Source organism: Homarus americanus, unplaced genomic scaffold, assembly GCF_018991925.1.
Source record: "Homarus americanus isolate GMGI-L3 unplaced genomic scaffold, GMGI_Hamer_2.0 scaffold53344, whole genome shotgun sequence".
In the NCBI taxonomy this organism is placed as follows: Eukaryota; Metazoa; Arthropoda; class Malacostraca; order Decapoda; family Nephropidae; genus Homarus; species Homarus americanus.
Window position 1 is genome coordinate 1 of NW_024745566.1, and position 55,000 is coordinate 55,000.

General features: G+C 56.0%; 1 protein-coding gene across 1 annotated transcript; it reads left to right on the forward strand.

The window, feature by feature from the left end:
* Positions 1-6,943: 6,943 nt before the first annotated feature.
* LOC121878713 (mucin-5AC-like) lies at positions 6,944-30,733 on the forward strand (the record flags this gene model as incomplete). The annotated part of the gene is made up of 14 exons (XM_042385062.1): positions 6,944-7,497; positions 7,621-8,357; positions 8,511-8,905; positions 9,056-9,654; positions 10,262-11,190; positions 11,904-12,100; positions 14,688-14,840; positions 15,087-15,307; positions 15,633-17,074; positions 17,338-18,005; positions 18,111-18,439; positions 21,173-21,420; positions 21,941-22,427; positions 30,434-30,733. Coding segments are annotated over 14 exons (7,259 nt in total), but the record flags the coding sequence as incomplete, so codon positions are not given.
* Between the last annotated feature and the right edge of the window lie 24,267 nt (positions 30,734-55,000).

Sequence of the window (55,000 nt, forward strand, 5' to 3'; positions counted from 1 at the left end):
TTCTTATGTTCTCGTTGCCTTTAGTGACGGACTTCTTTGATAAGCAGGACAGAACGTGGTTGCTAGCCCTCCTTGATTTATCAGACTCTCTGGTGAGGGCTCCATCTATATATTGGAGGACCGGGTTGGTAACAGGGTGCTGGCGATAGCAGGTCCTGATCTCCCTTGGGTCAGGTCTGGACAGTTGTTTGCCCAGGTGAGGTCATGTCGCAGACAGTAGTGCTGTAATTATTATTACCGCCTGGTGGTCTTGGCCAGGTGTGGTTTCCTTACGGTTATATCGTAGGGTTACCGCAAATGCCAAGCCGGGTCAGGTCTTGACCTGCGGTGTGTCAACCTGATGTGTTAAGGTACCACGCGGTCTGTACTGTACTTTGTTATGTGGATGTAATTCTGGGCTGTAGCTTTGGTCTGATATTCAATCATTACCGCCCTCCATCAGTGCCGCCCATCCAGTGCCGCCCTTCACCAGTGCCGCCCTCCATCAGTGCCGCCCTTCACCAGTGCCGCCCTCCATCAGTGCCACCTTCCACCAGTGCCGCCCTCCACTGGTGCCACCCTCTCCATCAGTGCAGCCTCACCAGCCTTTCCCACGTGCCACCCTCATCCAGTGCAGCCCTCACAGGTGCCACCTTCCCCAGTGCCACCTCCATCAGTGCAGCCCACCAGTGCCACCTTCCACCAGTGCCACCCTCCATCGTGCAGCCCTCCACCGTGCCACCTTCCCCAGTGCCGCCCTCCACTAGTGCCACCCTCCATCAGTGCCGCCCTTCACCATTGCCGCCCTTCACCAGTGCCACCTTCCCCAGTGCACCCTCCATCAGTGCCGCCCTCCACTAGTGCCACCCCTCCATCAGTGCAGCCTCACCAGTGCCACCTTCCCCAGTGCCACCTCCATCAGTGCCGCCCTCCACCAGTGCCACCTTCACCAGTGCCGCCTCCATCAGTGCCACCTTCCACCAGTGCCTCACTCACCATTCCATCCAGTGCCGCCCTTCACCAGTGCCGCCCTTCACCAGTGCCACCTTCCCCAGTGCCGCCCTCCACCTAGTGCCACCCTCCATCAGTGCCGCCCTTCACCAGTGCCGCCCTTCACCAGTGCCACCTTCCCCAGTGCCACCCTCATCAGTGCCGCCCTCACTAGTGCCACCCTCCATCAGTGCAGCCTCACCAGTACCTTCCCCCAGTGCCACCCTCCATCGTGCCGCCCTCCACCAGTGCCACCTTCCACCAGTGCCGCCCTCCATCAGTGCCACCTTCCACCAGTGCCGCCCTCCACCAGTAACACCTCCATCAGTGCCGCCCTCCACTAGTGCCACCTCCATCAGTGCAGCCCTCCACCAGTGCCACCTTCCCCCAGTGCCACCCTCATCAGTGCCGCCCCTCCACCAGTGCCACCTTCACCAGTGCCGCCCTCCATCAGTGCCGCCTTCCAGTGCCGCCCCCCATCAGTGCCTCCCACCTAGTGCCACCTCCATCCAGTGCAGCCCTCCACCAGTGCCACCTTCCCCAGTGCCACCCTCCATCAGGTACGCCCTCCACCAGTGCCACCTTCCCAGTGCCACCCTCCATCAGTACCTCCACCAGTGCCACCTTCACCAGTGCCACCTCCATCAGTGCAGCCCTCCACCAGTGCCACTTCCCCCAGTGCCGCCCTCCACTGGTGCCCCTCCATCAGTGCAGCCCTCCACCAGTGCCACCTTCCCGTGCACCTTCCCCAGTGCCACCCTCCATCCAGTGCAGCCTCCTCCACCAGTGCCACCTTCCCCCAGTGCCACCCCTCCATCAGTGCAGCCCTCCACCAGTGTCACCTTCCCCAGTGCCACCCTCCATCAGTGCAGCCTCCAGTGCCACCTTCCACAATTGCCGCCCTCCATCAGTGCCACCCTCCCATCAGTGCCGCCCTACATCAGTGCCGCCCTTCACCAGTGCCGCCCTCCACTAGTGCCACCCTCTCATCAATGCATCCCTCCATCAGTGCCGCCCTCCACCAGTGCCACCCTCCATCAGTGCCGCCCTCACCAGTGCCACCTTCCACAGTGCCACCTCCATCAGTGCAGCCCTCCCACCAGTGCCACCTTCCCCCAGTGCCATCCTCCCAGTGCCGCCCTCCATCAGTGCCGCCCTCCACAAGTGCCGCCCTCACCAGTGCCACCTCCATCCAGTGCCGCCCTCACCAGTGCTGCCCCTCACCAGTGCCCTCCTCCCAGTGCCGCCACTCCATGTGCCCTCCATCAGTGCCGCCACTCACCAGTGCCGCCCTCACCAGTGCCACCCTCCATCCAGTGCCTCCTCGCGCCGCCCTCCATCAGTGCCGCCTCCACCAGTGCCACCTTCCACCAGTGCCGCCCTCCACCAGTGCCGCCCTCCACCAGTGCGCCTCACCCAGTGCCGCCCTCCACCAGTGCCGCCCTCACCAGTGCCACCCTCACCAGTGCCACCTCCCATCAGGTGCCACCTTCCACCAGTGCCGCCCCTCCACCAGTGCCGCCCTCCACCAGTGCCGCCCTCCACCAGTGCCACCTTCCACCAGTGCCGCCCCTCACCAGTGCCACCCTCACCAGTGCCACCCCACCAGTGCCGCCCTCACCAGTACCTTCCACCAGTGCCACCCTCCACCAGTCCACCCCTCCACCAGTGCCACCTTCCATCAGTGCCGCCCTCCAGTGCCGCCCTCCACCAGTGCCACCTTCACCAGTGCCGCCCTCCACCAGTGCCGCCTCACCAGTGCCACCTTCCACCAGTGCCGCCCTCACCAGTGCCGCCCTCCACCAGTGCCACCCTCCCACAGTGCCTACTCCACCAGTGCCACCTTCCACCAGTGCCGCCCTCCACCAGTGCAGCCCTCCACCAGTGCCACCCTCCATCAGTGCCACCCTCCATCAGTGCCACCCTCCACCAGTGCCGCCCTCCACCAGTGCCGCCCTTCACCAGTGCCACCTTCCACCAGTGCAGCCCTCACCAGTGTCACCTTCCACCAGTGCCGCCCTCCACCAGTGCCACCCTTCACCAGTGCCACCCTTCACCAGTACCACCTCCCACAGTTGCCTCACCGTGCCACCCTTCTGTTGCCCCTTCACACCAGTTGCCACCTCTGGTACCACCTCCACAGTGCCGCCCTCCCCAGTGCACCCTCCCCAGTGCCACCCCTCCACCAGGCTGCACTCCTTCACCGTACCACCCTTCACCAGTGCCACCCTTCACCAGTGCCACCCTCACAGTACCACCCTTCACCAGTGCCACCTCCACCAGTACCCACTCCACCAGTGCCGCCCTCCACCAGTACCACCCTCACCAGTGCCGCCCCTTCACCAGTACCCTTCACCAGTCACCACCCTCCACCTTACCCTTCACCAGTACCACCCTTCACCAGTGCCGCCCTCCACCAGTGCCGCCCTCCACCAGTGCCCCCTCCACCAGTACCATCCTTCACCAGTACCCTTCACCAGTACCACCCCTCCACCAGTACCCTTCACCAGTACCACCCTCCACCAGTACCACCCTTCACCAGTGCCCTCCACCAGTGCCATCCTTCACCAGTACCACCCTTCACCAGTACCACCCTCCACCAGTACCACCCTTCACCAGTGCCGCCCTCCACCAGTGCCACCCTCCCGGTACCACCCTTCACCAGTACCACCCTTCACCAGTACCACCTTCACCAGTGCCACCCTTCACCAGTGCCACCCTTCACGTGCCACCCTTCACCAGTGCCACCCTTCACCAGTACCACCCTCCACCAGTGCCGCCCTCCACCAGTACCACCCTTCACCAGTGCCACCTCCCCCGTACCTCACAGTACCACCCTCCACCAGTGCCGCCCTCCACCAGTACCACCCTCACCAGTGCCGCCTCCACCAGTACCATCCTTCACCAGTACACCCTTCACCAGTGCCACCCTTCACCAGTGCCACCCTCCACCAGTACCACCTTCACCAGTACCCACCCCTCCACCAGTGCCACCCTCCACCAGTGCCGCCCTCACCAGTACCACCCCTCCACCAGTGCGCCCCTTCACCAGTACCACCTTCACCAGTACCACCCTCCACCAGTACCACCTTCACCAGTACCACCCTTCACCAGTACCCTTCACCAGTGCCGCCCTCCACCAGTACCATCCTTCACCAGTACCTTCACCAGTACCGCCTCCACCAGTACCACCCTTCACCAGTGCCGCCCTCCACCAGTGCTGCCTCCCACCAGTACCACCCTTCACCAGTGCCACCCTTCACCAGTGCCGCCCTTCACCAGTGCCACCCTCACCAGTGCCGCCCTCCCACCAGTGCGCCCTCACCAGTACCACCTTCACCAGTGCCACCCCTTCACCAGTGCCACCCTCCACCAGTACCATCCTTCACCAGTGCCGCCCTCCCGTGCCACCCTTCACCAGTGCCACCCTTCACCAGTTGCCACCCTCCACCAGTGCCGCCCTCACCAGTGCCACCCCACCAGTACCATCCTTCACCAGTGCCGCCTCACCAGTGCCACCCTTCACCAGTACCCTTCACCAGTGCCACCCCTCCACCAGTGCCGCCCTCCACCAGTGCCACCCTTCACCAGTGCCGCCCTCCACAGTACCACCCTCCACCAGTGCCACCCTCCACCAGTGCCACCTCCACCAGTGCGCCCTCCACCAGTGCCACCCCTTCACCAGTGCCGCCCTCCCACCAGTACCCTCCACCAGTGCCGCCCTCCACCAGTGCCGCCCTCCACCAGTACCACCCCTCACCAGTGCCACCCCTTCACCAGTGCCACCCTTCACCAGTGCCACCCTCACCAGTGCCGCCTCCCTGTACCCTTCACCAGTACCGCCCTCCACCAGTGCCGCCTCACCAGTACCACCCTCACAGTGCCGCCCTCACCAGTACCACCTTCACCAGTGCCATCTCACCAGTGCCGCCTCACCAGTGCCACCCTTCACCAGTACCGCCCTCACCAGTGCCACCCTTCACCAGTGCCGCCCTCCACCAGTACGCCTCCACCAGTACCACCCACTCCACCAGTGCCACCCTTCACCAGTGCCGCCCTTCACCAGTGCCACCTCCCCCAGTGCCGCCCTTCACCAGTGCCACCTCCACCAGTGCCACCCTTCACCAGTGCCACCTTCACCAGTGCCGCCCTCACCAGTGCCACCCTTCACCAGTGCCACCTTCACCAGTGCGCCCTTCACCAGTGCCACCCTCCACCAGTACCATCCTTCACCAGTACCACCCTCACCAGTGCCACCTTCACCAGTGCCACCTTCACAGTGCCACCCTCCACCAGTGCCGCCCTTCACCATTGCCACCCCTCCCAGTGCCACCCCTTCACCAGTGCCACCCTTCACAGTACCCTTCACCAGTGCCGCCCTTCACCAGGTACACCCTCCACCAGTACCATCCTTCACCAGTGCCACCCTTACCAGGCGCCCTTCACCAGTGCCACCTCCACCAGTACCACCCTCCACGGTGCCTCATTCCATTACCACCCTCCACCAGTGCCACCCTTCACCAGTGCCACCCTCCACCAGTGCCACCCTCCACCAGTGCCGCCTTCACCAGTTCACTTCCACCAGTGCCACCCTTCACCAGTGCCACCCTTCACCAGTGCCACCCTTCACAATCGCCTTCACCAGTACTCACTTCCCAGTGCCACCCTTTCACCAGTACCACCCTCCACCAGTGCCACCCTTCACTTGTGCCCCACCTACAGTGCCACCCCACGTGCCACCTTCACCAGTGCCGCCCTCACAGGCACCGCCTCCCACCAGTGCCACCCCTTCACCAGTGCCGCCCCTTCACCAGTGCCACCACCTTCACCAGTGCCACCCTTCACCAGTGCCGCCCTCCACCAGTGCCACCCTTCACCAGTGCCACCCTTCACCAGTGCCGCCCTTCACCGATTGCCGCCCTTCACCAGTGCACACCCTTCACCAGTGCACCCTTCACCAGTGCCACCTTCACCAGTGCCACCTCCACCAGTGCCACCCATCCACCAGTGCGCCCTTCACCAGTGCCACCCTCCACCGTTTACCCTCCACCCAGTGCACCCACTTCGCCTCCACCAGTGCCTTCACACCAGTTACTGCCTTCCCAGTACCACCCTTCACCAGTGCCGCCTCCACCAGTGCCACTTCACCAGTGCCGCCCTCCAGTGCCACCTTCACAGCACCACCCTTCACCAGTGACACCCTCCACCAGTGCCACCTTCACCAGTACCACCTTCCCAGTGCCGCCTGCCACCTTCCATTTCCCCCTCACCAGTGCCACCTCCACCAGTGCCACCCTTCACCAGTACCACCACCCTTCAGTGCCACCCTTCACCAGTGCCACTCCACCAGTGCCACCTACCACCAGTGCCACCCTTCACCAGTTACCCTCCACCAGTGCCACCTTCATGCCTTCACCAGTGCACCACCCACCAGTGCCACCCCTCACCAGTGCCACCCTTCACCAGTGCCACCTTCACCAGTGCCGCCCTTTCACCAGTGCCACCTTCACCAGTGCCACCTCCACCAGTGCCACCCTACCGGTGCGCCCTTCACCAGTACCACCCTTCACCAGTGCCACCCTTCACCAGTGTCTTGCCCTCACCAGTACACCACTCCACCAGTGCCACCACCAGTGCCGCCCTTCACCAGTACCACCCTTCACCAGTGCCACCCTTCACCAGTGCGCCCACTCCACAGTACCCCCCTACCAGTGCCATCCCCACCAGTGCCGCCCAGCCACTTCCAGTGCCCCCTTCACCAGTGCCACCTTCACCAGTGCCATCCACCAGTGCCACCCTTCACCAGTGCCACCTCCACCAGTGCCACCATCACCAGTTCACCCTTCACCAGTGCCACCCTCCCACCAGTGCCACCCTCACCGGTGCCTCCACCAGTGCCACCTACTCGTACCACCCTCCACCAGTGCCTTTCACCAGTGCACCCCTTCACAAGTACCCCTACACCCTTCACCAGTGCCGCCCTCCACCAGTGCCACCTTCACCAGTGCACCCTACCAGTGCCGCTTCCACCCTTCACCAGTGCACCCTTCACCATTGCCGCCCTTCACCAGTTGCCAGGTGCCTCCACCAGTACCACCTCACCAGTGCCACCCTTCACCAGTGCCGCGCTTGTGCCGCACTTCGCCAGTGCCTTCACCAGTGCCACCCTTCCGCCAGTGCGCCCGCCCCGGTGCCCTTCCTGCAGTGCCACCCTCCACCATGCCACCCCTTCACCAGTGCGCCCCTTCACCGGTGCCACCAGTGCCACCCTCCACCAGTGCCGCCCTTCACTTCAGGTACCACCCCAGCCAGTGCCCTTCACCAGTTCCCGCCTTCCAGCGTGCCTCCACCAGTGCCATCTCCATCTGTGCCGCCCTCACCAGTGCTTCACCCTTCACCAGTTGCCTTGCCACCACCCACTTCACCAGGTGCCGCCTCCACCAGTGCCCTTCACCAGTGCCTTCACCAGTGCACTCCACCAGTACTGCCCCTCCACACCAGTGCCTCCGCCCAGTACCACCCTCCGCGGTACGCCCTTCACCAGTGCCACCTTCACCAGTGCACCTCCTTCACCAGTGCCACCTTCACGTTGCCCCTCCACCAGTGCGCCTTCACCAGTTGCCTACCCTCACCAGTACCACCCCTCACCAGTGCCTCACCAGTGCCACCTCCACCAGTGCCCTTCACCAGTACCCACACCCTTCACCAGTACCGCCTCCACCAGTACCGCCTTCACCAGTACCACCTCTTCAATTCTTGCGCCCTTCACCAGTACTCCTCACCGTACCTCCTCCCATTATCAACCTTCACGGTGCCTTTACTGGTGCCGCACTCCACCAAATTGTGCCGCCCTCACTACCGCTACTACAGTGCTTGCCCTCACCGTGCCACCTTTCACCAGTGGCACCCCTTCACCAGTACCTCCATGTACCAGCCTTCACCAGTGCCTTACCGCCGGTTACCTCACCAGTACCACCCCTTCACCAGTTCCACTTCACCAGTGCCGCCTTCCACCAGTGCCTTCTTGGTGCACCATTGTGCCTCCGGTGCCTTCACCAGTACCCACCCTCCACCAGTACCTTCCCTCCGCCGGTGCCGCCTTCACCAGTACCCACTTCACGCACCCTCAGCAGTGCCACCCTCACCAGTGCCGCCTCTTCCAGTACCACCCCTTCACCCAGTGCCTCACCCCAGTGCCACTCTTCACCAGTGCCACGCTTCACCAGTGCCACCTTCACCAGTGCCGCCTCACAGTGCCACCCCTTCGCCGGTGCCCTCGCCCAGTGCCTCCACCGTGCCTCCACTCACCCTCCGCCCGTGCCCTTCACCAGTGCCTTACGTGCCACCTCCACCGTGCAGGTGCCCTTCACCAGTGCCATCCTAAACCGGTGCCACCCTTCACCAGTGCTCCCCTCCACCAGTGCCACCCATCCACCAGTGCCGCCCTCCACCAGTGCCACCCTCCACCAGTGCCGCCACTTCACCAGTAGCCTTCACCAATTACCACCTACCGGTACTTGCCATCGCGGTGCCTCCTGCAGCCTCTCCACCAGTACTTCCCTTCCGCCAGTTGCCACTTTACCAGTGCCGCCTCCACCGAACATCCTTCACCCAGTTCGCCACTCCTCCGTTACACCGCCCACTAGTTCCTCCGCCCCAGTGCTGCCCTCCACCAGTGCCACACCCAGGTTACCACCTCTGCCAGTACCATCCACTGTACTTGGCCCACCCAGTGCTTGCCTTCACCAGTGCCTTCTTAGTGCCTCGCCGTGCCCTCCACCAGTGCCACCCTTCCAGTGCCACCCTCCACCGGTTCCACCTCCACCAGTACCCTCCACTGGTGCCTCACCAGTGCCCACTCCACCAGTGCCACCCTTCACCAGTGCCACTTCCCACTCACCACAGTGCCGCCCTCCACCAGTGCCACCTCCACCAAGTACCTTCGCCAGTGCCGCCACCCAATTGCCACCCCTTCACCAGTGCCTCCACTCCTTCACCAGTGCCACCCTTCCGCCTAGCACTGTCAGTGCCGCCCTCACTGGTACCTCCACCAGTGCCGCCCTCCACCGTTCCATCCCTTCACCAGTGCCATGCCACCAGTGCCTCACCACACCACCCTTCACCAGTACCGCCCTCACTGTGCCGCTACCGGTGCCGCCCTCCACGGTGCCGCCCTCCCACCAGTTTCACCCTCCACCAGTGCGCCTTCACCAGTACCCTTCCACCAGTGCCACCCTTCACCAGGTGCCTTCACCAAATTCTCTCCGCAGGGTACCTCCTTCACCAGGTACCACCTTCACCAGTGCCGCCTCACCAGTGCCCACGCCACCGTTCCTTCCACCAGTGCGCCCTTCCATGGTGCCACCCTTCACCAGTACCATCCATTGCCGGTACCCCTCCACCAGTGCCACGCCCTTCATCAGGTGCCTCCACTGGTGCTTAACTGTGCCACCTCATAGTGCCTCCAGTTGCCAGTGCCACCCTTCACCAGTGCCGCTCTTCACCGTTCCTACCCTCACCAGTATATTGCCAGTGCCTTCACCAGTGCCGCCCTTCACCAGTGCCACCCTCACCAGTACCACCTCACCGGTGCATCTTCACCAGTACCGCCCTCCACCAGGTACTTCACCTTCACCCGCTACCGGGTGCCGCCTCACCAGTGCGACGCTACTGGGTACCTCACAGGTACCACCCTTCACCAGTACGCGCTGCTGAGTGCCACCCTTCACCAGTGCCGCCCTGCATTCCACCACTCGGTGCCCTTTACCCAGTGCCCTCCACCAGTGCCACCCTTCACAAGTGCCGCCCTTTCACCAGTGCCACGCCCACCAGTGCCGCCCTTCAGGTGCTCCTCCGCCCAGTACCACCCTTCACTGTTGCCACTTCACAGTGCCATTCACCAGTGCCACCCCTTCACCAGTGCCACCCTTCACCAGTGCCGCCCTCCACCAGTACCACCTTCCCAGTGCCCACCTTCACCAGTGCGCACTTCGTGCCGCCTTCACCAGTGCCACCCCTTCACCAGTGCCGCACTTCACCGACACCCTTCACCAGTGCCACCCTCCACCGTTGCCACTCTTTCGTACGACCGCTACCAGTGCACCTCCACCAGTGCCACCCTCACGTGCCGCCCCTTGCCAGGTACACCCTCACAGTGCCACCCTTCACCAGTGCCACCTTCACCAGTGCCACCTTCACCAGTGCGCCCTCCACCAGTGCCCTTCACCAGTGCCGCCCTCCACAGGTACCACCCCATACACCAGTGCGCCTTTACCATTGCCCACTCCACCAGTACCACCCTTACCAGTGCCACCCTTCACCAGTGCCCTTCACCAGGTACCCTTCACCAGTGCCACCCTCACCAGTGCCACCTCCACCAGTTGCCGCCTTCACCAGTGCCTCACTCAGTGCCACCCTTAAGTTCTGCACCCTTCACCAGTGCCACCTTCACCAGTGCCACCTCCCGCCAGTGCCACCCTTCGCAGTGCCGCCCTTCACGCCGGTGCCTTCACAGTGCCACGCTACCGGTGCCTCACCAGTGCCACCCTTCACCAGTGCCGCACTTCACCAGTGCCGTGCCCTTCCACAGTGCCACCTTCACCAGTGCCACCCTTCACCAGTGCCGCCTTCACCGGTGCCACCCTTCACCAGTGCACCTTCACCGTGCGCCCTTCACCAGTGCCACCTCCTGGTGCCACCTTCACCAGTGCGCCCTTCACCAGTGCCTTCACGCCCAGTTATACCCTTCACAAGTCTTGCGCCCTCACCAGTGACCACCCTTGCATGTGCCACCACCATGTGCCGCCCAGGTGCCTTCCCAGTGCCTTACCCGTGCCTTGCCGTGCGCTTTGCCTTTGCCAATTACCACCTCGCGGTGCCCACCCTTCACTGCTGTGCCAGGCCCTCCACCAGTTACCACCCCTCCACAGTGCCACCTTCACCAGTGCCGCCTTCCACCAGTGCCACCCCTCCTGGTGCCCCACTAAGCGTGCCTTACTTGTTACGCCTCCACCGTGCCACCAGTGCAGCCTCTCCGCCAGTGCCAGCCACCAGGTTACCCACCTTCACCAGTGGCCCTTTCCACAGTTACCACCTTCCACCAGTGGCACTTCACCAGTGCCGCCCTTCCACCAGTGCGCTAACCGTGACACTCACAGGTTGCCTCACCAGTGCCTTTGCGCTAGGTGCCCTTCAAGGTGCACTTGCTGGTGCCGCCCCCCGGTGCCCCTTTTAGTACCACAGCCACCTTCCGCTGCTTCGCACTCACTAGGTGCGCTCATCACCCTCCAGTGCAGCCTTCCACCAGTGCCACCTTACCAGTTACCACCCTCCACAGGTACCACCACCATTCACCACCCTTCCACAGTGCCCCTCCATCAAGTGCACTCCACAATTGCCACCTTCACAAGTGCCACCCACCAGGTGCCGCCCTCCATGGGTATTCGCCCTTCACCAGTACGCCACCGCCACCAGTGCCGCCTCTTCACCAGTGCCACCCTTCACCAGTGCCACCCTTCACCAGTGCCGCCCTCCGTAGTGCGCACCTTCACCAGTGCCACCCTTCACCAGTGCCACCCTTCCCAGTGCCACCCTTCACCAGTGCCACCCTTCACAGTGCGCCTTCACCAGGTGCCACCTTCACCAGTGCCACCCCATCACCAGTGCCGCACTTCACAGTGCCGCCCTCACCAGTACCTTCACAGTGCCACCCTTCACTTCGGTACGCCCACTCACCAGTTACCACCTTCACCAGTGCCACCTCCACCAGTGCCGCCCTCCACAGTACCACCTTCACCAATTGCCGCCCCTCACCAGTGCCCTTTCAGTGCCGCCCTCCAGTGCCGCCCTCCACCAGTGCCGCCCTCACCCAGTGCTCGCCCTCCACTGTTACCGCCTCACAGTGCCACCCTTCACCAATTTGCCGCCCTCACCAGTGCGCCTCCACCAGTGCCGCCCTCACCAGTGCCACCTTCACCAGTGCCGCCTCACTGGTGCCACTCACCAGTGCCGCCCTCCACCAGTGCCACCCCTTCAAGATTCGCGCCCTCCACCAGTGCCCTCCACCAGTGCCACCTTCACCAGAGTACCGCCTTCTCACCAGTGCCGCTGTGTGACAAGACTCACCAGAAGGGTATTACTTATACTGGTAGAATATTTATAGTAGGAGATGTAAAAGACAGGAAGTTTGGTAGCGTGTCTCGAGGTGTGAGAAACTATATTAACCAGGCTCAATTACAAGTATAGTATATAAAACACAACTACTTATTTAGCTTTATTTCAATTGCGCGGGGAATTAATGGGGAATTCATTACCTGGTGCTGATAGACTGATATGTTCGACGCCAGCACAATTAAGAATGGGCATTTCCGCTGAGTCGATCGTTGATCGAGATCACTGCACGGCCAGCACTTACTGTTATGCGTTGAATTAGGCGGCCAGATGGATTACGGCGATTTCAGCACTTTCGGGCATGGATTGAAATCAGCAGCGATAATGAATGCGAAGATTTTCTAGAAGTAGTACAAGATAGTTTTTATATCAATTCGCCTCGCCACTAAAATAATATCTCAGGTTCTCAGTAATAATGAAAATCTAATAAAGATATTTAGAGATTAAGAACGAACTGAAACAGTGATCGCAGCCATATATTTAACATAATATGGATAGCCAGGAAATTCGGCGCCAGTCCAGATTTTAGGAAGAGCTAATTCGCGGTAGCAAAGACAAAAGATGACCTAGGTCCAAAGGTGTCCCCACACCTCCAGGCACATCCGGCTTGAACCCAGTTGGTTAGCGGCTGCTTTGTGGACAGTTTGTTGAACCAATCAATAATGCCGAAAATAATTACATCCCACAAAAGAAAATTCAGATGCGATCTGGAACCAGCAAAATGATTGAATAATGAACAGATGTAGGAAAAGGTATAGAAGTTAAGAAAGGCGAAAATCACTTACTTGATTTACTATGGAACCTAACAAGACAATTAAAAAACAAGTAGGAAATAAAATTGCCAAATCAAGGTAGCAAGCGAATAAAATAACCCCCAAAAGCTTTATCAACTGCTTGCTCGAAATCAAAGGTTAGAGATACAATAAGGTCCCCTTAAAACTTGACAGGAATGGCTGATGATGAGTTAGAAATGTATGCGTTAAAATAGTCATTTTGTCCGTATTACCAAATGAAAAACTGCACCGGTTCGGGTTATAAGATTGTCATAACGACGGTATTCTGGTGGTCATCAATATTGCTAAAAATAGCGATGGCGCTTAAAAGTAGTTAACAGCTGAGCCTCGCCGTCAGCGCAGATTCAGGCGAGGTGCCATGCAGAATATTAAAAGAATGTAGAGATTGGTAATCCATTAGCGTTTTATTTAATAAGTCATTAGAGTCGGGCCTGGAGTGCCAGGAAGCGACTGCAAATGTAGTTCCGATTTTTCCGAAAAGTGATAAGTCAGCGCATCAAATTGCCTCCCCATTAGTCTCCACATCGTCATAGGCGGTGCTGAACCAGTGTTGCTGCAAAATCAAAGCCACCTTAGAGCAATTCAACTTAATTTAAATTTCTTCTCAGCACGGAGTTTCACCCAGGGCTGGCAGCCGCCACCAGGTACGCGCCAGAAGTATTTGGGCGGTAAAGATGGCGAATAAGTCATATGATATAATTTATTTAGATTCAGTGAAGCATTCGATAGAGTCCCTCATGAGATTATTGTTGATAAGGAAGGTAGAAGCATGGAATAAATTAAGATCAGTATTAAAATAGATTAGGTAACTGGTAAAACAAAAGTCAAAATGAATTTAAAAGTCCAGACTGAAATTACTGATGAAATTTCCCCCAACATTTTGTTATATTAACAATCTTGTTGACATAACTAAGCCCATTAAAATAAATTTGAATAATGCAAAGCCAGGCGTCATTCCAGACAGTAACAGACACCTTCCGAGATCTGAATACTGCCGCGTAGTCAGTAAGGCAGCAAATGAATTTTAATACCGTCAATGAATTATTACAGATGGAAGACGAATACAAACGTTAAGTATAAACTAGATTAACACAGATAGAAACTCAGTTTGTGAAAGATCTGGGTGTAATTTGTTAGCGACGACGAGCAACCGAAACAGTAATATTAGCGTTCGCGGCAAACAAACCGGATTCTTGGGTTCCATATCGTCACCGGAACTGCTGACGTTATCGCCAGAAACACCTGGCGACCAGGGCGGTACACAGCAGGATTATGCTGATTCCAGTTCACCGGGTGTCGCCATTGCATAAGTGGACGCGGGTGGCGCGGAATTGCAAAGAATGACAAAATGATCCATAATATTGAAACAGCCTCCATATGAAGACTGAAAAGCTTGAGCTTACATTCATTAGAGGCGTAGAGTTAGGGAATATGATGAGGTGTGCAAAGTGGGTAAGAAGTGAAACAAGGGTAAAATGGAAGATGTTTTGAGCTCCCGTGGCAACGAATAACTAGACAAATGAAGCGCCGTTAGATAAATTGATTCAGAGAAGGATAGGCGACACTGGTTTTGGTAGTAGAGTTGTGGATATGTGGAATAGGCTACCGAGTGCTATAGTAGGATCGGGGGTTAGGGAGCTTCAAGACTGAAAGCACATGGAGTGTTGGGATGGTGTGAAAGATCTGTATATGGCCAGTCAGCCTCCTGCAGTATCCCGCTTTCTTATGTTCTTACGTTGTTCTCGTTGCCTTTAGTGACGGATTCTTTGATGGGCGGGACAGGGCGTGGTGCTGGCCTGCCGTTATCAGACTCTGGTGAGGCTCCATCCCCTGTTGAGAGCCGGGTGGCAGTGCTGGCATTGGTGGGTCGCTTGTCCCGTCAGGTCTGGTCCAGGGTTGTTTGCCCAGGTGAGGGTATGTCGCAGGACAGTAGTGCTTTGTAATTATTGCCGCGGGTGGGTGCCAGGTGTGTTTTCTCTTACAGTTATATCGTAGGGTTACGCAAATTTAGGCAGGGTTAGGTCTTGACCTGCGGTGTGTCAGGCCTGATGTGTTAGGTACCACGCGGTCTGTCTGTACGTACTGCTTTGTGTGTGATGTAATTTTGGGCTGTAAGCTTTTGGTCTGATATTCAATCATTACACCCTCCATCAGTGCGCCCTCCATCAGTTGCCCATTCACCAGTGCCGCCCTCCATCAGTGCTGCCCTTAGCAGTGCTGCCCTCCATGAGGCCGCTTCACCAGTGCTGCCTACTCCAGCTGTTTACCCCTATCAGGTGCCCTCCACCAGTGCCACCTTCCCCAGTGCCGCCCTCCATCAGTGCGGCCTCCACCGTGCCTTCCCAGTGCCACCTCCATCAGTGCAGCCTCCACCGGTGCCACCTTTCCACCAGTGCTACCTCCATCAGTGCAGCCTCCACTAGTGCCACCTTCCCAGTGCCGCCCTCCACTTTAGTGCCACCTCCATCAGTTCCGCCTTACTTGTTGCCGTTTTTCACTTGTTGCACTTTCCCAGTGCCACCCCTCATCAGTGCCGCCCTCCACTAGTGCCACCCTCCATCAGTGCAGCCTCCACCAGTGCCACCTTCCCAGTGCTACCCTCCCATCAGTGCCGTCCACCAGTGCCACCTTCCACCAGTGCCGCCCTCAATCAGTGCCAATTTTCCACCAGTGCGCCCTCAACTGTGCCACCTCCATCAGTGCGCCGCTACCAGTGCTGCCTTCACCAGTGCCACCTTCCCCAGTGCCGCCCTCCGCTGGTGCCCTTTTCCGTCGGTGCCTTCACCAGTGCCCTTCACCAGTTTTGCAGGTTGCACCCACTCCATCAGTGCGCCCTCCACTAGGTACCACCCTCCATCAGTGACCTCACAGTGCCGCGCCCCCCCCAATGCCACCGCAAAAAGTAAGTGCGCCCTCCACCAGTGCCACCAGTGCCGCCATCCATCGAGCGCTACTACGCTACCAGTGCCGCCCTCCACCAGTAGCGCACTCCATCAATTGCGCACTAGTGCCACCTCCGCCAGTGCAGCCCTCCACCAGTGCCACCTCCCCAGTGCCCACCCTCCATCAGTACCGCCACTCCACCAGTACACCTTTACCCGAACGCCTCCATCAATTACCGCGCCCCAGTACCGCCTCCCATCAGATGCCGCCCTCCACCGCCTCCATCAATTTGGCCTCCACCAGTGCCACCTTCACAGGTGCCACCTCCATCAGTGCAGCCCCTCCACCAGAGCGCCACGCTTCCCCAGGTGCCTCATCAGTGCGACTCACCCGTGCCACCTTCACCAGTGCCCTCCATCAGTGCAGCCACTCCACTTCAGTGCCACTTCACAGTGCCGCCCTCCGCTAATTGCCACCCTCCATCAGTGCAGCCCTCCACCAGTGCCCGCCTTCCCCAGTGCCGCTTCCCCAGTGCCACTTTCCATCAGTGCAACCTTCCACCAGTGCCACTTCCCCGGTGCCGCCTCCATCGGTGCAGCCTCCACCAGTGCCACTTCCCCAGTGCACCCTCCATCAATTTGCATTTTCAGTGCTGCACTTCCCACAGTGCCGCCCTCCGTCAGGTGCCACCACTCCATCAGTGCCGCCCTACATCGGTGCCGCCTTCACCAGTTGCCGCCCTCCACTGGTGCACCCTCCATCAGTGCATCCCTCCATCGGTGCCGCCTCCACCAGTGCCACCTCCATCAGTGCGCACTCACAGTGCCACCCCGCTGCAGTGCCACCTCCATCAGTGCAGCCTCCACCAGTGCCGCTTGCCCCAGTGCCATCATCGGTGCCTCATCCAGTGCCGCCCTCTCACAAGTGCCGCCTTCACCAGTGCCACCCTCCATCGGTGCCGCCCTCACAGGTGCTGCCTCCACCAGTGCCAACCCTCCATTGTGCCCTTCTCCATCGGTGCCGCTTTTCCATCGGTGCCGCCCTCCACTAGTGCCGCCTCCACCGGTGCCCTCATCAGTTGCCACCCTCATCAGCGCCGCCCTCATCAGTGCGCCCTCCACAGTGCACGCTTCCACCAGTGCCGCCACTCCACCAGTGCCGCTCCACCAGTGCGCTCGCGTGCCGCCCTCATCCGTGCCGCCTCCACCAGTGCCGCCTCCACCAGTGCCTTGTGCCTTCACCAGTGCCGCCCTCCACCAGTGCGCACCTTCACCAGTGCCGCCCTCCACCAGTTGCCACCTTCACCGGACTTGCCCCTCACCAGTGCGCCTCCGCCCAGCCTCCACCAGTGCTGCCTCACGCAGTGCGGCCTCCACCAGTGCGCACCTTCCCGCCAGTGCCCCCTCCCATTGCCTGTGTGCCCTCCAGTGCCGCCTCCACAGTGCCTGCCCTCACCGGTGCGCCACTCACCAGTGCCCTGGCTTCACCTTTGAGTGCCTCCACCAGTGCCGCCCTCCGCCAGTTGCCACCTCCACAGTGCCGCCTCCACCGTGCCACCTTCCACCGGTGCCGCCCTCACCATTGCAGCCCTCACAGTGCCACCCTCATCAGTTCCACCCTCCATCAGTGCCTCCACCGGTGCCGGCCTCCACCAGTGCCGCGCTTCCAGTGCCGCGCTTCCACCAGTGCAGCCTCAACCAGTGTCACCTTCCGCCAGTGCGCCCTCCACCAGTGCGCCTCACCAGTGCCACACTCACCAGTGCCGCCCTCACCAGTTGCAGCCTCACAGTGTCACCCCTCCTCAGTGCCGCCTCCACCAGTGCATGCCTCAGCTGGTGCCGCCCACCAGTGCAGCCCTCCGCCAGTGCCACCTCATCGGTGGCCTCCACCAGTGCGCTTTCCGCAGGTGCCGCCCTCCATCGGTGACCTCCCTGTGCCACCTTCCATCAGGTGCCTCTTTGAAGTGCCGCTTCATCGGTGCCGCCTTCGGTTACGCCTCCACCGGCCCCTCCTCCAGTGCCGGGTTCCACCAGTGCTTCCCCACCAGTGCCGCCCTCCATCCAGTGACGCCTCCACCGGTTGCCCTCAGTGCTGCCCTCACCAGTGCCACCTTCCACCGGTGCCGCCTCCATCAGTTGCAGCCCTCCACCAGTGCCACCTTCACCAGTGCCACCTGTGCCACCCTCCATGGTGCATTTTTCACCGTTTGCCGCCACTCCACGTGGTGCCGCCCTCCGTGCCGCCCTCCACGCCCCTCCACCAGTGCCGCCCTCCACCAGTGCCGCCCTCCGTCAGGTGGCCCTCCACCAGTGCCACCTTCCACCAGTGCCACCCCTCATGGTGCGGCCTCTCCCGGTGCCGCCTCCATCAGTGCCGCCTCCACCGTTGCCCTTCAGTGGTTGCAACCTCCACCAGTGCCACTTCCACCGGTGCCACCTCCACCAGTTACACCTTCCCCAGTGCCGCCTCCTGTGCCGCTCCACTCAGCCAGTGCCACCTTCACCGGTGCCGCTCCACCAGTGCCGCCCTCCGCGGTGCCACGCTACCAGTGCCGCGCCTCCACTTCGGTGCGGCCTCCACCAGTGCCTGCCCGTGCAACCCTCCATCCAGTGCAGCCTCCACAGGTACCTTCCATCGGTGCCGCCCTCCACCAGTGCCTCCATCCGGTGCAGCCCTCCACCAGTGCCGCCCTCCATCAGTGCCACCTCCACCAGTGCCACCCTCACCAGTGCCACCTTCACCAGTTGCCGCCCTCACCAGTGCCGCCACTCCCAGTGCCACCCTCCATCGGTGAAGCCTCCACCAGTGCCACCTTCCATCGGTGCCGCTTCCACCAGTGCCACCTTCCATGCAGTGCCGCCTCCACCAGTGCCACCTTCATCAGTGCCGCCCTCCACCAGTGCAGCCCTCCACCAGTGCCGCCTTCCATCAGGTGCAGCCCTCCACCAGTGCCACCCTCCATCAGGTGCCGCCACAGTGCCACCCTGGGTACCCGCCCTCCACCAGTGCCACCCACTCACCAGTGCCGCCCTCCACCAGTGCCACCTTCACCAGTGCCCCTCACCAGTGCGCCCTCCATCAGTGCCACCCTCCACCAGTGCCACCTTCCATCGTGTGCCCTCCACCAGTGCCACCTCTCAATTACTGCCCTACCAGTGCCACCCTCCATAGTGCAGCCCTCCACCAGTGCCGCCCTCCATCAGTGCCACCCTCCACCAGTGCCACCCTCACCAGGTGCCACCTTCCACCAGTGCCCATCACCAGTGCGCCACTCCACCAGTGCCACCTTCCACCAGTGCACCCTCCATCAGTGCATCCCTCCGCCGTGCCACCTTCCATCAGTGCCGCCCCTCCACCAGTGCCACCCTCCGTCAGTGCCGCCCTCATCATTGCGACACTCCACCGTGCGCCCTCATCCTGCCACCTCCACCAGTGCCACCTCCACCAGTGCCCTTCCACCAGTGCCGCCCTCCCACCAGTGCGCCCTCCACCAGTCACCACCTTCCCAGTGCCACCCTCAGTGCAGCCCTCCACCAGTGCCACCTTCCATCATTGCCGCCCTCCACCAGTGCCACCCTCCATCAGTGCCGCCCTCACCAGTGCCATTCACTAGTGCCACCCCTCACCAGTGCCTCCACCAGTGCCGCCCTCCACCAGTGCCACCTTCCACCAGTGCCCGCCCTCCATCAGTGCCGCCCTCCATCAGTGCCACCCTCCCACCAGTGCCACCTTCCATCAGTGCAGCCCCTCCCACCAGTGCCACCCTCCATCAGTGCCGCCCTCCACCAGTGCCACCACCAGTGCCCCCTCCCCCAGTGCCACCTCCACCAGTGCCACCACCAGTGCCACCTCTGTGCGTGCAGCCCTCCACAGTGCCACCTCCATCAGTGCCACCCTCCATCAATTGCCACCCTCCACCAGTGCCACCCTCCACCAGTGCCACCTTCCACCAGTGCACCTCCATCAGTGCAGCCTCCATCAGTGCCACCTACCAGTGCCACCCTCCATCAGTGCCACCTTCCATCAGTGCCACCCTCCATCAGTGCCACCCCTCATCAGTGCCACCTCCACCAGTGCCAACCTCCACCAGTGCCACCCCACCAGTGCCACCCTCCATCAGTGCCACCCCTCACCAGTGCCACCCTCCCCAGTGCCACCTTCCACCAGTGCCACCCTCCATCAGTGCAGCCCTCCACCAGTGCACCTTCCACCATTTGCCACTCTCCATCAGTGCCACCCTCCATCAGTGCCACCTCCACCAGTGCCACCTTCCACCAGTGCCACCCTCCATCAGTGCAGCCCTCCACCAGTGCCACCCCCATTAGTACCACCCTCCATCATTGCCACCTCCACCATGCCCTCCATCAGTGCCACCTCCACCAGTGCCACCCCTCCATCAGTGCCCTCCACCAGTGCACCCTCCATCAGTGCAGCCCTCCATCAGTGCCACCCTCCATCAGTGCCACCCTCCACCAGTGCCACCCTCCATCAGTGCCACCCTCCATCAGTGCCACCCTTCAACAGTGCCGCCCTCCACCAGTGCCGCCCTCCAGCTGTGCCGCCCTCCACCTGTGCCACCTTCCACCAGTGCCGCCCCTCTAGCAATGCCACCCTCCACCTGTGCCACCTTCCACTAGTGCCCCTCCACCAGTGCCACCTTCAACAGTGCTCTCCCATCAGTGCACCACCCTCCAGCTGTGCCGCCCACTCCTGTGCCACCTTCCACTAGTGCCGCCCTCCACCAGTGCCACCCTCCACCAGTGCGCCCTCCACCAGTGCCACCCTTCAACAGTACCGCCTCCATCAGTGCCACCCTCCAGCTGTGCCGCCCTCCACCTGTGCCACCTTCCAGTGCCGCCTCCCAGCAATGCCACCTCCACCTGTGCACCTTCCACTAGTGCTGCCTCCACCAGTTCCACCCTTCAGCAGGTGCCCTTCATCAGTGCCCTCCAGCTGTGCCTCACCGCCTTACCTTCCACTAGTGCCGCCCTCCACGTGCACCTCCACCAGTGCTCGCCTCCATCAGTGCTGCCTCCACCAGTGCCACCCTCCAGCTGTGCTCCTCCACCTGTGCCACCTTCCTAGTGCGCCCTCCACCAGTACCCTCCAACAGTGCTGCCCTCCACCTGTGCCACCTTCCACTAGTGCTGCCTCCACTAGTGCCGCCCTCCACCAGTGCCACCCTCCAACAGTGCGCCCTCCACCTGTGCCACCTTCCCTAGTGCCGCCTCCACCAGTGCCACCCTCCAACAGTGCCCCTCCACCCACCTTCCACTAGTGCCGCCGTCACTAGTGCCCTCCACCAGTGCCACCCTCCACCAGTGCCTCCACCTGTGCCACCCGTGCACTTCCACCAGTGCCACCCATGGCATGCCCTCCACCTGTGCCACCTTCCACTAGTGCCGCCTCCACTAGTGCCGCCCTCCACCAGTTCCACCCTCAACAGTGCCGCCCTTCACCAAAGCAGCAGCAGGGGCAGCGGGCGCCACAGCGCGTGCTCAACAAGGTTGTTGTCGGTGTACAGAGGCGAGACAAGGTTGTATTCAAGAGTTGTGGAAGCTGACTCAGGTTGTGATACACGACAGGTTGTAGGTGTTGTTCAAGTGTGAGTTTGTGCCTCTCCCTAGGTGTAGGGTGTGTTAGTTAGTGGTGGTGTTGTCTGTATTGACGGCGGCTCTGCAGCCTCCCCCGCCCACCATCTCTACACTGCTGCTCCACCACCACCCCTCCTCCTTCCAGCAAGGTAAGACAAGAACTGGCTTCACCCCTCACCCCTCACCCGTCCTGGTGAGGCATCATGGCCGTGCTCAGGGATGCTGTTGAGATCCCTCACCTCCGCCATCACGCCTCACGCCTACACAAAAAACTAAATTTTCAAGATGATGGGGTTTATAGTGAGGCCTGATGGGAGACGTTATGGGCGTGAGGGCGAGCGGGCGTGTGTGTGAGAGACATTGGGCGGCGGGTATAACTCAGAGGCGTGGCGTGGAGTTGGTCCAGTACACGCTATTGATCGCGTCGTGTCTGCCGGTTGCCGCCGCACTCAACCCTCCTCCTCCTCCTCCTCCTCCTCCGCGACCAAGCCCCACATGGTTCCTACCGTGCCGGCTCGTGGCACTGTACAGGGGTAGCCTTCGTGGCACTGTTTCAGATCGTGGTGCACAGTACCAGTGGCGTCCTCGTGGCACTGTGCTGGTAACGTCCTCGTGGTCTTTGCCGGCGTCTCGTGGCACTGTATGCGTCCTCGTGGCTGTGCTGGTATCGGTGGCACTGGCTGGTATCGTCGTGGCACTGTGGTATCGTCCTGGTTGGCTGTGCGTGGCACTGTGGATCTCGTGGTACTTTGCTGCGTATCGTCCTCGTGGCACTGTGCTGGTAACGTCCTCGTGGCGCTACCGCCGTCGAGATCCTCGTGGTGCTGTTACCTGTAGCGTCCTCGTTGGCACTGTAGCAGTCCTCGTGGCACTGTGCGTAACGTCTCGAACAGCTGATCCTCGTTGGCACTGTACTGTCCCTCGGCACTGTGCTAATGTAACGTCCTCGTGGCCGCTGGTAATTCCTCGTGGTACTGTGCCTAGCGTCCTCGTGGCACTGTACACATCCTCGGCACTGGTAAAGTCCTCGTGGCACGTACGGTCCTCGTGGCATCTGTGCAATGCGTCTCGTGGCACTGTGCTGGTAGCGTCCTCGTGGCACTGTACTGTAATGTCCTCGTGGCACTGTACTGGTGAATCCTCGTGGCACTGCTGGTAACGTCCTCGACTGTACTGGTAACGTCCTCGTGGCACCATGCGCATTAATTCCTCGTGGCACGCGTGCTGGTAATCCTCGTGGTGTGCTGTCGTCCTCGTGGCACTGTACTGGTAAGGTCCTCGTGGTACTGTACCTGTAACGTCCTCGTGGCACTGTGCTGGTGGCGTCCTCGTGGCACTGTACTGGTAAGGTCCTCGTGGCACTGTACTGTAACGTCCTTGGCACTGTGCTGGTAACGTCCTCGTGGCACTGTGCTGTGAAGGTCCTCGTGGCACTGTGCTGTAGCGTCCTCGTGGCGTGTACTGGTAACGTCCTCGTGGCGCTGTGCTGTGCGTCCTCGTGGCACTATGCTGGTAACGCTCGTGGCACTGCTGGTAACGTCCTCGTGGCACTGTACTGGCGTCCTCGTGGCACTGTACTGGTAATGTCTCGTGGCACTGTGCTATGTCGTCCTCGTGGCACTGTACTGGTAAGGTCCTCGTGGCACTGTGCTAGTAACGTCCTCGTGGCACTGTACTGGTAAGGTACTCGTGGTACTGTGCCAGCGTCCTCGGTACTGGTAACGTCCTCGTGGCACTGTGCTGGTACGTCCTCGTGGCACTGTACTGCTGGTAACGTCCTCGTGGCACTGTGCTGGTAACGTCCTCGTGACACTGTACTGGTAACGTCCTCGTGACACTGTGCTGTAACGTCCTCGTGACACTGTACTGGTAACGTCCTCGTGACGCACTGTGCTAAGTAACGTCCTCGTGACACTGTACTGGTAACGTCCTCGTGGCACTGTGCTGGTAACGTCCTCGTGGCACTGTACTGGTAACGTCCTCGTGGCTGCTGTACTGTCTTCGTCCTCGTGGCACTGTGCTGTAACGTCCTCGTGGCACCGTGCTGGTAACGCTCGTGGCACTGTGCTGGTAACGTCCTCGTGGCACTGTGCTGGTAACGTCCTCGTGTGGCACTGTACTGGTAACGTCCTCGTGGCACTGTACTGGTAACGTCCTCGTGGCACTGTGCTGGAACGTCCTCGTGGCACTGCTGCTAGCGTCCTCGTGGCACTGTGCTGGTAACGTCCTCGTTACTGTACGCTGTCAACGTCCTCGTGGCACTGCTGGTAACGTCCTCGTGGCACTGTACTGGTAACGTCCTCGTGGCACTGTGCTAATGCTTTGACGTCCTCGTGGCACTGTACTGGTAACGTCCTCGTGGCACTGTACTGGTAACGTCCTCGTGGCACTGTACTTATCGTCCTCGTGGCACTGTGCTAGTAACGTCCTCGTGGCACTGTGCTGTAATCGTCCTCGTGGCACTGTACTGGTAACGTCCTCGTGGCACTGTGCTGGTAACGTCCTCGGCGGCTTTCTGCGTAACGTCCTCGTGGCACTGTACTGGTAACGTCCTCGTGGCACTGTGCTGGTAACGTCCTCGGGCAGCATACTGTTGCACGTCCTCGTGGCACTGTACTGGTAACGTCCTCGTGGCACTGTACTGGTATCCTCGTGGCACTGGGCTGTACTCGGCAGTGTACTGGTAACGTCCTCGTGGCACTGTGCTTAACGTCCTCGTGGCACTGTACTTAATCCTCGTGGCACTGTACTGGTAACGTCCTCGTGGCACTGTACTGGTGACGTCCTCGTGGCACTGTGCTGGTAACGTCCTCGTGGCACTGTGCTGGTAACGTCCTGTGGCATGCTAGTAACGTCCTCGTGGCACTGTACTGGTAACGTCCTCGTGGAACTGTGCTAGTAACGTCCTCGTGGCACTGTACTGGTAACGTCCTCGTGGCACTGTGCTGGTAATGTCCTCGTGGCACTGTGCTGTAACGTCCTCGTGGCACTGTACTGGTAACGTCCTCGTGGCACTGTGCTGGCAGCGTCCTCGTGGCACTACTGGTAACGTCCTCGTGGCACTGTACTGGTAACGTCCTCGTGGCACTACTGGTAACGTCCTCATGGCTGCTGGTAACGTCCTCGTGGCACTGTGCTGGTAACGTCCTCGTGGCACTGTACGTGGCATCCTCGTGGCACTGTACTGTAACGTCCTCGTGGCACTGTACTGGTAACGTCCTCGTGGCACTGTGCTGGTAAGCGTCCTCGTGGCACTGTGCTGTAACGTCCTCGTGGCACTGTGCTAGTAACGTCCTCGTGGCACTGTACTGGTAACGTCCTCGTGGCACTGGACTGGTAACGTCCTCGTGGCACTGTACTGGTAACGTCCTCGTGGCACTGTGTAGTAACGTCCTCGTGGCACTGTACTGGTAACGTCCTCGTGGCACTGTACTGGTAACGTCCTCGTGGCACTGTGCTGGTAACGTCCTCGTGGCACTGTGCTGGTAACGTCCTCGTGGCACTGTGCTAGTAACGTCCTCGTGGCACTGTGGTAACGTCCTCGTGGCACTGTGCTGGTAACGTCCTCGTGGCTGTGCTGGTAGGTCCTCGTGGCACTGTGCTGGTAACGTCCTCGTGGCACTGTACTGGTAACGTCCTCGTGGCACTGTGCTGGTAAGGTCCTCGTGGCACTGTGCTAGTAACGTCCTCGTGGCACTGTGCTGGTAACGTCCTCGTGGCACTGTACTGGTAACGTCCTCGGCACTGTCTGGTAACGTCCTCGTGACACTGTACTGGGGACACATCATGGCATCATACTCACAACAATAACATGTCTTTCTGCTTCTTGTTTGGGACTGTACTCTGCTGGGGACTGTACTCTGCTGGGGACTGTACTCTGCTGGGGACTGTACTCTGCTGGGGACTGTACTCTGCTGGGGACTGTACTCTGCTCGGGCCGCTTGGGGACTGTACTCTGCTGGGGACTGTACTCTGCTGGGGCTGTACTCTGCTGGGGACTGTACTCTGCTGGGGCCGTGCTCTGCTGGGGTCCTCACTGGGACTGCTGGGGGCGTACTCTGCTGGGGCCGTACTCTGCTGGGAATATACTCTGCTGGGCTGCTGGTGAATGTACTCTGCTGGCGACGATGCTGGGACGTACTCTTGCTATGATCCCGGGTGACCTCCTGGCTAGCACGCCCTGAGCAAGGGTCCGTACTCTTGACAGCTAGGACGCGATGCTGGGGTTTTGTGCTAGGATGCTGGCAGTTAACACATGCTAGGTTAGGTTGGTTCGGTATTATTATTATTAATAGGGGAACCCATCGTAATCAGTAGAAAAAGCCAAGTAAAGGAATAGGAAACGATAAGAGAAGAATGGGAGGGAGAGATAAAGAGGGAATGAAGGGCATAAGAAAATAAGAGGTTGGAGAAGGAGGATAAAAGAGACAGAGGAAGGTGTGAAGAATAGAAAGATTTAATAAGAGGGAATAAAATAATGATGAGAAATGAGAGAATTGAAAATAAATAATAATAATAACAGGTGCATCCAGGTAAGTTATTCCATCACACACACACACACACACACACACACACACAGAACACACACACACACACACACACACACACACACACACACACACACACACAACACACACACACACACACACACACACACACACACACACACACACACACACACACACACAGTAACTATTTAAAACTATATATTTTTTCATCACCAAAATACAAAAAATATTTACACTTTTTCGACACAAACTTTGGCTCGTCAAATTTAAATCCAAAAAATCAAGTTCTTAAAGAAGTGACTTTAGGAATTTGTAAAAGTTGAAGGTCAGGTCAGGTCAGGTTATGGGTTATAGGTCAGTTCAGGTTATGAGGGTCAGGTCAGGTTATAGGTCAGGTCAGGTCAGGTCAGGTTATAGGTCAGGTTAGTTCCAGGTTAGGTTAGGTTAGATCTGTACACAAAGTATTTAAGGTGGGTGATTTTTTTTTCGAGAATATATTATAGTGATTGCGTGATTGATATTGTAAGACACATTCATTTATTTATTGGGGTATTTGTGTTATTATATTGTTAGTGGTAACGTGAGTCTCTCTCTCTCTCTCCTCCTCTCTCAATCTTCCTCCCTTTGATTCCCTCATCAATATCTCCCTTTCTCTTTCATCTCTGGTTTATCTGTCTCTCCTATTCCCTCAGTTATCACCCTCTTTCCTTTCCTCTTCCTTTATTTTCATTTATTTGTTTCTTTGTTTCGTTAGTCGTCTGTTCTTTGTTTTCCTCTCTCTCTCTCTCTCTCTCTCTCTCTCTCTCTCTCTCTCTCTCTCTCTCTCTCTCTCTCTCTCTCGTGTGTTTGTTTTCTTTTGTTTCTTGTTCTTGTTTTGTTATTCTTTTTATTTGTTTGTTTTTGTCTCTTGGTTTTTATTAGTTTTTTCTTGTCTTCGTTTCTTCTTCCTCTTCCTCTTTTTTCTTCCTTCTCCTCCTCCTCCTCCTCCTTTTGCTCCCCCTCCTTCTCCTCTTCCTCCTCCTCTTCTTCCTCCTCCTCTTCTTCCTCCCTTCTTACTCTTCCTCCTGCTCCTCTTCTTCCTACTCTTCCTCCTCTCCGTCCTCCTCCTCTTCCCCCTCTTCTTCCTCCTCCTCTTCCTCCTCCTCTTCCTCCTTCTTCTTACTCTTCCCTCCTGTCTCTTCTTCTATTCTTCCTCCTCCTCTCCGTCCTCCTCTTCCTCCTCCTCCTCCTCCTAATCCTCCCTTCTAGTAATTATTATTTTCTCTTCCAGGTAAATCCTTTTACTCGCTGGTCTGGACAGTGGACCACTACCCTTAAGTGCACTTTTGTAAGTATATGACCCTTACTACACTACCCTTAAGTGCACTTTTGTAAGTTATGACCATACTTTACACTACCCTTAAGTGCACTTTTGTAAGTATATGACCCTAAGTACACTTTTGTAAGTATATGACCCATACTTCCACTACCCTTAAGTACACTTTTGTAGAGTATATGACCCTACTTTACACTACCCTTAAGTGCACTTTTGTAAGTATATGACCATACTTTACACTACCCATAAGTACACTTTTGTAAGTATATTTGACCCTAAGTACACTTTTGTAAGTATATGATTACTACACTACCCTAAGTACACTTTGTAAGTATATGACCCCTTTACACTACCCTTAAGTTCACTTGTAAGTATATGACCATACTTTACACTTCCATTAGTACACTTTTGTAAGTATATGACCCTTACTTTAAACCTTTGTAAGTACAGTATTTGTGTTTTTAAGTTAATACCCTTTACTTTATACCTCTGTAGGTGAACTTTTATCTAGTAATTAATGATAAGTTTATTCCTCCTCGGTATTTGTAAGTAAACTTTCCTTACTTATAACTTTTGTAAGTAATTTTATAACTGGGGCCATATTTACGTATAAGTAATTACATGTCAGGTTTAAGTAACCCATTTGTAAGTAAATTTAATACACCTCTTAAGTGATGTCTTTATAAAGTGTATTTGGTATAAGTAGACTGACGCCATAGTTTTGACGCACCCTCTACCGCTACTACTGGCTCGAGGAAGTCGTAGTCAGGGCTGCAAACCGAACGATCCCTCTGGTATAGTGATGTTAAGTATAGTGATGGTAAATATAGTGTTGTGAAGTTACTAAAAAAACCTGTATCATGCATATATTCTCTCAAATATTACATCATGAACTGTTATTCGTACAATCAACGAAGCTTCGAGTTACCACATTGTACCACTGAACGAGGGGTGGGTGAGGCGTTCGGTATTAAGCCGAGGCTACGACTTCCATCGAGTCAGCAGTAGGGGTAGAGGGTGCACTATGGCGCGTGACTGTACATGGTATAAGTAGTCGGTTGTGTTTGTAAGTATTAAGTAACACGATGGTTTGCTAGAATCCACTTGTATGCGGGTATGATGGACGCTAATTGGCTCCAGGTGTAGTGCTCCAGGTGTAGTCTCCAGGTGTAGGGCTCCAGGTGCTGTGTTCCAGGTGTAGGGCCCCAGGTGTAGTGCTCCAGGTGTAGGGCTCCAGGTGTGGTGTTCCAGGTGGGGCTCAGGTGTAGTGCTCCAGGTGTAGTGCTCCAGGTGTAGGGCTCAGGTGTAGTGCTCCCATGTGTAGTGCTCAGGTGTAGTGCTCAGGTGTGCTCAGGTGTGGGGCTCCAATGTGTAGTGCTCAGGTGTAGTGCTCCAGGTGTAGGGCTCCAGGTTTGAGTGCTTCAGGTGTAGTGCTCAGGTGTGGGGCTACAGGTGTAGTGCTCAGGTGTGGTGCTCCCAGGTGTACGGCTCAGGTGTGGGGCTCCAGGTGTAGTGCTCCAGGTGTACAGCTCCAGGGTGTAGTGCTCAGGTGTAGTGCTCCAGATGTAGGGCTCTGGGTGTAGTGCTCCAGGTGTAGTGCTCCAGGTGTGGGGCCAGGTGTGCCTCAGGTGTGGGGCTCCAGGTGTGGTGCTCCAGGTGTGGGGCTCCAATGTGTGGTGCTCCCAGGTGTAGGGCTCCAGGTGTAGTGCTCAGGTGTAGGGCTCCAGGTGTGGGGCTCCAATGTGTGTAGTGCTCAGGTGTAGTGCTCAGGTGTAGTGCTCCAGGTGTAGGGCTCCAATGTGTAGTGCTCAGGTGTGGGGCTCCAGGTGTAGTGCTCAGGTGTGGGGCTCCAATGTGTAGTGCTCAGGTGTAGGGCTCCAGGTGTAGTGCTCCCATGTGTAGTGCTCCAGATGTAGTGCTCCAGGTGTGCTCAGGTGTAGGGCTCCAGGTGTGGTGCTCCAGGTGTGGTGTCATGTGTGCTCCAGGTGTAGTGCTCCAGAGTGTGCAGCTAGGTGTAGTGCTCAGGTGTAGTGCTCAGGTGTGCAGCCAGGTGTAGTGCTCCAGATGTAGGGCTCAGATGTGGGGCTCAGGTGTAGTGCTCAGGTGGAATGCTCCAGGTGGAATTGCTCAGGTGTAGGGCTCCAGGTGTAGGGCTCCAGGTGTGGTGCTCCCATGTGTGGTGCTCCAGGTGTGGGGCTCCAGGTGTGGTACTCCAGGTGTAGGGCTCAGGTGTGGTGCTCGGGTGGTGCTCCGGGTGTACTGCTCCAGGTGTAGTGCTCAGGTGTGGTGCTCCAGGTGTAGTGCTCCAGGTGTACTGCTCAGGTGTAGTGCTCAGGTGTAGTGCTCAGGTGTAGTGCTCCAGGTGTAGTGCTCAGGTGTAGTGCTCCTGGTGTAGTGCTCCAGGTGTAGTGCTCCAGGTGTAGTGCTCCAGGTGTAGTGCTCAGGTGTAGTACTCAGGTGTAGGGCTCAGGTGTAGTGCTCAGGTGTGGTGCTCAGTGAGTGCTCTGGTGTAGTGCCAGGTGTAGTGCTCCAGGTGTAGTTTTCTCGTAATGATAAACCTCCATCTCCATAAATTAAAGAGTGGAGGCTGCCTCACCTCTGGCCTGGGAGGAGGAGGAGGAAGAGAGGGTGGGTGGAGGAGAGGAAGAAAAGGGTGGTGGAGGAGGAGGAGAAGGAAGATGAGAGGGTGGAGGAGGAGGAGAGGAGGTGGGTGGAGGAGAGGAAGAAAAGGGTGGTGGAGGAGGAGGAGGAGAAGAGGAAGATGAGAGGGTGGAGGAGGAGGAGAGGAAGAGGGGTGGGTGGAGGAGAGGAAGAAAAGAGGGTGGTGGAGGAGGAGGAGAAGAGAAGATGAGAGGTGGGAGGAGGAGATGAGGAAGATGAGAGGGTGGAGGAGGAGGAGAGGAAGAGATGGGTGGAGGAGGGAAAGAGGGGTGGGGAGGGGAGGGGGAGGAAGATGAGAGGGTGGAGGAGGAGGAGAGGAAGAGGTGGGTGGAGGAGAGGAAGAAAAGAGGGGTGGTGGAGGAGGAGGGAGGAGAAGAGGAAGATGAGAGGGTGGAGGAGGAGGAGAGGAGGAAGAATAAGGAAAGGGGGAAGGAAGAACCTTTGTGGTGCTGATTACAATAATAATTATCAAGAACATTAATTCTACCTCAACGACCTCCAACTACGTCTAGTGACCTCAACACTCCTCCAAGGCCTCAGGAACCCTTCCAAAGGCCTCCGAGCCTCAAAGGCCTCAGACCCCTCCAAATGCCTCCAGACCCCTCCAAAGGCCTCCAGACCCTCAAGACCTCCACCCCTCCAAAGACCTCCAGACCCCTCCAAAGACCTCCAGACCCCTCCAAAGACTCCAGACCCCTCCAGCCTCCAGCCCCTCCAAAGACCTCCAGACCCTCCAAAGGCCTCCAGACCCCTCCAAAGACCTCCAGACCCTCAAGGCCTCCAGACCCCTCCAGGCATCCAGAACCCTCCAAGGCCTCCAGACCCTCAATTATCCAGTAACCTCTACACACCTCCAGTAACCTTCAAACTCCTCCCTACGACTCCAACGACCCTGCCTCCCAACACTCCTTCTCCACCCTCCTTCCTCCTCCTCACTCTTCCTCTTCCCTCCTCCCCCTCACTCTTCCTCTCCCCTCTCCCCCTCTTCCTCACTCTTCCTCTTCCCCTCCTCCCTCTCTCCCTCCTCCTCTTCCCTCCTCCTCCCCTCCCCTCCCTCTTCCCCTCTCCTTCTCCTCACTCTTCCTCTTCCCTCTCCTCTTCCTCCCCTCCTCCTCCCCCTCCTCCCCTCTCCTCCTCCCTCCTCCCTCCTCACTCTTCCCTTCCCTCTCCTCATTCTCTTCCCTCCTCTTCCCTCTTCCTCTCCCTCTCCTCCTCCTCACCTTCCTCCCCCTCCTCCTCCCTCCTCCTCCTCCCTCTCCTCTTCCTCCTCCTCCCCTCTTCCCTCCTCCCTCTCCTCCTCGTCCTTCCCCTCTTCCCTCCCTCCTCCCTCCTCCTCCATCTCTTTCTCCTCCCTCACCTCTCCTTCCTCCTCCTTCCCTCCTCCTCCTCCCTCCTCCTCCCTCTCTCTCCCCTCTTCCTCCCTCCTCACCCTCTTCCTCCTCCCCCTCCCTCCTCCTTCCCTCTTCCTCCCTCCCCCTCTCCTCCTTCTCCCTCCTCCTCCTTCCCTCTCTTCCTCCTCCTCCTCCCTCTTCCTCTCTTCCCCTCTCCTCCTTCCCTCTCTTCCCTCCCTCCTCCCTCTTCCTCTTCCCCTCCTCCTCCTCCCCCTCCTCTCCTCCCTCCCTCTCCTCCTCCTCCTTCCCTCTCCTCCTCCTCCCCCCTCCTCTTCCCTCTCCTCCTCCCCTCTCTTCCTCCCTCTCCTCCTCCCTCCTCTCCTCTCCCTCTCCTCCTCCTCCCTTCTCCTCCTCCTCACTCCCTCTTCCTCTCCTCCCTCACTCTTCCCTCCTCCTCCCCCTCCTCTTCCCCTCTTCCCTCCCTCCTCCTCCCTCTTCCTCTCCCTCCCTCCTCCCTCCTCCTCTCCCTCTCCCTCCCTCCCTCCTCTTCCTCTTCCCTCTCCTCTTCCCCTCTCCCCTCTTCCCTCTCCCTCCTCCTCCTCCTCCTCCCTCCTCCTCCTCCCTCTCCTCCTCTTCCTCCCTCTCCTCCTCTCCCTCTCCTCCTCCCTCCTCTTCCTCTCCCTCCTCCTCCTCTCCTCCTCCTCCTCCCTCCCCCTCCTCCTCCTCCCTTACACCAACACAGTCAAGTCCTCGAAAATCGGTCATTGGAAAATCCTGGAATCGAGTAGAGGTGTGGTGGAGGGTGGTAATTGATCCATGGCAGTTGTACCCTTCCCCTTCCTCCTTCCCCCTTCCTCCTCCCCTTCCTCCTTCCCCTTCCTCCTTCCCCCTTCCTCCTTCCTCTTACCCCGTCTCTTCCCTTACCCTTAACCCCCCTTAACCCTCTTCCTCTCATTTCCCTCATCCCTTAACCCTTCCCCCTTTACTCCCAACCCCTTTCCCATTACCTCTATTCATCCTCCTTAACCCCTTACGCTCTTCTTCCCCTTATTTCATCCATTCAACCCCTCCCTTTCCCTCAACCCCATCCCTTCTCCCCTTTCCCCCATCCTTCTACCCTTCCATCTCTCCCTGCTACTCCCTTCCCAACCCACCTCCTCCTCCTCCCCTTCCAATCCACCCCCTCTCCTCCTCCACCCCTCCTTCCATTGTACCACACCCTGCTCCTTCACCTTCATCCCATTCCCCTTTCCCCTCTCCTCCCCATTTCTTCACCCCCCTCATCCTTCTCCTCCTCTCCCCCTCTGATATCCTGAACTAGAACCAACCTCCCTCCCCCTCCTCCTCCCCTCCCCCTCACCTCCTCCCCCTCCTCACCTCACCCCTCCCTCACCACCTCACCTCACCTCTCACCTCTCCTCACCACTCCACACCACCCCACACCATCTCACCACCTCACCACTTCTTCATCTCCTCCCTCACCACCCTCACCTCACCACCCCACACCACCTCTCACCACCTCACCACCTCCTCTCTCACCACTCCTCACCTACCACCTCCTCATCTCTCCGAGGCAAAAACATGTTGGGAGTGAGGGGGGTAGGGAGTGATCTACGCTGGAACCCTTACACCTGCCACCCACCCACCTGCTGCTCTGCCACCCCCTGCTGCTCTGCCACCCACCTGCTGCTCTGTCACCCCACCCACCTGCTGCTCTGTCACCCACCCACCTGCTGCTCTGTACCCCACCCCCACCTGCTGCTCTGCCACCCACCCACCTGCTGCTCTGCCTCCCACCCACCTGCTGCTCTGCCACCCACCCTGCTGTACAGCTGCTCTGCCACCACCCACCTGCTGCTCTGCCACCCACCCACCTGCCGCCACCCCACCCACCTGCTGCTCTGCCACCCACCCACCTGCTGCTCTGCCACCCACCCACCTGCTGCTCTGTCACCCACCCACCTGCTGCTCTGCACTCCCCTGCTGCTCTGCCACCCACCCCTGCTGCTCTGCCACACACCCACCTGCTGCTCTGCCACCCCACCCACCTGCTGCTCTGCCACCCACCCACCTGCTGCTCTGTCCACCCACCCCTGCCACCCACTGCTGTCTGCCACCCACCCACCTGCTGCTCTGCCACCCACCCACCTGCTGCTCTGCCCCTGCTGCTCTCACCCACCCACCTGCTGCTCTGTCTGCCACCCACCCACCTGCTGCTCTGCCACCCACCCACCTGCTGCTCTCCACCCCACCCACCTGTTGCTCTGTCACTCACCCACCTGCTGCTCTGCCACCCACCCACCTGCTGCTCTGCCACCCACCCACCTGCTGCTCTGCCACCCCTGCCCACCCACTAAATTAAAAAATAATTTAATCTTTTAACGAAAATTAACCAAGTTCTTTTATTTTTATTCATTAGTGTGTGTGTGTGTGTGTGTGTGTGTGTGTGTGTGTGTGTGTGTGTGTGTGTGAGGAAGGGAGACAGGAGAACAAGAGGAGGGAGGAGGAGGAGGAGGAACAGAGAGAGAGAGGGAGGGAGAGGAGGAAGAGAGGAAGAAGAAGAGAAAAATATGTAAAGTAGAGGGGTGAGAGGTTGTTTAGTAAGAGGTAAACACATAAGTAAGTAGTGACCGTAAGTAATAAAAAATTAATTGTTTAAGTAATGAAAGAGGAATTGTTTTAAGTAAAGGGAGGCAGCTAGTGATTTGATTGGTGGAGGATGAGGTGTGTGTTTGAGGTGAGAGAATTGTTTTAGGTGAAGTTGAGGCCACTTAAACAGGAGCTATTGAGGTCGTGCGTGAGTGAGAGGTCCGTCTGTGTGAGGAGAGGGCCGTCTGTGAGGAAGGGCCGTCTGTGTGAGAAGGGTCCGTCTGTGTGGGGAGAGGGTGTCTGTGTGAGGGAGAGGGTCCGTCTGTGTGGGGGAGAGGCCGTCTGTGTGAGGAGAGGGTCCGTCTGTGTGAGGAAGGGTCCGTCTGTGTGGGGGAGAGGGGCCGTCTGTGTGGAGGGGAGAGGGGCCGTCTGTGTGAGGGAGAGGGCCGTCTGTGTGAGGAGAGGGGTCCGTCTGTGTGAGGGGAGAGGGGCCCGTCTGTGTGTGAGGGAGAGGGGCCGTCTGTGTGGGGGGAGAGGTCCGTCTGTGTGCAGGGGAGAGGGGGCCGTCTGTGTGGGGAGGGGTCCGTCTGTGTGAGGGGAGAGGGTGCGTCTGTGTGGGGAGAGGGTCGTCTGTGTGCAGAGGGGCCGTCTGTGTGAGGGGCCGTCTGTGTGAGGTCCTGTGTGTGGGGAAGGGCCGTCTGTCTGTGAGGGGAGAGGGTCCGTCTGTGTGAGGGAAGGGTCCGTCTGTGTGAGGGGAGAGGGCCGTCTGTGTGAGGTCCGTCTGTGTGGGGGAAGGGCGTCTGTGTGAGGGAAGGTCCGTCTGTGTGAGGGGCCGTCTGTGTGAGGGGAGAGGGCGTCAGTGAGGGAGAGGGTCCGTCTGTGTGAGGGTCGTCTGTGTGAGGGGCCGTCTGTGTGAGGAGAGGGCCGTCTGTGTGAGGAGAGGGGCCGTCTGTGTGAGGAGAGGGTCCGTCTGTGTGTGAGGGAGAGGGGCCGTCTGTGTGAGGGAGGGCCGTCTGTGTGAGGAGGGAGCGCTGGAGAGGGGCCGTCTGTGTGGGGAGAGGTCCGTCTGTGTGAGGAGAGGGCCGTCTGTGTGAGGGAAGGGCCGTCTGTGTGAGGGAGAGGGTCCGTCTGTGTGAGGGGGGTGAGAGGGTCCGTCTGTGTGGAGGGAGAGGTCCGTCTGTGAGGGGAGAGGGGCCGTCTGTGTTAGGGGAGAGGGTCTGTCTGTATGAGGGGAGAGGGCCGTCTGTGTGAGGGTCTGTCTGTGTGAGGGGAGAGGTCCCGTCTGTGTGGAGGGAGAGGGGCCGTCTGTGTGAGGGAGAGGTCCGTCTGTGTGAGGGAGAGGTCCTGTCTATGTGTGAGGGAGAGGGCCGTCTGTGTGGAGGGAGGTCCGTCTATGTGTGAGGGGAGGCTGTCTGTGTGAGAGAGGGGCCGTCTGTGTGAGAGGTCCCGTCTGTGTGAGGGGGTGTGGAGAGGGCCGTCTGTGTGAGGGAGAGGGCCGTCTGTGTGAGGGAGAAGGGGCCGTCTGTGTGGAGGGGAGAGGGGCCCGTCTGTGTGGGGAGAGGGCCGTCTGTGTTAGGGGAAGGGTCTGTCTGTATGGGGAGAGGGGCCGTCTGTGTTAGGGGAGGGGCCGTCTGTGTGAGGAGAGGGTCTGTCTGTATGAGGGGAGGGCCGTCTGTGAGGGAGAGGGGCCGTCTGTGTGTGTGAGGGGAGAGGTCTGTCTGTATGAGGGGAAAGGGTCTTGTGTGTGAGAAGGGTCCGTCTGTGTGAGGAGAAGGGCCGTCTGTGTTAGGGAGAGGTCTGTCTGTATGAGGGGAGAGGGCCGTCTGTGTGTGAGAAGGGTCTGTCTGTGTGAGAGAGGTCCTGTCTGTGTGAGGAGGGGCCGTCTGTGTGAGGGGAAGGTCCGTCTGTGTGAGGGAGGTCCGTCTATGTGAGGGAAGGGGCCGTCTGTGTGGAGGGGAGAGGTCCGTCTATGTGAGGGAAGGGGCGTCTGTGTGAGGGGAAGGTCCTGTCTGTGTGAGGGGAGAGGTCCGTATGTGAGGGGAGGGGCCGTCTGTGTGAGGGGAAGGTCCGTCTATGTGAGGGGAGAGGGGTTGTGGGGGGAGAGGTCCCGTCTGTGTGAGGGGAGAGGTCCGTCTATGTGAGGGAGGGGCCGTCTGTGTGAGGGGAGAGGTCCTGTCTGTGTGAGGTCCGTCTATGTGAGGGAGAGGGGCGTCTGTGTGAGGGAGGTCCGTCTGTGTGAGGGAGGTCCTGTCTATGGAGGAGAGGGCCGCCTGTGTGAGGGAGAGGTCTCTATGTGTGTGAGGGGAGAGGGCGTCTGAGTGAGGGAAGGTCCATCTGTGAGGGGGAGGTCCGGTCTATGTGAGGGGAGAGGGGCCGCCTGTGTGAGGAGGGGGCCGTCTGTGTGAGAGGAGAGGGGCCGTCTGTGTGAAGAGCCGTCTGTGTGAGGAGAGGGTCCGTCTGTGTGAGGGAGAGGGGGCGTCTGAGTGAGGGAGAGGGGCGTCTGTGTGAGGGGAGAGGTGCGTCTGAGTGAGGGGAGAGGGGCCGTCTGTGTGAGGGAGAGGGGCCGTCAGTGTGAGGAGGGGCGTCTGTGTGAGGGGAGGGCCGTCTGTGTGAGGGGGAGGGCGTCTGTGTGAGGGGAGGGGCGTCTGTGTGAGGGAGAGGTGCGTCTGAGTGAGGGAGAGGGGCCGTCTGTGTGAGGGGAGAGGGGCGTCTGTGTGAGGGGAGGGGCGTCTGTGTGAGGGAGAGGTGCTCTGAGTGAGGGGAGAGGGGTCGTCTGTGTGGGGAGAGGGGCCGTCTGTGTTAGGGAGAAGGGTCTGTCTGTATATGAGGAGAGGGCTGTCTGTGTGAGGGGAGAGGCCGTCTGTGTGAGGGAGAGGGTGCTGTGTGAGGGAGAGGGCTGTCTGTGTGAGGAGAGGGTCCGTCTGTGTGGGGAGAGGGGTCCGTCTGTGTGAGGGAGAGGGCCGTCTGTGTGAGGGAGGTCCTGTCTGTGTGAGAGAGGTCCCGTCTATGTGAGGAGAGGGCCGTCTGTGTTAGGGGAGAGGGTCTGTCTGTATGAGGAAGGCCGTCTGTGTGAGGGGAGGGTCTGTCTGTGTGAGGGCCGTCTGTGTGAGGGGAGAGGGGCCGTCTGTGTGAGGAGGTCCTGTCTATGTGAGGGAGAGGGGGTCTGGTGAGGGGAGAGGTCTTCTGTGTGAGGAAGGGCCGTCTGTGTGAGGGGAGAGGTCCCGTCTGTGTGGGGGTCCGTCTATGTGAGGAGGGGCGTCTGTGTGAGGGGAAGGGTCTCTCTGTGTGAGGGGAGGGGGCCGTCTGTGTGAGGAGAAGGGCCGTCTGTGTGGAGGGAGAGGGGCCGTCTGTGTGGAGGGAAGGGCCGTCTGTGTGGAGGAAGGGTCCGTCTGTGTGAGGGGAGAGGGGCCGTCTGTGTGAGGGAGAGGGGCCGTCTGTGTGAGGGAAGGGTCCGTCTGTGTGAGGGGAGGGTCCGTCTGTGTGAGGAGAGGTCCCGTCTATGTGAGGGAGAAGGGGCCGTCTGTGTTAGGGAGAGGGTCTGTGTGAGGGGAGGGGCTGCTGTGTGAGAGAGGGTCCGTCTGTGTGAGGAGAGGGTCCCGTCTGTGTGAGGGAGGTCCCGTCTATGTGAGGGAGAGGGGCCGTCTGTGTTAGGGGAGAGGGGCCGTCTGTGTGAGGGGAGAGGGGCCGTCTGTGTGAGGAAGGGTCCGTCTGTGTGAGGGGAGAGGGGCCGTCTGTGTGAGGAGAGGTCCGTCTGTGTGAGGTCAGTCTATGTGAGGGAGAGGGGCCGTCTGTGTGAGGGAGAGGTCCGTCTGTGTGAGGAGAGGTCCGTCTATGAGGGGGGGCCGTCTGTGTTAGGGGAGAGGGGCCGTCTGTGTGGAAGGCCGTCTGTGTGAGGGGAGAGGGGCCGTCTGTGTTAGGGAGAGGGGCCCGTCTGTGAGGAGAGGTCTGTCTGTGTGAGGGAGAGGTCCGTCTGTGTGAGGAGAGGGCCGTCTGTGTTGGGAGAGGGCCGTCTGTGTGAGGAGGTCCGTCTGTGTGAGGAGAGGGGCCGTCTGTGTGAGGGAGAGGGCCGTCTGTGTGAGGGGAGAGGGGCCGTCTGTGTGAGGAGAGGGGCCGTCTGTGTGAGGAGGGGCCGTCTGTGTGAGGTCCGTCTGTGTGGGAGAGGGTCCGTCTGTGTGAGGGAGAGGGCCGTCTGTGTGAGGAGAAGGTCCGTCTGTGTGAGGGAGAGGGGCCGTCTGTGTTAGGGGAGAAGGTCCGTCTGTGTGAGGAGAGGGCCGTCTGTGTTAGGGGAGAGGTCCTGTCTGTGTGAGGGAGGTCCGTCTGTGTGAGGAGGGCCGTCTGTGTGAGGGAGAGGGCCGTCTGTGTGAGGGAGAGGGCCGTCTGTGTGGAGGAAGGTCCCGTCTGTGTGAGGGAGAGGTCCGTCTGTGTGAGGGAGAGGGGCCGTCTGTGTGAGGGAGGTCCGTCTATGTGAGGAGAGGGTCCCGTCTGTGTGAGGGAAGGGGCCTGTGTGAGGGGAGAGGGCCGTCTGTGTGAGGGGAAGGTCCGTCTGTGTGAGAGGTCCGTCTTGTGAGGAGAGGGGCCGTCTGTGTAGGGGAAGGGGCCGTCTGTGTAGGGAAGGGGCCGTCTGTGTGAGGGAGGGTCCGTCTGTGTGAGGGAGAGGGGCCGTCTGTGTGAGGAGAGGGCCGTCTGTGTGTGAGGAGAGGGGCCGTCTGTGTTAGAGAGGTCTCTGTCTGTATGAGGGAGAGGGTCTGTCTGTGTGAGGGAGAGGGGCCGTCTGTGTGAGGGGAGAGGTCCCGTCTGTGTGAGGAGAGGTCCGTCTATGTGAGGAGAGGGGCGTCTGTGTGTGAGGGAGGGCCGTCTGTGTGAGGGGAGAGGGTCCTGTGTGAGGAGAGGGTCTCTCTGTGTGTGGGGAGAGGGCCGTCTGTGTGAGGAGGGTCTCTGTGTGGAGGGAGAGGGGGCCGTCTGTGTAGGGGAGGTCCCGTCTGTGTGGAGAGGTCCCGTCTTGTGAGGGAGAGGGGCCGTCTGTGTGAGGAAGGGTCCGTCTGTGTGAGGGGAGAGGGCCGTCTGTATGAGGGGAAGGGGCCGTCTGTGTGAGGGAGGGGTGTTGGTGAGGGGTTTGTGTGAGGGGAGAGGGGCCGTCTGTGTTAGGGGAGAGGGCTGTCTGTATGAGGGGAGAGGGGCCGTCTGTGTGAGGGGAGAGGTCCTGTCTGTGTGAGGAGAGGTCCTGTCTATGTGAGGGGAGAGGGGCCGTCTGTGTTAGGGAGAGGTCCGTCTGTGTGAGGGAGAGGGGCCGTCTGTGTGAGGAGAGGGGCGGTCTGTGTGAGGAGAGGGGGTGTTTGAGTGAGGGGAGAGGGCGAAAGCGCATGTGAGGGGAGAAAAGAGGGGGTGGGGAGGAGGTCTTTGTTTGAGTAGCGAGAGGAACACTTGACCATAGAAGTTGACCTTATGAGGGGAAAAGTCTCGCTTGTGAATGAGGGAAGGGATCAGTGAGGAAATGTGTGGGGGTCTTTGTGTTAGTAAGACGAGGCCTTAAGTGAGACGAAAGGGGTCTTGTTTGAGTAAGGGAAAAGAACACTTGAATAGAGCAATTGAGGGAGGAGGGTAGAGAGGGAGGCGAGGGTGGCGTGTGAACTAGAGAGAGAGAGAAACGGTCCTTCTCAGCGAAAGAAGTCTTGTTTGAGGAAAAGAGGAGAGGATTTATGAGGAGAGCCACTTGAGTGAGGGTAAGTCGTGTATGAATGAGGGGAGGGCCTAGTGAGGGAATAAGGGTTATTACAAGTAGGTGTTTGATTTGAGTGAGGGAAAAAGTCTTATTGAGTGAGGGGAAGGAGTCTTGAGTGAGGGAAATAAGTCTTGAGTGGAAGGAGTCTTATTTGAATGAGGGAAATAAGTCTTGACGTGGGGAAGAGTCTTATTTGAGTGAGGAAATAAGTCTTATTTGAGTGGGGAAAGGAGTCTTATTTGAGTGAGGGAAATAAGTCTTGAGTGAAGGAGTCTTATTTGAGTGAGAGAAAAGATATTAGGTGAAAGAAAGGGGACTGTAAGAGGGGAAACATGAAGGAGTCGTGTGAGGGAAAAGGAAGAGTGGAAAAATATTGTTTATTGGAAAAAATGGAGGAAGAGGAAGGCGAGAGAGATGAGAAAGAGGGGAGGTGAGGGAGAATAAGAAAGGGAGGCGACAATAAGGGAAGAAGTTAGAAGAGAGAAATGATAAAAGACAGAAGCAATAACATGAGAGAGAAAGAGAATTAGGAGACGAGGTGGGGTGGTTTAGGAGCCCTCCCCCCCTCCCGACCCTCCTCCTCGCTACCTCCTTCCTCTTTTCACCCCTCCCCTTCCCCTTCCCTTCACCCCTCCCCGTCACCCTCCCCTTCCCCTTCCCCTTCACCCCTCCCCGTCACCCCTCCCCACCTCCCTTCCCTCTCAATTTCTCAACCACCACCCCTAGGGAACGTGACCACAGACCTGTTGGCTGCTGCTGTAGAGGTACTGTTGGCTGCTGCTGTGGTACTGTTGGCTGCTGCTGTAGAGGTACTGTTGGCTGCTGCTGTAGAGTACTGCTGGCTGCTGCTGCTGTAGAGTACTGTTGGCTGCTGCTGTAGAGGTACTGCTGGCTGCTGCTGTAGGAGTACTGCTGGCTGCTGCTGTGAGGTACTGCCTGCTGCTGCTGCTGTAGAGGTACTGTTGGCTGCTGCTGTGAGAGGTACTGCTGGCTGCTGCTGTAGAGGTACTGTTGGCTGCTGCTGTAGAGGTACTGTTGGCTGCTGCTGTAGAGGTACTGTTGGCTGCTGCTGTAGAGGTACTGTTGGCTGCTGCTGTAGAGGTACTGTTGGCTGCTGCTGTAGAGGTACTGCTGGCTGCTGCTGTAGAGGTACTGTTGTACTGCTGTAGAGGTACTGTTGGCTGCTGCTGTAGAGGTACTGTTGGCTGCTGTGGGGTGTTGGCTGCTGCTGTAGAGGTACCTGCTGGCTGCTGCTGCTGTAGAGGTACTGCTGGCTGCTGCTGCTGTGGGGTACTGTTGGCTGTTGCTGTAGGGGTACTGTTGGCTGTTGCTGTGGGGTACTGTTGGCTGTTGCTGTGAGGTACTGTTGGCTGCTGCTGTGAGGTACTGCTGGCTGCTGCTGTGGGAGGTACTGTTGGCTGTTGCTGGAGGAGGTACTGTTGGCTGCTGCTGTAGAGGGTACTGTTGGCTGCTGCTGTAGAGGTCTTGGCTGCTGTTGCTGTAAGTACTGCTGGCTGCTGCTGTAGAGTACTGCTGGCTGCTGCTGCTGTAAGTACTGTTGGCTGTTACTGTGAGAGGTACTGCTGGCTGCTGTTGCTGTAGAGGTACTGCTGGCTGCTGCTGTAGAGGTACTGCTGGCTGCTGTTGCTGTAGAGGTACTGCTGGCTGCTGCTGTAGAGGTACTGCTGGCTGCTGCTGCTGTAGAGTACTGTTGGCTGCTGCTGTAGAGGTACTGTTGGCTGCTGCTGTAGGAGTACTGCTGGCTGCTGCTGCTGTAGAGGTACTGCTGGCTGCTGCTGCTGTAGAGGTACTGCTGGCTGCTGCTGCTGTGAGAGGTACTGTTGGCTGTTGCTGTAGAGGTACTGTTGGCTGCTGCTGTAGAGGTACTGCTGGCTGCTGCTGCTGTGGTACTGTTGGCTGCTGCTGCTGTGGGGTACTGCTGGCTGCTGCTGCTGTGGAGGTACTGCTGGCTGTAGGGGTGTGCTGGCTGCTGCTGCTGCTGCTGCTGCTGCTGCTGTAGAGGTACTGCTGGCTGCTGCTGCTGCTGCTGCTGTGGTGTAGAGGTACTGCTGGCTGCTGCTGTGGGGTACTGTTGGTTGCTGCTGCTGTAGAGGTACCTGCTGGCTGCTGCTGTATGGAGGTACTGCTGGCTGCTGCTGTAGAGGTACTGCTGGCTGCTGCTGCTGTGGAGGTACTGTTGGCTGCTGCTGTAGAAGTACTGCTGGCTGCTGCTGTAGAGGTACTGCTGCTGTTGGTGTAGAGGTACTGTTGGCTGCTGCTGTAGGGTACTGCTGGCTGCTGCTGTAGAGGAACTGCTGGCTGCTGCTGTAGAGGTGCTGCTGGCTGCTGCTGCTGTGAGGCACTGTTGGCTGCTGCTGTAGGAGGTGCTGCTGGCTGTACAGGTGCTGCATGCTGCTGCTGCTGCTGTAGGGGGTACTGTTGGCTGCTGCTGTGGAGGTACTGTTGGCTGCTGCTGCTGTAGAGGTGCGTTGGCTGCTGCTGTAGGGGTACTGTTGGCTGCTGCTGCTGTGGGGAGGTACTGTTGGCTGCTGTAGAGGTACTGTTGGCTGCTGCTGTAGAGGTACTGTTGGCTCTGCTGCTGTAAGTGCTGTTGGCTGCTGCTGTAGAGGTACTGTTGGCTGCTGCTGTAGAGGTACTGTTGGCTGCTGCTGCTGTAGAGGTACTGTTGGCTGCTGCTGTAGGGTACTGTTGGCTGCTGCTGTGGAGGTACTGTTGGCTGCTGCTGTGGGAGTCTGTTGGCTGCTGCTGCTGTGGGGGTACTGTTGGCTGCTGCTGTGGGGGTACTGCTGGCTGCTGCTGTAGAGGTCTGCTGGCTGCTGCTGTAGAGGTACTGTTGGCTGCCTGTAGAGGTACTGTTGGCTGCCTGTAGAGGTACTGCTGGCTGCTGCTGTAGAGGCGCTTTGGCTGCTGCTGTGGAGGTACTGCTGGCTGCTGCTGTAGAGGTACTGCTGTGCTGCTGTGGGAGTACTGTTGGCTGCTGCTGTAGAGGTACTGTTGGTTGCTGCTGTGGGGTATTGCTGGCTGCTGCTGTAGGGTACTGTTGGCTGCTGCTGTGGGGTACTGCTGGCTGCTGCTGTAGAGGTACTGGCTGCTGCTGTGGGGTACTGTTGGCTGCTGCTGTGGGGGTACTGTTGGCTGCTGCTGTAGAGGTACTGCTGGCTGCTGCTGTAGAGGTGCTGTTGGCTGCTGCTGTGGGGTACTGCTGGCTGCTGCTGTAGAGGTACTGCTGGCTGCTGCTGTAGGGTACTGTTGGCTGCTGCTGTAGGTACTGTTGGCTGCTGCTGTAGAGGTACTGCTGGCTGCTGCTGTGAGGTACTGTTGGCTGCTGCTGTATAGGTACTGCTGGCTGCTGCTGTAGAGGTACTGTTGGCTGCTGCTGTGAGGTGCACTGTTGGCTGCTGCTGTAGAGGTACTGTTGTGCTGCTGTAGAGGTACTGCTGGCTGCTGCTGTAGAGTACTGTTGGCTGCTGCTGTAGAGGTACTGTTGGCTGCTGCTGTAGAGGTACTATTGGCTGCTGCTGTAGAGGTACTGCTGGCTGCTGCTGTAGAGGTACTGTTGGCTGCTGCTGTAGAGGTACTGCTGGCTGCTGCTGTAGAGGTACTGCTGGCTGCTGCTGTAGAGGTACTGTTGGCTGCTGCTGTGGGGTACTGTTGGCTGCTGCTGTAAGAGGTACTGCTGGCTGCTGCTGTAGAGGTACTGCTGGCTGCTGCTGTAGAGGTACTTGCTGCTGCTGGCGGGTACTGTTGGCTGCTGCTGTAGAGGTACTGCTGGCTGCTGCTGTGAGAGGTACTGTTGGCTGCTGCTGTGGGGTACTGTTGGCTGCTGCTGTAGAGGTACTGCTGGCTGCTGCTGTAGGTACTGTTGGCTGCTGCTGTGAGAGGTACTGTTGGCTGCTGCTGTGGGGTACTGCTGGCTGCTGCTGTGGGGTACTGCTGGCTGCTGCTGTAGAGGTACTGCCTGCTGCTGCTGCTGTGAGGTACTGTTGGCTGCTGCTGTGGAGGTACTGCTGGCTGCTGCTGTGGGGTACTGTTGGCTGCTGCTGTAGAGGTACTGTTGGCTGCTGCTGTAGAGGTACTGCTGGCTGCTGCTGTGGGGTACTGTTGGCTGCTGCTGTGGGGTACTGTTGGCTGCTGCTGTAGAGGTACTGCTGGCTGCTGCTGTGGGGTACTGTTGGCTGCTGCTGTGAGGTACTGTTGGCTGCTGCTGTAGGGTACTGCTGGCTGCTGCTGTGGGGGTACTGTTGGCTGCTGCTGAGTGCGGTGTATGTTAGAGGCGTGTGATGAGTCGTAGTGGTTAATGTGCTTTACAACTACCCCATTTAGGAGGAGGGGTGAAAGGAGTGGATGATGGAGGGATAGGAAAAGAGGAAAAGAAAGAGGAATTTGTAGGAGGGAGGAGGAGGAGGAAGAGTAGAAACCTCTGTAAGGGAAGTCGATATTGTGAGAGAGAGAGAGAGGGGGCGTTAACATCACTATCTCAAAAGTGAAGCGAAAAAGGTAGGGGTTTCCATCACAAAAGACTCCACCTCCTGGATCTGAGAACAGGGGGGGAGGGAGATGAACAGTGGCTACAGGTGGTATGGTTCTCAGACGTCTCCCCAACACGCACCAGCTGTGACCCACACCAGTGTTTGTGACTTTCTTTGAAACCAGCTGTCTGGAAACACCCCCCTTCCTATCCCCTCTCCTTATCCTCCCCTCTGGTTCGGGGGGCGAGGGGACCTTCCGACCTTAAAACACACCGGGAAACAGAAATCGTTCTATATGTAGTAAAAAAATGCCACGAAAAGTCTTGGTTTAAGACTTGAAGACGCTCACATTCGCTCAGAGAGAGAGAGAGAGAGAGAGAGAGAGAGAGAGGTGTAAGCTCTCATTTCTCTATATATTCTCCACACCTGTAGTACAAAATAATTAAACCATTAAAAGTAAACACACACACACACACACACACACACACACACACACACACACACACATGGCCGGGTGACGCTGTGAGTTAGTATAGTCCCCGCTGGAGACTGTCTCGTATCCTCGTTGTCTTTAACACCAGAACTACCTCACGTGTTACCATGACAACGACCAGTTACCATGGCAACACTGTCAATTATGGCGCATTTGCACCTTAAGATTTATCATGTGAACCTCATCACCTTTAAACACACACACACACACACACGCAAGAGTGATATAGGAAGGGTCAAGGATTTTTTCGAGGCTGCCTGGATTGGCTGTCAGAATCAGTTACCTGGAACCACCAACTCTGGAACGAGAACCTGGAACCGGCCTTTAGAAATCAACCACTTAAAACCGGCCTTTGGGAACCGGCCAGTGAAACCAGCCTTTGAGAACCGGCCACCTGAAACCGGCCTTTGAGAACCGGCCGCTGAAACCAGCCTTTGAGAACCGGCCACTTGAAACCGGCCTTTGAGAGCCGGCCTCTTGAAACCGGCGGCACGAGAACTGGCCGCGAAACCAGCTTTGAGCCGGCCGCGAAACAGCAGCACGAGAACCTGCCATTGAAAGCCTTTGAGAACCGGCCACTTGAAACCGGCCTTTGAGAACCGGCCACTTGAAACTGGCAGCCGAGAACCGGCCTCTTGACCGGCCTTTGAGAACCGGCCTCTTGAAACCGGCCTTTGAGAACCGGCCTCGGAAACCGGCCTTTGAGAACCGGCCACTTGAATAGCAGCAGAACCTGCCGCTGAAACCGGCGCGAGAACCGGCCACGAAACTAGCCTTTGAGAACCGGCCTCTTTCCACCTGGCAATCACTCTCCTTCCCTCTCATCACTCTCCTCACCCCCGCCCCCCGATCAGCTGACACCCGCAGTAGTAAGTTATCAGGTCTGGTGGTCAGGGTATGGACCCGCGCTCCCTTATCAGCCCCGTGTCCTGACAAGGTGGACACCAGCCGCCCCTCGTGTCCACACCGTGTTCTGAACGTGTTGGAGACGTGTCTATACGTGTTCTAAACGTCTCCTTAATCAATTTAATCGTGTTCAATTCGTGGCAGAAACATACCCTGGGTTAGTGCACATACATACATACATACATACATACTGTACATACATGCATACATACATCCATACATACATACATACATACTTTTACAGTTAGGGACCGTACACAAGAGGCAGCATGGCCAGCACTGCACTAGTCTTCTTGTCACTCAACTGTAAAGTCGAATGCACATAACCAACTGGGTGAAGCCGGGGTCACCAGACGTGAACCAGTGACCCTTAAACAGGTCATCACTAAGGGTCATCACTAGGGTCATCACCAAGGGTCATCACTAAGAGTCATCACTAGGGTCATCACTAAGAGTCATTACTAAGGGTCATCACTAAGGGTCATCACTAAGGGGTCATTACTAAGGGTCATCACTAGGGTCATCACTAAGGGTCATCACTAGGGTCATCACTAAGGGTCATCACTAAGGGTCATCACCAAGGGTCATCACTAAGAGTCATCACTAAGGGTCATCACTAAGGGTCATCATCAGTGAGGGGACAAGTGTCTCTCCATCAATGTTATCTCTCAATGTCTCTAAATCTCTCCTTCCCCTCTCATCCTCTCTCCATCTCATCACCTTTCCTCTCCTCTCATCCTCTCTCCATCTCATCACCTCTCCTTCCCTCTCATCCCTCTCTCCATCTCATCACCTTTCTCTTCCCTCTCATCCCTCTCTCCATCTCATCACCTCTCCTTCCCTCTCATCCTCTCTCCATCTCATCACCTTTCTCTTCCCTCTCATCCTCTCTCCATCTCATCCTCTCCCTTCTCTCATCCTCTCTCCATCTCATCACCTTTCTCTTCCCTCTCATCCTCTCTCATCTCATCACCTCTCCTTCCCCTCTCATCCTCTCTCCATCTCATCACCTTTCTCTTCCCTCTCATCCTCTCTCCATCTCATCACCTCTCCCTTCCTCTCATCCTCTCTCCATCTCATCACCTTTCTCTTCCCTCTCATCCTCTCTCCCATCTCATCCCACCTCTCCCTTCCCTCTCATCCTCTCTCCATCTCATCACCTCTCCTTCCCCTCTCATCCTCTCTCCATCTCATCACCTCTCCTTCCCTCTCATCCTCTCCCATCTCATCACCTTTCTCTTCCTCTCATCCTCTCTCCATCTCATCACCTCTCCTTCCTCATCCTCTCTCCATCTCATCACCTTCTTCCCTCTCATCCTCTCTCCATCTCATCACCTCTCCCTTCCCTCTCATCCTCTCTCCATCTCATCCCTCTCCTTCCCCTCTCATCCTCTCCATCTCATCACCTCTCCTTCCCTCTCATCCTCTCTCCATCTCATCACCTTTCCCTTCCCTCTCATCCTCTTTCATCCCTCTCATCACCTCTCCCTCCCCCTCAACATACACTCAGATGGCGACTTTATAAATGGCGTATGAATGACACAGAGACTTGAGTGAAGTGTGTGTGTGTGTGTGTGTGTGTGTGTACGTAAGTCGGCTCGTGTAAACATTCATCTGTGTTACTGTTGATTATGTTGGTTTACAAAATGGCGGTGAGGGGTGTTTACTGTACCTCTGTACCTGTACCTGTATACTGTAGCTCGTTACCTGTATACTGTAGCTCGTTACCTGTACCTGTATACTGTAGCTCGTTACCTGTATACTGTAGCTCGTTACCTGTCCGTATACTGTAGCTCGTTACCTGTATACTGTAGCTCGTTACCTGCCTGTATACTGTAGCTCGTTACCTGTATACTGCAGCTCGTTACCACCTGTATACTGTAGCTCGTTACCTGTACCTGTATACTGTAGCTCGTTACCTGTATACTGTAGCTCGTTACCTGTATACTGTAGCTCGTTACCTGTACCTGTATACTGGCTCGTTACCTGTATACTGTAGCACGTTACCTGTATACTGTAGCTCGTTACCTGTACCTGTATACTGTAGCTCGTTACCTGTACCTGTATACTGTAGCTCGTTACCTGTATACTGTAGCTCGTTACCATACTGTAGCTCGTTACCTGCTGCCTGTATACTGTAGCTCTCGTTTCCTGTATACTGTAATTTACCTGTATACTGTGGCTCATTACCTATACTGCTGTATACTGTAGCTCGTTACCTGTATACTGTAGCTCGTTACCTGTGTACCTGTATACTGTAGCTCGTTACCTGTATACTGTAGCTCATTACCTGTACCTGTATACTGTAGCTCATTTGCCACTGTAGCTCGTTACCTGTATACTGTAGCTCGTTACCTGTATACTGCTTTGATACCTGTATACTGTAGCTCGTTACCTGTATACTGTGGCACATTACCTGTATACTGTAGCTCATTACCTGTACACCTGTATACTGTAGCTCATTACCTGCACCTGTATACTGTAGCTCGTTACCTGTATACTGTAGCTCATTACCTGTATACTATAGCTCATTACCTGTACTGTAGCACGTTACTACCATATACTGTAGCTCGTTACCTGTATACTGTAGCTCGTTACCTGTATACTGTGCTCGTTACCTGTATGCTATGCTCGTTACCTGTATACCTTACCTGTATACTGTAGCTCATTACCTGTATACTGTAGCTCATTTACCTTATACTGTGTCGTTACCTGTATACTGTAGCTCGTTACCTATACTGTTGCTCGTTATCTGTATACTGTAGCTCGTTACCTGTATACTGTAGCACGTTACACCATACTGCTTGGCTCGTTACCTGTGCTCTGTAGCTCATTACACACATATACTGTAGCTCATTGCACTGTACCTGTCTGTAGCTCGTTACCTGTATACTGTAGCTCGTTACCTGTATACTGCTCGTTACCTGTATACTGCTCGTTACCTGTATACTGTAGCTCGTTACCTGTATACTGTAGCTCATTACCTATACTGCTTAGCTCATTTATATACTGTGCTCATTACCTGTATACTGTAGCTCGTTACCTGTATACTGTAACTCATTACCTGTATACTCGTTACCTGCCACTGCTCATTACTTTTTGTATACTGTAGCTCGTTACCTGTATATGCTGTAGCACGTTACCTGTATACCGTAGCTCGTTATATACTGTAGCTCGTTACCTATATACTGTAGCTCGTTACACTATACTGTAGCTCATTACCTGTATACTGTAGCACGTTACCTGTACTGTAGCTCGTTACCTGTATACTGTAGCTCGTTACCTATATACTGCTTGTCGTTATACTGCTTAGCACGTTACCTGTAAACTGCTTACATTACCTGTATACTGTAGCTCATTACCTATATACTGTAGCTCATTACCTATACTGTAGCTCGTTACCCCACACTCAGTACCTGTATACTGTAGCACGTTACCTGTATACACTGCTTAGCTCGTTACCTGTATACTGTAGCTCATTACCTGTATACTGTACACGTTACCTGTATACTGTAGCTCGTTACTGTATACTGTAGCTCGTTACTATACTGTAGCTCGTTACCTATATACTGTAGCTCGTTACCTGTATACTGCTTGTTACCATAGCTCGTTATATACTGTAGCACGTTACCTGTATACTGTAGCTCGTTACCTATATACTGTCGTTACCTATATACCTGTAGCTCGTTACCTGTATACTGTAGCTCGTTACCATATACTGTAGCATTACCTGTATACCTGCTCGTTACCTGCTTATACTGCAACTCATTACCTGTATACTGCTTAGCATTACCTGTATACTGTAGCTCGTTACCCTGTATACATAGCTCATTACCTGTATACTGTAGTTTCATTACCTATGCTCCTGTGGCTCTCATTACCTGTATACTGCGCTCATTACACCTGTATACTGTAGCTCGTTACCTGTACCTGTACTCTGTAGCTCGTTACTTGTATACTGTAGCTCGTTACCTACCTGTATACTGTAGCTCGTTACCTGTATACTGTAGCTCGTTACCTGTACCTGTATACTTCCATAGCTCGTTACCTGTATACTGTAGCTCGTTACCCCTGTATACTGTAGCTCGTTACATGTACCTGTATACTGTAGCTCGTTACCTGTATACTGCATAGCTCATTACCCCTGTACCTGTATGCACTGCAGCTCGTTACCTGCCTGTAGCTCGTTACTGCCACTGTAGCTCGTTACCTGTATACTGTAGCTCATTACCTGTACTGCCACTGCCAGTTGTTACACCATACTGCTCATTACCTGTATACTGTAGCTCATTACCTGTATACTGTAGCTCATTACCTGTATACTGTAGCTCATTACCTATACCTGCTACTGTAGTTCATTACCTGTATACTGTAGCTCATTACCTGTATACTGTAGCTCGTTACCTGTATACTGTAGCTCGTTACCTGTATACTGTAGCTCGTTACCTGTATACTGTAGCTCGTTACCTGTACCTGTATACTGTAGCTCGTTACCTGTATACTGTAGCTCGTTACCTGTAACTGTATACTGTAGCTCGTTACCTGTACATACTGTAGCTCGTTACCTGTACCTGTATAATGTAGCTCGTTACCTGTATACCAGCAGCTCATTCACCTGTTCCTGTACTGTAGCTCGTTACCTGTATACTGTAGCTCGTTACCTGTATACTGCTTAGCTCGTTACCTGTATACTGTAGCTCATTACCTGTACCTGTATACTGTAGCTCGTTACCTATACTGTAGCTGTTACCTGCTCACTCCTTACCTGTATACTGTAGCTCGTTACCTGTAGCTCATTACCTGTATACATAGCTCGTTACCTGTATACTGTAGCTCGTTACCTGTCTGGCTCATTACCTGTATACTGTAGCTCATTACCTGTATACTGTAGCTCATTACCTGCTTATACTGTAGCTCGTTACCTGTATACTGTGCTCGTTACCTGTATACTGTAGCTCGTTGCCTATGTCTGTGGCTCAGTACACATACTGTAACACATTACCTGTATACTGTAGCACGTTACCCCATAACATACTGTATCGTTACTGCCTGTATACTGTGGCTCATTACCTGTATACTGTAGCTCGTTACCTGTACCTGTATACTGTAGCTCGTTACCTGTATACTGTAGCTCATTACCTGTATACTGTAGCTCGTTACCTGCTGTGTCATTACCTGTATACTGTAGCTCGTTACACACCTGCTCTGTAGCTCGTTACCTGCATACTGCCTGTATACTAGCTCATTACCTGTATACTGTAGCTCGTTACCTGTATACTGCTCATTACCCCTGTACCTATATACTGCTTAGCTCATTACCTGTACCTGTATACTGTAGCTCATTACCTGCTTCTGTATACTGTAGCTCATTTTATACTGTAGCTGTACCTGTATACTGTAGCTCGTTACCTGTATACTGTAGCTCTCTTGCAAGTACCTGTGCTCTGTAAGCTGTTACCTGTATACATAGCTCGTTACCCTGTATGCTGTAGCTCGTTACACTGTATACACATAGCTCGTTACCTGTAACGTTACCTGTAGCTCGTTACCTGTATACTGTAGCTCGTGCAGCTCGTTACCTGTAGCTCGTTACCTGTATACTGTAGCTCGTTACCTGTATACTGTAGCTCGTTACCTGTATACTGTAGCTCGTTACCTGTATACTGCTTACGTTACCCGCATATGCTGTAGCTCGTTACTGTAGCTCGTTACCTGTATACATAGCTCCCATTACCTGCCTGTATACTGTAGCTCGTTACCTGTACCTGTAACATTACCAGCACATACTGTAGCTCATTACCTGTATACTGTAGCTCATTACCTGTATGCACCGCTCGTTACCTGTCTGTAGCTCGTTACCTGCCTGTATACTGTAGCTCGTTACCTGTATACTGGCTCATTACCCTGTATACTGTAGCTCGTTACCTGTATACTGTAGCTCGTTACCTGTATACTGTAGCACGTTACCTGTATACTGTAGCTCGTTACCTGTATACTGTAGCTCGTTACCTGTATACTGCTGCTCAATTACCTGCCTGTATACTGTAGCTCGTTACCTGTATACTGTAGCTCGTTACCTGCTTAACCATATACTGTAGCGTTACATATACTGTAGCTCATTACCTATATACTGTAGCTCGTTACCTGTGCCACACTTAGCTCACCTGTATACAGCTCATACCTGCACCTGTATACTGTAGCTCATTACCTGTATACTAACCATTACCTGTACCTGTACTGTAGCTCGTTTTCACCATGCTATAGCTCATTACCTGTACTCCTGTAGCTCGTTACCTTATACTGTAGCACGTTACCTGTATACTGTAGCTCGTTACCTACCATATACTGTAGCTCATTTACCTGTATACTGTAGCTCATTACCTGTATACTGTAGCTCGTTACCTGTATACTGTAGCACATTCTACCTGTATGTCTGTAGCTCGTTACCTGTATACTGCTTAACCATTACCTACACTGTAGCTCGTTACCTGTATACATGTTACTCACATATACTGCTTACATTACCTATGTCTAGCTCATTACCTGTATATAGCTCATTACCTGTATACAGCAGCTCGTTACGTGTATACTGCTCGTTACCTGCTTATGCACCGCACACATTACACATATACTGTAGCTCGTTACCTGTATACTGTAGCACGTTACCTGTATACTGTAGCTCGTTACCTGTATACTGTACCACCTGTATACCAGCAGCTCGTTACCTGTATACTGGCTCGTTACCTGTATACTGTAGCTCGTTACCTGTATCTGTAGCACGTTACCTGTATACTGTAGCTCGTTACCTATATACAGCTCATTTACTGCTCGTTGCCTATACTGTAGCTCGTTACCTGTATACTGTAAGCCGTTACCTGTATACTGTAACAATTACACCTGTATACTGTAGCTCGTTACCTGTATACTGTGGCTCGTTACCTGTACCTGCCATACTGTAGCTCGTTACCTGTACCTGTATACTGTAGCTCGTTACCTGCCTGCTGTAGCTCATTACCCACCAGCCTGCCTGTATACTGTAGCTCGTTACCTGCTCACATAGCTCATTACCTGCTTCCTGTATGCCTTAGCTCGTTACCTGCCTGTAGCTCGTTACCTGTACCTGTATACTGTAGCTCTGTTACCTGTACCTGTACTAGCTCGTTACCTGTATACATATCGTTACCTGTACCTGCTCTGTAGCTCGTTACCTGTATACTACTAGCTCGTTACCTGTACCTGCTTATACTGTAGCTCGTTACCTGTATACTGTAGCTCGTTACCTGTACCCCATACTGTAGCTCGTTACCTGTACCTGTATGCTGTAGCTCATTATATACTGTAGCTCGTTACCTGTACCTGCTTTTCTGTAGCTCGTTACCTGTACCTGTATACATAGCTCGTTACCTGTACCTGTATACTGTAGCTCGTTACCTGTACTGTAGCTCGTTACCTGCCTGTATACTGTAGCTCGTTACCTGTACCTGTATACCTGTATTCTCTCACATCATTACTTTCTTTTGTGTTAATAATTTTAACTGTGGCAAAGTTTGTTTTTTCTTCACAAGGTCATTGTTTGGTTAATGGGAGTATAATGGGGTGGTTAATGGGAGTATAATGGGGTGGTTAATGGGGAATATTGTGGTTAATGGGGAATATTGGGGTGGTTAATATATAATGGGGTGGTTAATGGGGAATAATGGGTGGTTAATGGGGGAATAGGGGTGGTTAATGGAGTATAATGGGGTGGTTAATGGGGAATAATGAGGTGGTTATGGGGGAATAATGGGGTGGTTAATGGGAGTATAATGGGGTGGTTAATGGAATAATGAGGTGGTTATAAATAATGGGGTGGTTAATGGAGTATAATGTGGTTAATGGGAGTATAATGGGTGGTTAATGGGGGAATATTGGTGGTTAATGGGAGTATAATGGGGTGGTTAATGGGGAATAATGAGGTGGTTATGGGGAATAATGGGGTGGTTAATGGGAGTATAATGGGTATAAGGGGAATAATGGGGTGGTTATGGGGAATAATGGGGGGTAATGGGAGTATAATGGGATGGTTAATGCGTGATAATGGGGTGGGTAACGGGAGACTAAAGAGGGGATAATGGGGTGGTTATGGGAGATAATGGGGTGGTTATGGGAGATAATGGGGAGGCTAATAGGATAACAAGAGGGTGATTAATTGGGAATATTGTGAGTGATCAATGGGGAATAATGGGGATGGTTAATGGTTGATCATGGGGGTGGTTAACGTCACGTAACACCAGGTAACACGTAACACAGCAGGAACACCAGGTAACACAGCTGTAACACTAGGTAACACACGTAACACTAGATAACACAGCTGTAACACGTAACACTAGGTGACAAAGCTGTTACACGTAACTCTAGGTAACACATGTACCACCAGGTAGCAGCTGTAACACACATAACACCAAGTAACAGCTGTAACACACGTAACATCAGGTAACACAGCTGTAACACACGTAACACTAGGTAACAGCTGTACACACGTAACACACGTAACACCAGGTAACAGCTGTAATACCCGGTAACAACTGTAACACACGTAACACCAGGTAACACAGCTGTAACACATGCAACACTAGGTAACACAGCTGTAACATTAGGTAACAACTGTAACACACGTAACACTAGGTAACACACGTAACACTAGGTAACAACTGTAACACAGGTAACACATGCAACACTAGGTAACACAGATGTAATACCACAGTAAGCTGTAACACCAGGTAACAGCTGTAACACCAGGTAACAGCTGTAACACACGGAACACTAGGTAACAACTGTAACACAGGTAACACACGCAACACTAGGTAACATATGTAATACCAGGTGACAGCTGTAACACCAGGTAACAGCTGTAATACCAGGTAACAGCTGTAACACCAGGTAACAACTGTAACACACGGAACACTAGGTAACACAACTGTAACACAGGTAACACTAGGTAACAGCTGTAACACACGGAACACTGGATAACAGCTGTAACACCAGGTGACAGCTGTAACACCAGGTAACAGCTGTAGCACCAGGTAACACAGCTGTAACACGTAATGCTAGGAAACAGCTGTAACTCACGTAACATCATGTAACACAGCTCTAACACGTAACACTAGGTAACAGCTGTAATACACGTAACATCAGGTAACACAGCTGTAATACCAGGTAACAACTGTAACACGTAACACCAGGTAACACAGCTGTAACACATGCAACACTAGGTAACACATGTAATACCAGGTGACAGCTGTAACACCAGGTAACAGCTGTAACACCAGGTAACAGCTGTAGCACCAGGTAACGCAGCTGTAACACGGAACACTGGGTAACAGCGTTATCACACGGAACACTGGATAACAGCTGTAACACACGTAACACCAGGTAATGCAGCTGTAACACATGTAGCTCTAGTTAACACGTAACACTAGGTAACAGCTGTAACACGTAACACCAGGTAACACAGCTGTAACACACGTAACACCAGGTAACAGTTGTAACACACGTAACACCAGGTAACACAGCTGTAACACACGTAACACCAGGTAACAG